We start from the raw sequence: 72,089 nt of genomic DNA, 5'->3' as shown, positions 1-72,089 counted from the left end.
GGATTTCAGTTGCTAAGAGGCCAAAACAAGTCCAATGCAAATGCTCAAATGCATGGCTCAAAGCATGAGGAAATGAAGCACGCAAGGAAGAAGATGACTCCAAACAGAAAAGTGACCTCAATCAAACTTAAAGAGGAGGTCAAAACAAGACTTTCTTCAGTTTAGGTCAAAGTCCAAAAATGCTCGCAAATAGGGCTAAGATTTGAAGCAAAATAAGCCTTAAAAGAGAGATGGAGCAAACAAGGAGGTAGATGGCCTCAAACAGAAAAGTGTCCTTAAAAAAATTTAAGAGGGGCTCAAAATAAGACATTTTTCAGTTCATGCCAAAGCGCGAAAATGCTTGCAAATGGAGCTAAAGTATAGAGCAAAATAGTGCAAAAAATGGGTAAATGAAGACTTACCCTTGTAGCACAGCAATGCAGCAACTTCTGGACCAAGAATGTGAGCTCTCAACCTCTGAAAATGACCTCCAAGGTGCTAGAATGGATGGTGGAGGTGGTAGGCTATGAGGTGTAGTGTAAAACGGCCAAGAATATTAGGGTTTGGAGGCTTGAAGCATAGAGATAGAGGGAGTTGTATGTATGCTCCAACCAAGACTTTCTAACCCTTGCAAATGAAGACAAGCCTCTCCTTTATAGAGGAGAGGCTCTAAAGCTTCTCTTGGAAGCTTCAAATATCCTCCATACACGTGTATGGAGGATGGTCCAAATGCCTCCCAGCTGGCACAGCTGTGATGCATTCAGAGAGAGCAAAAGGCAAAAAGCAGGCCGACCAGTTCAAGTGGCCGGCCGGCCACTCCCCCTGGTCAACCGACCAGGGGTCAAAAGGTTCAAGGAGAAATGCTGGCCGGCCACCCCAGAAAGGTGGCCTCCCAGATGAGTGCAACACAGCTGTATGGTGGAAAACCAGAAAAAATGACCCAAGAGAGAGAAAAATCAACTTTTTAGCAAGGTTCAAAAGGGTCAAGAAGAATTACTGGTCGGCCTACCCATATTGGTGGCCTCCCAGATGAGCACAACACAATGGTGGTATGAAAAGCTAGAAATTGTGGCTCAAAAGTGAGAAAAATCAGCTTTCTGTCAGAAAAATCGGCTTTAGGAGAGAGAAAAAGAGAAAACTGGTTTCCAAGGGAAAAAGGCGGCCTCCCACCATACTACCACCTCCCTAGCAATGAAAATAGGATCCCTGCCAAAAATGAACCCTAACCGATGCAAAACGAGGGTTCGGGGGCCAAAACGCGCGGTCCGGGGCCCCGAAAACAAGCTATTAAGCACCGGAGGTGGCGTACGACCACGAAGGTGGTCTCCCGAGCCACAGTGTCCCTCCAAAGAGAGGAAAAAAGGTGTGTGCCAAAAACTGGAGCAAACGGAGGTAGTCAAGCGGTCCCGAACCGAGGCGCACGGCCGACGGCTCCGAAAACCAGAAACTGGTCTCCAAACTGAAAAAATGGCCTACGACCACGAAACATAGCCTACAGCCACTGACAGATGGTCTGCGAGACCTCTCTCTCCCTTCGGGAAAAGAACAGAGAAAATAGGACCTAGTTCGCAAACCGAGACAAAGCACAAAAGAGCCCCAAAGTTCGAAGGCAAGGCTTGCACCCGAGACTCCGCAACCTCAGAACGAGCGCAATATGCAACATCACCGAACGCTCAGTTGGTGACATCTGAGTCTTAAGGTCGGTCAAAAATGGGGTGTCTATAGACGTGCATTTGGCGTGCCGTTAATACATCAATTATACACCATACATACGCCAGCCATGAAAAGTATTGCACTTTTCACAGCACACAAAACGCCCGCCGTTAAAAGTTTTACACTTTTTACGACTCACATAACGTCTGCCGTTAAAAGTATTACCTTTTTACGACGCACCATGCATGTCATGTATTGTATGTTAAAAAAAATAGGCGCCAAGGTGAAATTTTATTCCGCCAAATTCAACCAAAAAAAAAAAAAAAAAAAGAGGAATTATACATCAACTGTTTGGCTTCTGACCCATACGGCGACGCCCTATTTCAACCACAACAATGGCGTCTCTCACCCCTGGCATCCTCTCCAAACTTCTTCAAAATCTCAACAACACTGTCGCCGGAGGGTATTGAGAAGAAAGTGGGTGTAAAAGAAAAGATTGAGGGTTCGAAGAGTCTTTAATCTTCGGAGCCATTGATTAGCCCCCAATCACATTGTGGATAGAATACAAAACCTGATTTGGGGGTTTTTGAGAAGGTCTCTATAAAAAAAAAAAAGAAGATTTTATGGATGGGTTTGATGAGTTTAATATCGTGAAGAGATAGGTTACGATAGGTTAGAGAGAGAACGTCCTCCTTCGTTGCAGAAGTAGCAATCTTCGAGAGTCACAGCAACAATGGCCGCAATGGTTGCTTTTCAGAGCTCCTTCACTTCTTTTTCTCTCCTCAAATTCCTTCTTGGGCCAATGCATCTACAGTTCAATGTCTTCTCTCATTGTCTCTGTTTTGTTTCGCGTTATTTGATTTCGGGGCGAAACATCTCGAAATCGCCATATACATTTCAAATTTAAGGTATGCTCTCTATTTTGTTTCTAATTTTTTTTCCAATTAATGCCTAGTTTTGATGTGTGAGGTGTTTTTTGATGCTCTGCTTTCTGCTTTTCTGATCTTTCTCCTAATGGTTGTTTAGAGAGAATGTGTGCCTGTGGCCTGTAAGAAAGTAGGCAACTGCTTTTTGTTATGTCTGAGAGAGTATGGCCACAAGAGAACAATCCACTTATTATGTCTTGCATTAGCATTGCAAACCGAGTGTTTGACGGTATGTCTGTGAGAGAAAAATCATAACGATCGTTTGTTAACGTATAAAAATACAATTTCTACTACTATGATTTTGAAAAAAAGAGAGGGTGAAATCATAGTTTATAAATTAAAATTTATTAAAGTAATTAATTCAAAATGAAATTATTTCTTTTTTGCAACCAAATAGGCATGTGAAGCCCAAACACTGTCATACATAAGTTGGGACTAAACGGTGGTTTAGCTCAAGTTTTATTGTTGTAATCAATATTTTGAAGTTTTGAATCTTACTAATAATACAGCAACATAGTTCATCATTTTTTGCAATTACCAATTATTGAGAGGCAATGACCAAAGTCAAAAAAAGCTAACTAAAGATGTTGTGTTATAAGATAATTAAGGGAGGAAAAATTTATATATGGTATAGTATAGATAACTACAATTTCTTTTTTCTTTTTACTAAATGGTAAAATCGTGTCTTTAAAATTAAATTTACGCTCTGTTTGTTTTGGACGAAAATATTTTTTTTGGAAAACGTTTTTTGTATTTTCTTGTGTTTTGGACTTATTGGTGTTTAGTTCAATTTTTTATTGTTGTAATCAATTTTAAATTTCTGAAGCTCCTGCAAAGATTTAGTTTTTTTTGTTTGAGTCACATACACAATCTAAACTTATGTTTTGAACATTGATAATTGGGTGTTCAATTTGTGGGTTTAATAATAAGATTATGCTGCTTGTAGGGTTAGTTAATAGATGCAATTTGTGATCCTTCAAATGTCTTCTGGAAGTTTGAAGGCTTATGACTTCCAAATTTTGTGAGCTCATTCAAGGGTAGAAATTATAATCAACCAAAACCAAGCTTGAAGTAGTATAAACTATTATCATTAATGAATTAGTTTTTCCTGTTTTTGTTATTGATGTCTATAAATAGTATTGATGAATTATTCAATGAAATTAGTCATGGATGAACTGTAAATGGTACACTTTGAACTCCATGATTCAAATGGCTATTATATCATATTGTCCATATTCTTTTTTCATGTTTGATTGCCTAACATGCTGAAAAAGAAAGACAAGGTGCTTAGGTAAAATGGTACACAAACATAACGGTGTCTCAAGAGTATTTTTTGAAACTATGAGCCTAAGTAATGGGTATTTTGTTTGAAAATGAAAGAACAATTTGGCAACCAAATCATTTTGTATAAAAGTATAGATTTCACTGTATTCCTTTTCATAGTGAATACAACCAAGCAATGATTTGGGCCATCAATAAAATTGACCCACGACACTATTTGTCAAAAAAAGCTAACTACATCTTCTTCACTTTTATTTGATTAGTAAAAGGGGAAAGTCTATAGTCAGAGAGAGATGTATAATGATATTGGGGGTTCAACTCTTCCAAGTTGTTAGTATAATAACTAATTACTGACTTTCTTCGATCAAAAAAAGAAAAAAAAATTAGTGTCAAGTGATCTCATTAATATTTAGTAGATCGTAGCATAAACTTTCTCAACACCCAATGCCCCTGCATCTTGAGCTGCTATGTCAAATTTAAGCTAAATTGGACACTGTTTTTTGAACCTCTAAATACTAACATTTTTCATCATGTAATACTACTTTTTTGCCCATAATTTTAATTTTTTAGAATAGAAATTAGCCCCATTTCGGGGATCCTTATCAAAGGCAATGAAGTAAAATGAATCAACAACTTGATTTTTCACTCTGTACAAAATCAAGCAAACACTGCTATATACTCCATAAGTTTTCTTTTATTACTTGCTTTATATTTTAAACTTCTTGTAGTGATTTTTTGAGGCACAGTTTTCTTTTAGTGTCCAATTTCAAGTCAACAGTGTAGCTTTTGGGTTATTAGTTAAAAGCATAAAATTTCCAAAGGTCCAACAAAATGTAAAAACTTTTAGTTGTCATGACACCCAAACACTAGTCCATGTGAAGTGGATGGAAATGGTACATTTTTAAAGAATTCTGTTTAATCGAGGCTTATTTATCTTCAACTGAATTCCGATTATCTTCTCATGCTCCTTAATATGTGCAGTTGTTTCATTTCATTATCTCATCTTTGAAGTCTGGAAGATCTTCATATCTGATGGATGTTATTGTGGGTCTACTTTATCCTGTAATTTCTTTGCAGGTATGTGCAGTATAACTTTTATTGCTTAAGGTTCCTAATTGTTCCAGAAATTCACCAGTACATCTTATTTTTATTTTATTTTTTTGAAACTATCAAACCAGCTTTCTTCTATGAACTTTCAATCTATTCTCATTTTATTTTATTTTTTTGTGAAAAGGTTAATTCATAATCCTGCTTGTAGCATAAATGAACTTTCAATTAGGCTCATGTTATGAATGGTTTTCACCCTATTGCAGGTACATGATCTCCTCAAATATAGGTGAGGTTGCCTCAATATTTTTAATAGCGGCATTAGAGGTCCCCGGAAGGCCTAATCCCTGTCCAACCCTTGTGGGTCAACCTTGTCACAGATGGACCTCCTGCGACAACCCTTGGATTCAATCCACCAAATAAGGACATCATGAAGAAACCCCCTCATCGAAGTGATGACCTGCTCATCAATCCTTCGACTTTATTCTGCTATCTGGTAAAAAGTTTGGAAAAGAGGTAACTTCATTAGAGGTATGAAAAAAAAGATTTTGCTTTATGTGGATTTTATTTGCATATACGTTGAAACTGTTGAGATCTTGAATTTTTGCTAATTTTTCATTATGACATTGCTTTTATGGGGCCATTGAATTATCTTATTAATTTTGACAATGTTTTGTTGATGTTTTAAAATTTCTTGATCATTTCTTAATACCTCAAGAAATATTTTTGTCCCCGAGTCGTTGGTTTTTGTACTTATGTGAAGTTTCATTTGTCATACAGACAAGAAATGCAACAAGGTTAGTTGCTCCAACTATTGCTGTGGGTTTAGGTGCCTTAACACATACATTGGGCACCCTCGTCCTTGTGATAGCAGCAAGTGGATTTGCTACAGCTACAACTGCAACTGCAACTGCAACTGCTACTGCTATAAGAACTATTGTCGATAGTTTTAGATAATCTATTAGTAATTGTCAATATGTTTAGAAAGTTAGATATGCATAGTTTTGGATGGTTTATACTTCTTGTACAATTTAGAACTTAAAGATATAGTTTTTGAATGTTTGGAATGTATAAACAATTGTTGACTGCTTATAATTTATGGATATAGTTTCTTTTTGATGTTTCAAATAATATTTTGGTAGTTAATTGATGTTTTGTAATGCTTATTTGTAATATTTGTTAGATTGTACAAAATTGGTCAAATAGAACCTAATGAATTTTTTTAAAAAAAAATGCATATTCTACGGCAGGCATAATTAGTCGTTGTATTACATATTTTACGGTGCACAATCAGCGTCATTATTTCTCTCGCCAATTAACGGCATGCAAAAGTAGTCGTAGAAAAAGTAACAACGACACACAAAACCTGCCGTTAAATAATTTTTAACGGCGTACTGTAGCATGTCGTAGAAAAAGTAACAACGACGCACAAAATTTGTCGTTAAATAGTTTTTAACGGCGTATGAAGCATGTCGTCAAAAGTGAATGACTTTCCATGACTGGTCATAATATGACGTGCGCCTGCACGTCATAGAAGGGTTTTTACGACGTGCATTACGCGCCATAAAAGCCTTTTTTTGTTGTAGTGACAAATAATTATCCTTGTAGGCTTGACTCGACTATGTGGTTAGGTGTTTAAATTGCTTGTGTGTTATGTGATTATATGCTAGGCAAGTTATGTAATTTGGTATGTGTAGAGTAAGTGCTTCGGGAAAGGCTAGAGTTTAATTCACCAAACTTGATGTTGTTATTGATAGGATGTCAGGGCAAGCTAGTAGAGGTCATGTGGGGACTAGGAGTGCCGGTAGGGGCACAACAATTCCAGTAGTTCCTGCACTTGCAGCACCGGCGAGGAGATTACATGAGAGATAATCAGAGCTATAAGGGAGGCTTTAGCTCGCAATGAAGGAGTCGAGTCTCGTGCCCTCAAGACCACTAAAAAGTTCTTTCTCTTTAAACCATCGGAGTTCGCAGGAGGGCCAGAACCGTTAGAGGCAGAAAACTGGTTAGAGCAAGTCATTAAGACTCTTGATATACTTAAAGTCACAGATGAGGAGTTGAGAGTGGCATTAGTGAGTTTTCTACTGAAGGGAGACGCTGGGTATTAGCGGAAGCCCTACCATAGGCACCACCTGTGCTGCATTCACTGAGACCTTTTAGGCCAAACACTTTCCTTCTTCCGCTTAGGAAAGATTGAGGAAACAATTTGTGGAGTTGTGCCAAGGTACTATTCCTCTGGCACAATTTAAGGCAAGGTTCACCAGTTTGTCTAGATTTGCTCCAAAGTTGGTAGCAACTGAGGAGTGTCATTGTATGGAGTTCGTAGAGAGGTTATGCGATAATATTCAATGCAAGGTTGTTAGGTGCATGCATAAGAATTATCACACACTAGTGGAAGAAGTGGCTCACGTGGAAGCCACCAACCTTGAGATTGGCCCAGATAGAGGGAAAAAGGGCATATTGGCAAGTTCTTTGGTTTGAGAGCACACTAGACCTAGTAGGAAACAAAGAAGAGCAGAATCTCAATCATAGGTTTAGTCTCAGCCTCAATCTAGCTTTACCTCATTGAGTATGTCCTTCGAGAGATCTAATCAGACTCAAGTTTCCTCGAGTCAGTCACAGAGTAGAGGACCACCCTTTTGCTCCAAATGTAGGCAATTGGGCCATGTTAGGCGCCGTTTCCCTTCGCATGGGCTGGGTCTGTCTCAATAGTCCAGGCAAAAACCATAGTGATGTTATGTAAGGATGGAGTTTTTATGCCTTAGTACTGTGATGTAACTTCTCTTTTATGGAGGGCCTTGTGCCTACAGATGTTGTGTACGTATATATGTGTTCGTGTGTGTGTGTGTGTGTTTGTGTGACCCAACAATATGGGTATGTAGTGTATGTAATTAATTTTTGGAACTTGCCAATGTTAGAAAGTGTGAAAATTTGTAATCTTAACCTTGTTGTGTAACAGTTATCATTTTCCTAAATGAAGCATGTATTGGCTTATGAGCCTTAATTTGAATTAGAATGCTTGTTGAGAAGCAAAAGTTGTATGTTGATGAGATCAGTCTTGGAATATGGCAAGGATGGAATTGTGTAATTCTTAAGGGGCATAGTTAGGACGATATGGAACCTTAGGATGGTATAAGGTTGGATTGAGTTACTTAGTAGGTTGTGAAATTGTTGGGAAGGGATGTGGGATTTGTGTCTCTTATAATGATAGTGATGTTTGTGTAGTAGTTGTTGAGAGTTGGTAATTATGCGTTGATGTAAAAGGGTTGCGGTATTTAGGTATTGAATGGCATGATTAAGACTTGCATAGGGTTGATGAACATTAAGAGAACTTGGTGGTTAAACACTAGAAATGTTTCTCGAGAGGAAGTATGGGTAGTGTTCTTGAGTAACGGGTGTAGCATGGGTAGTTGTCACAACCCAAACCCGCCCCTATAGGTTTAGTGTCATAACTGGCCAGTAATCCTAAGATTACCTATGGCCTCTGAAACAGAATCACAAAATAAGGGGCTAGCGGAAGCAATACATAAATAATAAGAGTCTAATGAGCTATGTAGACTTAAATGAAACAGAATATTTAAAACTTTATATATAACCATAATCAAAAATCATTCTCACGTTATACCCACATACTTAACTATAGCATCATAAGTACAGTCAATGAAACAAATCAAGTCTTATATACAGAGACAACTAGAGCTTATAACATGCGACTCTTTAGGAACCTCCACGTGAGGCACAAAGGTTGGCTTGACAAAACGGAAGTCAGACAGAAGCCCTTAGGCCTGGTCCTGCACACGCTTACCTACATATACATATATACAAACAGTGAGCTAAAGCCCAGTGACTAACAATAACGTAAGGAGGTTAGTGAACGAATTCTGAACATGTCATATCCATAAAACAAATCATAACATAATCAATTCTCATATCTGAACATAACAATGGTACATCCAATAGAACATATCACATCGTCATCCGACTAGAGCAATCAGTTCTAGATACCGATTAAACATATCACCACTTTGACAAGTGGCTAATGAGATCTCGTAATCACATATATGTCATGGACCCTCATTAACATGCCATCCCCCCATGACTTGAGACTATCTATGGATGCCATAATAGATTTCAAACATAGGACATTCGTTCACGTAAACAAGGTCATATTTCATAAATTATAGTTCATCATATAACATTTCAAACATAAATCATATAAACATATCTTTACAATAATGTTACTCACAATGGGCTTCCGGAAACGGTCAATCAATTTTCGAACGTGGACCTACAACACAAAAGTACATAGCACAAAACATATCTTATTATTACACATTCATATAGCCATTACGGCTTATCTTTCTTTACATTGGTTTCTAATTCAGTCCATTTCTTATAACTTATACACGGAATCACATTCTCGGATTTCAAATTTGTCTCATATTTTCTAATTCAATTACTCATGTCATTTCTTAGCTTATTACTCTTTAATGACTCATAATTCATGCCTAAATATGCTCAGAAAATGATGGGAACAAAAATATGAACACCGAATGTCTTTCAAAAATATGCTAAATTTGGCATGGCTGCTTGAGCGCACCTTTGGTCGCTCGAGCGGACTGCTCTACTTGCACAAGTATTGGATAGTCTCATTCTACGCTCGAGCCACAACTCCTACGCTCAAGCAATCCCACAATACGCAAAAAGGTTAGCTCGAGCCACCAAGTGGTCGCTCGAGCGATCTACAACAGATTGCAAAAGTACTGGATGCTCAAAATGTTCGCTCGAGAGACAAATCCTTCACTCAAGCAACATGCAAAATTCTGAATTTTCAAAACAGAGTTTTAAGCTTCCAAATGCAAATTCAAAGGCAAAACTCATGCATGGCTTGTCTTTAAAGCTTGAAAACTTATCCATAAATATGAATACTTGATCCTTTACAAACCCTTTGCTCAAAACTCATGAATTTAATCAAAATTGGGCTCAAAACTTCCATGCATGTAAGTTTTATAAACCTTTTTCTCAAATCCCATGTTTTAACAAACTTGAGCTCAAAAGCTCCATGCATGTGGGAAATTTCTCTTCAAAACATGAATTTAAATGGTAAAACAAGATGATTCAATCATACATAAGCCGAATAACTTACAATAACAATTTAGATGCTCAATATCAAACTTAACATGACAAGGTTCAACATGTATGTAGGATTCTTTTCAAAACTTCTTCAAACATGGAATTTGCCTTCAAAGCTTGATCTAATATGCATGCATGTTAGTTTCATGGTCCCATGGTCCAAACTCAACATAATGATAGAGCTTATGATCAAAATGATGATTAACACTCATGAATGCATGCATGTGTGAATTGCAACTCAATTCTACATTCTAAGCTCATAATATGCAATTAAACTCTTATTCTTCATGTATTCTCATGTTTGATGATCTAGGTTCACAATTTAAGAGTTGAATTCTTACCTAGAGTCTCCAAATTCTCTTGTTCTTGTACAATCTTGAGCTTACAAACAATGATCATCAAGTTCTCTTTCACAATCTACACTTTTTCTCTAAAAGTGCACTCTCTCTCTCTCTCTCTCTCTCTCTCTCTCTAAAATATAATCTCAGATTTCAGGAGTTCAAAATGATGAAGGGATGAGCTCAAATGAGCTTAAGGGCCCACTTATATAGGTATAATGCCATAATACATTAATTGGAACCTTAAGCTTGCCAAACAAAACTTAATTAATCAGACTAAATCAATTTTTAATAAAATTTGCCATATGATTCTAAAAATTCTGAATAACATATTGATGTAACCAATTTTAATTTTGGATGCTGATAAGGCTTTCAATTTTCAAACCAAAGTAGAATTCCAGACAGATATTTCTACGAGTAACAGATAGGAAGCCAAACAACGTACAAAATACACAATAAACACATAATTTATTTTAATCACTTAATTAACGGTCTTAATTACCGATTAGTAATTAATTACGGATCGAGATTGTTACAGTAGTGTTCTTGAATAACGGGTGCAGTACGGATTAGTTATGTGATATATTTTGTAATATATATATATATATATTGGAGCTATGCGAATTACGGTAACGTGTGGGTTCGTTGTGAATTAAGAGTGAGATGTATGATCATTAGTAATCGCATGTTGAATGACCTAAGATCTTTATGTGAGGTTAAAAAAAATAAAAAAATAAAAAGTAAGAAGATAAAAGATTGAGTTTTCTTTAAAAAGTTAGTGGATTTTTGTGAAGAAGGTATTATCTATGTGTATTTTAGTTTGAATATAAAAGGCACATTATTTATCTGTATGTCACTATTTAATATTCATGATCGCATACATCTATTGATCTTATTGTTAGGAATCATTGTAGATCCTTACTGGGCATATTTGTCTATCCCATGTTTTACCATTTTCAGGAACGGAGTCGGAAACATCAATTTGAAGACCAAGAACTTTGTTGTCTTTTATGAGTATTATCTTGTAGAGAGTAAATAAAATACATATTTTATTGTCAAGTGTTGTGATGTAATTATTAGTGTTGTACATTCCAATGTAAATCTTGGCATGTACAGAAATTGCATTTTTTTTTTTTTTTTTTGAGAGAGAGAGAGAGAGAACATTTTCTATTTACTTAAGTGTAACGTTATTCTTTTACATGTTATGCAATTGGACTTAAATTAAAGGTTTTGGTAATGTATCTAGATAATAAAATTTGGAGCGCGATAATACATATTTCAATTTCTTTACTATATCATTGTAAATGATTTTGTGAATCTCTATTGTGCGGGGAGCAAATATTCCGGCAAGCCCGTACTCCTTTCTTCCAAGTTCCGTTTATGTCCGATCACCTGCGCGCAAATAATGGTGAGCTACCCGGCGGTGTGTGGCCGGAAAAACCCTCCAACGATCAAGTTAGCACACACCTTAGGATAGAGAGAAAGAGGGAGAGAGGAGTTTAAGTGTAAGAAATTCCTTATAAAGTGTTCATCTGTCGCATATGGGGGGCGCAGACATGCTTATATACCCTCTGTGCCCCATATCTACTCCCAGTCATCTCCTGACACGTGGCTCCGCTATCCCATCTGTCAACATAAACCTTGCTGAACATCACCTAATCTCAACTGCCTGCCATCACAGCTGGAGCTCGGCAGCCGAGCTGCTCTATCCGTTGCTGTGCCGTGCCGTGCTTCATACCCAAGCACTTCACTGGCTAAGACCAAGGAGGACCGGGCTAGGCGGCATCTCGGCAAAGCCTAGCCCGAGGCACCTCCTGTGGTCGGCCTTTCTGCCTGTCAAACAGTTACCTCGGCTGACCACGCCTTTCCGGGCGCCGGTCACTCAGCTTGTCTGGCTTCGGCCATCCCCTGATCGAGCAGCTCGGTCTGACCGAGCACTGCCTTGCCGAGCAGCTTCTTTACGGTCTGAGGCGGCACACACTCGGCCCAAGTTCTGCCCGGCCCAAGTTCTGGCAGCCCATCTCTGGGCGGATAGTCGATCATCTCGGCCCCATGCACCGTTGGGCTCTCAACCTGCTCGGCCGTTACCTCGGCCCAACTCCAGATCATAAATCACCCTCTCAATTGCCCCTTAATTCCGTCCGCGAAAGCGTGACTGGGATTACTCACTTCGACCGAGATAACATTTCTCCGGTCTTCAAGATGCCAAACCTCGACCGGGCTAGTTAACATAGCTGTCTGCAAACTTGCCCGGTTATACTCCTCGGCTGACATCCTTTACTTCGAAAGTAGCTCGGTTGGCTCTTCGACTCTTCAACCCATCGCTTCAGTCCTGACGTCGCCATAAATGGGGACACGTGGCGGGCTGCCATTGGTCATCGAGCAGCCAACCCGCCGTTTTTGCCAGAATTTGAATTTGGGCGGCCTCTCGTTCCTACATATACAAGACCCCCCTTATACAATTTCTTCCTACTGCTTCTTTTCCATCTGACGCTTCAGAGCTCAAGCCATTTCCCCTCAGCCTCGACTGTCATTCTTCGTGATTGGAAGAACAGCTCCTGCCCTTCACAGGTAAGACCTTCGATCCCTCTTGAGTTGCTATTTTCTTTCATATTACACACATTAGGGTACAAAAACGTAGCTCTTAGGGCATAGACCATAGAAACCGTCCCAAACCTCCCACTGTTCTTGGTGTTCTTCATCTTCCTAAAGAACACTGAAGAACTGGGGTGAACCGGGCTCCTGGTCTTCTTTTGATCCAGAAAACCAATCTGACCGAGCAAATAACATGTTTGTCTCAACCCCAACAAAAACCGAGATAACAAAAGGACTTGGTCGCTCAACCGGGCTAACATCTGGTCTGCTTGGGCGACCGGGCTCCTTAGTTAGAATAGATAACCGAGGTGGTTTGGCACTCTTAATGACCGAGCTAAAGTCCAGCTCCTTTTGCGCGACCGCGCTCACACTTACACTTGCCATCCTTTTCCTGCAGAGTCCAAGGGGACCACTGTCATTCCTGAGGCTCTCAGGACCGAGCAGCAACCAATTACACAGTGCCAAACCCCTCAGCCGGGATACTAAGCCGGCCACAAATGGGGAAATTTCGCTTCCTAGTGGATACTCCGGCCGCGCTAGCTGCTTTCAGGGAGGAGTACGGCGTCCCGGCCGATGTCCACCTGGAGCTCGTAGAAGAAGAGATCACGCCTTGGGGTAGAACAGAACAATGCCCCTTCACCGTGCTGTCGGTCATCGAAGGAGGACTCCGCTTCCCTCTGAACCCACTCATCACCAAGTTCCTACGCCGAACCGGGCTAGCACCCACCCAAGTGTCTACCAACACTTACCGGATAATAAACGGCGTGCACGAGCTAAACAACCGATTAGGCATTAGCCTAGGTTTAGCCGAGATCCTGCGCCAATACACCCTAGGCCACACCGGCGACGGTCTCGCCTATTATCTCAAGATTACACCGGGCAGAGAGAAAATCGTGACCGGCACACCAGACAAGGATCTTCACGACGATGATTTCTTCTGGGTGTCTGGTAATTACGAGACAGCCGAGGTACCGGGCTGGATGATTAGCAAAAATTTTGGGAGCACATGTAAGCCGCGCAAATTATCTCGGTTAATACACTTTCTTGATGTTTCTGTACCTTAATCATTCTCTTCCTTGTTTCTTTTGCAGCCATCCAAGCCTTGCAAGCCAACTATAATTTCCCCAACGTAGAGGCAATCAGGACCGCGTTTCGCTACCGCGATCGAGATTGCAACCAATTGCTCGGCTACAGTCCCACATACAGATACTCCGCTCCCCGCCGGAGTAAAGTTACTGACTTCCTCTGAGCTCCAACACCTCCACCGGATCCTACTCTGCCAGACGTTCCCCTCATTTGCCTGACAGAGAAACAAGAAATGGCCAAGCGCAGCAGAATCAAGAAGCTGCTCACCGCCACATCCGCCGAGCTGCCGAGCATTGTAACTCGCTCGCCAGCCGCCGGTCAATCCAGTGGCGCTATGGTCGCCCTTGCCTCTCAAGCGACTGGGCAATCCAGCCGAGAACCCTCTGCACGACGTGCCGGTAAAAGAGCTCGGGCAGACCCATCCGCCGAGCTGGTCGCAGAGCTCACTACCGAGCATCCATCTGACGCCCCCGTCCCAGTGCCGGCCCGGCGTCCACAGTTGAAGCACCGGGGTGAAGACATCCCGGCAACGGCTTCGATCAAGGCTGACAAAGAGCATCTGCTCGCCTTCGATCTGTCCAAAGCTCTTCTACTACCGAGCGACGTGGTCGGCAGCGACCACGTCCCTGACACTCGGTTGGTCAAATCATCAGTGAAGTCTATGGCTAGGGTAAGTCAATGCTCCTCTGAAAATTTCACAAGTGTTTGCCCGGTCCTTTTCTAATCAACTTTGCTTTTTGCAGGCCATTCAAAAACAACACCTGGTTTTGGAGCGCATCCACAAACTTCGGCAAAAGGCCAATGACACAGCCAGCCAGGTCGAGAGCCTCCAAGCCGAGCTCGGTCGGGCTATGTCTTCGCTTGAGATGGCCAATTCCGATAACAACAGACTGCTCGGTCAGCTGGATGCGGCCGAGAAAAAACGGGATGAGCTCCAGACCGAGGTAGACGAGCTCAAAAAGTTGAAGAAGAAAGCTTGTCGGGCTGCTAATAACGCCGGCTTTAACGAAGCCGAGCAGAGCTACAAGAAGCAAGTCTTTGCAACACAAGACATCTACTTCAAGGCTGGCTGGAAGTCCGCCTGCGAACACCTCGGCCAGGGCTCTGACACCGACGTATTTGCCAACCCTCCTCCAGCTTCGCTACCGGTCTACCTCGTGCCTTATGCAAACGATGTCTTCAGCGCTTTGCAAGCTGAGGCCGAGGAAGGACTTGAAGAGGGAGACGGTGAGGCAGATTCTGAGGCAGAGGAGGCTGAGGTGCAAGAGCAGCCCGGCAATGATGAGCCCGGTGCCCAAGACGCAAGTCCAACCATCAACCTTGATGCTGGCGAGGACGAGTTTACCAATCTCTCCCCCCTAGTTTAGTTTTCTTTTCTTTTTTGTATTTTTACTTTCAACGCTTTTGATGTAACCAAGCTATGTCCCCACCTTTTGTATTGATTTTCTTATCAATGAAAAAGCCAAATTTTGCCAAGTGTTTGCGCGGTTGCCATCAATTCCATTTTCAGCAAAGCATCTCGGTATAAATCATTGTTTGAACAAAACACCTCGTCGACCGGAATTCATAACTCGGTTGAAGTACTTAAGCAGAACAAAACAACAAATTCATAAACCGAAATGACCATCTCGGTTGGTAATAACAAAGTTTGAACAAATCATCAACACTTCCAACCAGATTAGATCATCTCAGTTGGGAATCTGAAGTTGGACAAAACATTAACTCTTCCAACCGGAGTAAATCATCTCGGTTGGGAATTCAAAGTTGGACAAAACACCAACTCTTCCAACCGGAGTAAATCATCTCGGTTGGGAATCCGAAGTTAGACAAAACACCAACTCTTCCAACCAGAGTAAATCATCTCGGTTGGGAATCCGAAGTTGGACAAAACACCAACTCTTCCAACCGGAGTAAATCATCTCGGTTGGGAATCCGAAGTTGGACAAAACATTAACTCTTCCAACCGGAGTAAATCATCTCAGTTGGGAATCCAAAGTTAGACAAAACACCAACTCTTCCAACCGGAGTAAATCATCTCGGTTGGGAATCTGAAGTTAGACAAAACACCAACTCTTCCAACCGGAGTAAATCATCTCGGTTGGGAATCCGAAGTTGGACAAAACACCAACTCTTCCAACCGGAGTAAATCATCTCGGTTGGGAATCCAAAGTTGGACAAAACACCAACTCTTCCAACCGGAGTAAATCATCTCGGTTGGGAATCCGAAGTTGGACAAAACACCAACTCTTCCAACCGGAGTAAATCATCTCTGTCCTTAACATTAAAACAACAGTCCAAGTGCTAAAGAAAAATTACTTCTATAAATTGACAGAAAGAATTACATGCTGTAGTGCAAGCCAAAAAATTTCTTTGCACAAGAAAAGAAAGCAAAAGCTTTAAAAATAATACAGTTTCAAGTTGGCCGCATTCCATGGCCGGGGTATTGCTCTTCCCTCTAAATCCTCCAAGTGGTAAGCCCCCTTGCCCGCCAAACCGGTGATCTTGTAGGGTCCTTCCCAATTTGCCCCTAGTTTGCCTTCTCCTGGCACCAGGGTGTTGCCCATAATCTTCCTCAAAACCCAATCACCAACCTTGAATGGTCTAGGGTGCACTGTCTTGTTGTATTTCTTGGAGAGCTCTTGTTGGTAGGCGGCCACATGGATTAGGGCCTTTTCCCGACGCTCTTCCACGAGGTCCAATTCCAAGGCAATAGCTTCGGCATTCAGTTCGGGCTCGAAACTCTCGCTTCTTAGGGTGGGCATGCCAACTTCCAGGGGTATGACCGCCTCCATGCCATAAGCCAAAGCATATGGAGTTTCCCCGGTAGAACGTCGCGGGGTTGTTCGGTATGCCCAAGGACACTGGGTAATTCCTCAGCCCATTTTCCCTTTGCCTTTTCCAGCCGTTTCTTCAACCCATCCAATATAGTCTTGTTTGATGCCTCGGCTTGACCATTGGACTGCGGGTAAGCCGGGGTGGAGTTGTAGAATTCTATCTTTAAATCCTCGCAAAAGCCTCTGAATAGGCGACCATCAAACTGGGTGCCGTTGTCAGAGATCAAGATCTTGGGGACGCCAAACCGCGTGACCACGTTCTGCCAGACAAACCGCTTCACGTCTTTCTCTTTGATGGTTGCCAAGGGCTCAGCTTCAACCCATTTCGTGAAGTAATCTGTGGCCGCGATGAAGAATTTTCGGTTGCCCGGTGCTGTTGGCAGTGGTCCCACTATATCTAGCCCCCACATGGCGAAGGGCCAAGGACTGGTGAGGGGAAGAAGTTCCCTAGCAGGCTGATGGATCTGATGGGCGAATTTCTGGCATTTTTCGCACTTGCGGACGTACTTTTGTGCGTCGGCCTGCATGCACGGCCACCAGTATCCCTGTGAAATAGCTCGGTAGGCCAAGGATCTGCCCCCTATGCGGCTGCCACAAATGCCTTCGTGAATTTCATACAAGAAGGTCTCCACACTATTCGGGTGCACGCACTTGAGATAAGGACCAGTGAAGGACTTTTTATACAGCGCACTACATGGAGAGAGCCAAAACCGCTCTGACTTCACCCGGATTTTGTGGGCTTCTTTCTTGTCAATTGGTAGAGTCCGGTCTCTGAGGAATAAGATCAAGGGGTCCATCCAGGAAGGACCTAGCGCGGCGCAGAGTACATCCGTCTGCCCGGCGTTTTCAATGCTTGGTCGTGGAAGAAAGTCAATTAACAGGGGGTTTGGAGACGTACTATCTACCATGGAAGCGAGGCCGGCCAGCTCATCAGCTCGGCTGTTTTCTTCACGGCCAATCTGTTGGACTCTGATTGCCTCAAACTGCTTGATGTGTTCCCTGACCAGAGCTTGGTACTTCGTCATCCTGTCGTCCTTTGCTTCGTAAATCCCAGAGACTTGGTTAACCACAAGCTGGGAATCACTGTACATCAGGAGCTCGGCAGCCTTCATTTAGATTGCGCTTTTGAGCCCGACGAGAAGTGCCTCGTACTCAGCCTCGTTGTTAGATGCTGGGAAGCCAAGCGTGATAGAATGTTCAATGGTTAGGCCATCCGGGGAAATAAGAACGATACCTAGGCCGGCACCATGACGGTTGGACGCTCCATCAACAAAAAGCTTCCACATTTCCCCCACAAAAAGCTTCTAGCAGTCTGATGGGTCCTGAGAGTTGCGAAGGGCAGTGGGATCACCACTGCTCGGCTGTGCGGTTTCAAGTTCTGTGTTGACCAGTTCCAATTCAGTCCCCCTTGGTGATTCGGCACCGGACTCAACAAGTTGTTCTATAATGCTCAAGTCCGTGGGCGAATCATCAGGTTGCGGTGTTAAACCTGCCGCAGGTTCTGGGCTGTGTGGGTCCATTCTTTCCCCCCGTGATGATGCGGGACCGGACAGAGTGAATGGGTCGGTGATACTCAACTCCGTCATCGCATCACCGGGTAGTATAACCGTGCAGACTGAGGGTGCTTCAATGATGCGCGCAAACTTCGCGTCGCTACCTTCTCTAACTGGTTGTACCGTGGTTGGCCTTGCGTGCATCTCATCATCTGCCTCGGTAATATCGACCGGGCATACCGGATGAGTGCCAGGTGAGAACTCGGCGACAAAATCTGTCAAGGTCTGGGCTTTGATAGCAGTGCGCGGCTGGAACTTGACATCAAACTGTCCCAACTCGACCGCCCACTTAAGAATTCAGCCTGAAAAGTCCGCCCGCTCAAACAAGGCCTTAAGGGGAAACTCGGTCAGTACAACGATGGTATGGGCGTGAAAATAATGCGCCAACTTCCTCGAAGCCATCTTCAATGCCAACGCAAGTTTTTCCAACGGCAAATATCTCGTCTCAGCCGGCAGCAAGGTCTTGCTGACATAAAAAATTGGGAAGTGCTTGATTCCTTCAGCGCGGACTAGCACCGCACTGACCGCGTGCTGGGAGACGGCAAGGTAAAGGTAAAGTCCCTCTCCCGGCTTTGGTGTAACCAACAGTGGCGGAGTAGACAGATATTCCTTGAGCTCGGCCAAAGCTCGGTCACACTCTGCGTCCCACGAGAACTTTGACTTCAATGCTTGAAAGAAAGGGCGGCAGCGATCTGATGACCGGCTTATAAACCGATTAAGCGCGGCGGCCATCCCGGCCAAATGCTGTACGTCCTTAGCCGAGCTGGGTTGCTTCAATTCTTGCACGGCTCTGATCTGAGTAGGGTCTGCTTCGATGCCTCGGTTTGTGACTAAGAATCCCAAAAATTTTCCAGATCCCACCCCAAAGGCACACTTTGACGCATTCAAGCGCAGCTTGTACTTCTTCAGAATAGCAAACATCTCGGCTAAGTCGGACAAATGGTTTGCTTCATGTCGGCTCTTTACCACCATATCATCGATGTAAGCCTCCATTGTCCGGCCAAGCAAAGGAGCAAACATTTTGGTCACCATCCTCTGAAAGGTTGCCCCGGCGTTCTTCAAACCAAAAGGCATAACTCGGTAGCAGAAGAGTCCCCTTGGAGTCGTGAAAGAGGTGATCTCTCGGTCAGGCCCGTGCATGGCGATCTGATGGTAGCCGCGGTAGGCATCCAAGAAACTGAGCCTGTTGTGTCCAGCCGTCAAGTCCACTAGCTGGTCAATGCGCGGCAAAGGGAAGCTGTCTTTGGGACAAGCTCGGTTGACTGTCTTATAGTCGACACAAACTCGCCACTTTCCAGTCTTCTTGGGCACCACTACTGTGTTGGAAATCCACCGAAGGTAGTGCACTTCCTGAATTGCTCGTGCCTCAAGCAGGTTCTCAACCTCCTCTGCAACTATCTCGGCGTGATGCAGTGCCGATCTCCTTGTTCGCTGGATGACTGGCTTTGCTCCAAGGTAGACGTTGAGGTGGTGGCAGATGAAACTTGGATCGAGGCCAGGCATGTCGTAGGGCGACCACGCGAAGACTTCGATGTTGGCCATTAAAAACTCAACCATCTCGGTCCTCTCTACGGCCGTGAGACTAGAGCCGAGCAAGAAGAACTTGTCCGGCTGTTCCGTATCAATTTGCACCTCAACCAATTCCTCAACAGCCTTGTCTTCGGCCTTGGTGCCCACATCATCCAAGACACCCTGGTCCTTCGGTCCCTCAATCATTTGAACGAATCCTTTGGCAGCCCGGCTCCCGTTGACCGCCACGAAGCACTGCTTGGACATGACCTGATCGCCCCAAATCTCCTCGATTGCCCCCATAACCGAGGGGAATCTCATCACCTGGTGATAAGTCGATGCTACAGCTTGCATGGCGTGTAGCCATCCCCTTCCAAGGATAAGGTTGTACGTCGAAGGCACTTGTAGCACCCAGAACTCAACTTGTTTGACCACGGATCCCGCTTTGACCGGCAGGATAATCTTTCCCAAAGGCCACTCTGGTTGTGAGTTGAATCCGACTAGTGGCGAAGTTGCCGGCGCCAAGTCTGTCTCCCGGAGTTTAAGCTGCTTGAACGCATCATAGTACATGATCTCGACCGAGCTTCCCTGATCGATCAAGATCCGCTTAACATCAAAGTCCTTGACGCGTAGTGTCACTACTAAGGCATCGTTGTGCGGCGTCTGGATACGCTCTAGATCCCTTGAGGTGAAACTAATCACGTCTTTTTCTTCAATCTTCCCCCTTTTGATGGCAGGCTGTACCGACAAAACTTCCCTCATATGCTCTACCTTTTTTATCATGCCCCGGAGTTCGCAAACACGCTCCGGTTCCACGATGCCGTGGATGACATTAATAACTCCTTATGGTGGTGCGTCTCGGTCATCCCGTCCCCTGGGATCGACCGGAGCCTGATTCGGCTTCACGCCGCCATCAATGTAAAGGTCTAGATGCCCGGCCGCAACCAGCTCTTCCAAGTGTTGCCGCAAAGGCAAACAATCCTCAGTCCGGTGGCCTCTCTCCCGGTGGAACGTGCAACGATACCGCGGATTATAGCCCTTTTGTCCATCGCCCAACTTAGCAGGAAACCGGACATACTCCTCGTCTCGGATTTCACTAAGTATGCGATAGATTGGAATCTTGAAGACCGTGGTTATGCCAGTCCTTGCCTTCATCCTTCTGTCTGCGTCCGCTACGTCATCTCGGGGGTAGTCATCCCGGTCATTCCGACGTCCTCTACCCCGGTTTTTACGGTTCGAGCCACGGTCCGATTCCTCTGCTCGGTCACTTGAGCGGCTAGACTCTTGCCCAACTGCGTGCACTTTGCCTGCTGTCTTCTTGTCTATTGCTACCGGAGTGGCCTTCACAGTAGAAGCTGACGCGTCATCCTCTACTCGGATGTGTTCATTGATGCGCTGCATGAGTTGGCCCATGAAGGTCGGCTGGTGCATGGTAAGCGAGTCTCGCAGTCTATGTCCGACCGGGAGACCACGCTTGTATTGCGTGATTGCAAGGTTGACTGGGCAGTCCAAGATCTCGTTGAAGGTTTCCCAGTACCTTGAGTTGTATACCTTCAGTGTGTCGCTCGGTTCCATCTTGACGCTCAGCAAATGATCGACTTCCTTTGGAGTCTTTGTGTTGGTTTTGAAGCGTGTAACAAACGCCTCGGCCAGCTGGTGCCACCTTTGTATGCTCCCTTCCGGCAACCTCTCGAACCATTTTAAGCCCAGCTCGCCCAAACTTGACGGAAAGATTAGGCACATAAGTCCGTCATTGCGCCTATGTCCGGCCATAACTTGTCGGAAGTGGGTCACATGCATATATGGATCGGTTTTTCCGTCGTAAAGTGTGAACATTGGCTGGTGGAAGCCTGTCGGAAGCGGTGTTGTTTCTATTTCCAGGGAAAAAGGGGTGGCACTCAGCCTAGCCAAGTCTGTATCTTCAAAGAGTGGCACTGCTTGGCGGGGTGGAGGCATTCCGACCTCCTCGCTGGCGTGAACCCCGTAAGATAGCCGCTGGAAGGCAGGTATTCTCTGAGCTTCGCGCCGGCGAGCCCGCTCCTTTAAGACCGCCCATAAATCCTCCGACTGAGTAGAGTAAGTGTACCTCGACGTCGTCACCGGACGTGAGGGTTTGTAGGTGCTGTCTTGCGCGCTAGACTTTTCTGCATGCGCGTCGGAATCACCAACCTGGTAACTTCTGGTAATAGATATGGACTAAGTACGTCGCTGACTCTGGCCACCTGAACGACGGGATGGGGTGCGCTCACTGTGGTCTCCCACTCCAGCTACACCCTTCCCTTTGACATGCCGCTTCAGATCCTCCATCTCCGCCGCCATTCGCCGGATGACAGCATCTTGGTCTCTCAACTTACTTTCCAGTCGCCTGGCGTGTGAGTCTCTCCTCCGCCAGTGACCGTCTGGACTCCGCGAATGGCCATGACTTCTTCCGCGCTTATCCCGCGCGTCTATTGACTGTCCTCTAGTGGGCGTCCCCAAGTCCGCCATTGGATGGATGGCGGAAGGACCTTCTCTCCTTCGGGTGAACTCTGGGGTAGCTCCGTCTATGGCAGACAACGGAAACTCGTCGTTGTTCGCCATAGACGGCGATCAGATGAACCTGGAAGACAAGGTTTTGTCTGTCAAGTTTCCCACAGACGGCGCCAATTGTGCGGGGAGCAAATATTCCGGTAAGCCCGTACTCCTTTCTTCCAAGCTCCATTTATGTCCGATCACCTGCGCGCAAATAATGGTGAGCTACCCGGCGGTGTGTGGCCGAAAAAACCCTCCAACGATCAAGTTAGCACACACCTTAGGATAGAGAGAAAGAGGGAGAGAGGAGTTTAAGTGTAAGAAATTCCTTACAAAGTGTTCATCTGTCGCATATGGGGGGCGCAGACATGCTTATATACCCTCTGTGCCCCATATCTACTCCCAGTCATCTCCTGACACGTGGCTCCGCTATCCCATCTGTCAACATAAACCTTGCTGAACGTCACCTAATCTCAATTGCCTGCCATCACAGCTGGAGCTCGGCAGCCGAGCTGCTCTATCCGTTGCTGTGTCGTGCCGTGCTTCATACCCAAGCACTTCACTGGCTAAGACCAAGGAGGACCGGGCTAGGCGGCATCTCGGCAAAGCCTAGCCCGAGGCACCTCCTGTGGTCGGCCTTTCTGCCTGTCAAACAGTTACCTCGGCTGACCACGCATTTCCAGGCGCCGGTCACTCAGCTTGTCTGGCTTCGGCCATCCCCTGATCGAGCAGCTCGGTCTGACCGAGCACTGCCTTGCCGAGCAGCTTCTTTACGGTCTGGGGCGGCACACACTCGGCCCAAGTTCTGCCCGGCCCAAGTTCTGGCAGCCCATCTCTGGGCGGATAGTCGATCATCTCGGCCCCATGCACCGTTGGGCTCTCAACCTGCTCGGCCGTTACCTCGGCCCAACTCCAGATCATAAATCACCCTCTCATCTATTATTTCTCTTAATTAATAATCTTAGTTTAAATTGGATACTAATTTAATAATATAAAAAAATTATTATTAATAATAACTTTGCTGAAAATAATCTTGAGGGAGAATGGGAATAGATGGGAATGTGATTCTAAGTTCCCATGATTATAGCATTTGGAAGAAAATAGAAAAGTGATTTTTAATTATCTATCTCTTACTACGAACCACATAACTAAACTAAGTAAGAAATAAGAGTCCAATTTTGTTAACAAAATTTCTGTAAAGTCACAATCAACAGACGATTTAGCTACAAATTGAAGAATAACAAAAAATAATTTCATTACTCTTCAAAGAGAGTAAAAATTATGTCGATAAATAGAATTTTGTTACAATCTAATGCTATTCTACCTATAAAAATTAAGATAAATTACTCCTAAGATGGGAAACAAAAAGAGAAATGTCTTTGATGTTGTTTTATGATCCTTACAAATGAACACAAATTACATATTAATAGATATAAAACCCTACAATAACTACCAATAACCACCCTAAAAACTACCATCCTTCTACAATGACATGTGGCCATCTAACAACTTCCTCTTGATCTCCTTTTGAAGTGCCATGTGTTTTCATCTCAAGTCTTCCAAAAACAATTATGCACCATCACCCTTTCAAATATGCTGCAACGTTGTAAAGTCAACAGAGAGTTTGATTGAAGAATTCATCATCGTCAAAGAAATTAAATTTTTGGTGCAAACAAAGTCCCATATTTTTTAATAGAAATTTGACATTTCAAATCAAGCTAAATCTTATATCTCAATCAAGTGAAATCATCTACATGAATTTTTTTTCTCCATTCAACTCTATCAAAACCTATATGATAAATTAAATTAAATAAATTCATGTCTTTTTTTATCACCATAGATCACAGTCTTACTGTTCCTCGCTCTCCGAGTTTGTTTCCCCTCTCTCTCTCTCTCCCGCTCCCAGCACGATCTCACCTCTACTAACATTATCTTCTCATAATGGTGTTCCGTGATTGATAACATTTTGTGTTTTCCCTTCTCCATCTTTGTTTATTTGTTGTTTATTTTTGGGTTTCGTGGTTTGGGTTGAATTGGTGGCTGTAATCAATAAGGAATGGTGGTATTGGGGTTGGGTTGGGGTTGGGGTTAGGGTTGGTGGTGGACCACCATTCTTGATAGTGGCAGTGGAATTAGGGTTCTAATGATAAGGGTTAGGGTTTCAACAATATGGTTTGATTTTGACGGTAATTTCGAGTGATTTGAGTTTTAATATTGTTATATTGGGTTTTGATTTTGATGTGGTGGTGGTGGTAGAGGGGAAAGGGGTGGTTGCGGGGTGGGTGTATGGTGATTGAGGAAAGTGAAAAGATGGAGTGGTAACTAGTGGTGGGAAGAAATGGAGAAACAAGAAATTGCGACCATTTCAAGTTTTCTTTTTCTTTGATTGTTTTTTTTTTTTTTTTTTGTCTATTTTATTGTTGAGGTTATTTTTGTCTTCTCACATTATGTTAAAAGAGTTCACTTTTGAAATCCATTCGAGGAGGAGCTCCTCTTTTCCTCTTTTTTTTTTTTTTTTTTTCATGCTATTGGAGCCAATTGTAATTTTGTTAATATCTAGTGGAGGTTCATGTAATTTACTTAAAATTTTATCATTTTTCTATTGAGAATTCCTAACTATACCAAAGGCTTATATAACATTGATACATGCTCATTCTCACTTAAGTTTTTTTTTTTTTTTTTTTTCAACAAAAATCAATAATTAATTATTAAATTAATATCTAGAAAGAGTTGAACCTCCCAATCATTTTTTTGCAACCATTTATGTCTTGCCCTCATGTCCACTAGACCACAAGGCTTTGGACTTCCCACTTTAAGATTTCTATCACTCAAATAAAACCTAATAGTAATCAGAGGGGCTTTGTCTCATTATAACCAAACAAATTACAACTCAAAAAAACAAAAAAAAACAAAATACTCAACTCAATGTATCCACCCAAAACAATTACAACTCAATGCTCATTTGTTCAAGTAATTAGACGAATTAAAGCGACATGTCGGTTCAAACAAAACTAGTAGTCCTACTTACCTAAAATATTTTATCAAATTTTGATCATGAAAATAAGTGTGTACTAGTAATTTAAATTTAATATGATAAGGCTCCAAATTAATCCCGCAAATACATAAAATTCAGAAGAATATGTGAATAATTCGTACATAGGGTTCTATTTGAAGTGAATTTAGATCACATATTTCAACCTTTCTTGCAGCCCCTCTTCGCTACCGACGTTGCTCATCCCTTCTTGTAAACCTTCCGTGCTCCTCACTTCCTCACTACCACACGGTTGTTGGCACTTCACTTTTCTTGAAGGACTATTGCCAAAGTCTAATGATAGAAAGTCCTTACTTCGTAGAGAAGTTGCGCCAAACAAGCATTTCCGCAAAGTGAATCCTTTTTCAGACTATACAAACTGTGGTCAATACACACTAAATCAACTACAGTAAGATTGATTTCGTTTTGCCAACAAACTACTTTTTTTTCTTTTTTTTTTTCCCCAGATAAGCTTCAACATGGACCCCTTGGATCCTTCCAAGATCATAAAATCTGGGGATGACCTAATCAAGTTCAGTATATCCTCACCAAAGGCTCTTTTATCTGATGTTAGGTTGGTTGGCTATGGCAAGTCTGCTTTCCATCAGTCTGCTTTCATGCCTCATCCGATTGGAAATTACCACCGATGGGTTTTGATGAAACATTACCCTTAAAATTACTTCCAAGTGTAATTTAAAATAAAATACTAATTTTGGCTATGAACCATCCAAAGGACAAGGAGTAAGTTCCAATTGGCAAAAAAAAAATCTGTCAGTTGCAGTGCGAAACAACACATGACACCGGAAAGTAAATATAAAAACAAGTAGAAATAATTACAATAAACCTTTGATATAGATAGCACATCAGAGTCTTTGGAAAACAAACAGAGAACCTCTGGAGCCTTTACCCAATCTAATCTTGTCATCAATGTATGTAATTTCCAACTTAACCTCACTCTGACCACCATACTGGAACTCTAACGCTCCAACCTTAAGTTGTGGTGGCTCGAATACTACCTGAATCCACTTCTCATCCAGAGCCTTCAATTTTCCTATGTTCATAAAGAAAATTCACCAAAACAAAATAAGATCGCACACAATAGCTGATGAATCCAATATCAAACAGAGAAAATCTCAACTGAGATCCAACAGACAAATCTCTGAAAACATCTATTTCAAATAATCAAAATTTGGTTGTGACACACATCCCCTATTTATAGGCAACCAACTCAACCACCAACTAATATTCTAACTAACTAATACAACACATTATATGCACATGACATGATTACTTGCATCAATAGCACAAGCACATATTACATGCAGTACAAATGAACCAGCGAGACTGCCACAAAAAAAAAAATAGTGACAGACAGTGACCAAGCATTGAAATCATGCCTGATGGTTTTTAATTACGAGCATAGGTGTTCTGATCAATTTAACTAAATGATCCAAAATCAAAGTTGTGGAAAGTTGTGGAGCGTGAGAGGAAGAAGTGGGAGGAAGGATTTCAAGCACCTGTCCACCTTAGCCTTCTAAAGCTAGAATACGCATTCTCCAAAAACCAGATCTCAAGACCATAGGCAAGGAAATATAAGAAAACTTGATCCAGATGTATTAATGTAGGAGAATAACAAGCCAGATTGCTCAGCTCTGCTCTAGTTGATGACATTCTAAACTTAACTATATATGGGTGTTGATTCCCTAATTTGTGAAATAGGTTTGACTCCTTCCAGGCTAAATGACAAGAATTCCAAAAAAAATCTGAAAAATTGGCCTAGTTGAACGGTCAGAATGATATTTGATTAATTAAGAGGCAAAAGTAAATGAAAATAATAAATTTGTTAATTTTTCATCCTGAAACTATGAAAATTTTGCCAATGCATAGATTATTATTGTAATTTGAGTTTCTCATTGTTCCAATCAGCAATGGAGTGGATTAGACAGAGGTTGAAATTTCAAAGCTGTTGGACATTGTTTGCCAAATGCTGATTAAAGACCCAACACTGTTGGCACATAGAATAGAAGGGGCACTCACTAGACCAGATTAATGTCTTAAAAATAAAAAATTAAAAAAAAAAAAAACACCACGAACCTCAAATGGTCAAATCAAGATAGACAAATGAGAAGACAAATGAGAAATTTTGACACAACTAAAACCTGCCCAACATTCACAGTTGATTGGCTGAATGACTTTGCCTTGAGACAGGCTTTACTCACCATTCATTCATGGAAAACCAATCTCATAAGTCTAAAATTCACTCCTACGTGATATGGTTTTAACTCCATTAATTAGTAGTTTGGACAGCGGAGTTTACCTTCCAAAGAGACCTCTCCATCAAGGAACCCGAAGACAGAAAAGGATACTCTGTTCCTCACAGTGTCAGGAGCTTCAACAAACTGAATCATTTCTTTTGTTTTGAAAACAAGACGGCCGAATGCACTCCTGTATCCACCTCCAGGTGATGTAGGCACAGAACAATACACCACATCCCACTCTGTAGAGCATAAATTAATTAATCAATAGTGCTTTAATGAAACCTAAAGTACACTACTTCTGAACTTCTCAATAATATAACTCAAAATAATAATAAAAGCATTTCCACATTCATATAGAATATGAGATGCTCCTGATTTTCCACTGTAAATTGTTTTGAAATCACACACCAAAACGAACATTTACATTTTCTAGAACTCTACACATATGGCGGTGATGGTGATGACGATGATGACCTTCTCCCCTAGTTATGCGCAATAAGGCCAACTGAGTTAATGGATGAACTTCTGAAAACTGATGATGATGATGATGGTGATTACAGTTATGTTCATTATTGATGCCGAGTGAAGATCTAAGCAAAATGGACACTTCTACGGAGGAAGTGTGTCGTGTCCGACACTGGCTTCAAACACTCGTAAATGCGTGTTTGACACTTCTTGAACATGTCTTAATTAAAAAAATCATATTCATAATATCGGACACTTACACCTTGACAACACTTATTGAACCATCTAAAGACGTATGCTTTGAAACATTAATAAAAATGAATACATCATATGTTGCAATGTTCTATAAAAATGTAATTGTTACATGAATGATATCTTAATGTTCAAGTTATGAAATATATAGCTGTCAAATGTAATTAGTGTTATTTTACACGTTTTTCATTATCTTTGAATAAATTATTCATATATATGACATAAATAATTTGTACGATATAAAATTTTAACGTGTCCTTAGCGTGTCTTGTCTTGTATTTTTTTTAAAATCGAGGTGGCATCGTATTCATGTCATGTCACGTGTCTATGTATGTGCTATTTAGGATATATTACTTTTCATAAGTTAAGAAAAACATGTGTAAAAATTCCTTTTTGTTTTGAACATTCCATTTAGTTAAGAAAAAGAACCCTCCAAGAAAAAGACACGATGAGACTATGGAAACTAAGTGGGAGAATTAAAGATTGAGCAGAAGATTATCATAATCCAAATATACAAAGTGTCACGAGAAGAGATGGATGAAATCATTGAGGAACAGACAGCATTGCTACTCGTTGACAATGGATTTGGGTGGAATCTAAGAAGCACGGGCATGGATATGGATACGGATGTGGATGCGGACACGAGACAAGGCGATTTCAAAAAAATGGAGATACGGACACGACAGGGACACCACAATAAAATATGTTTTCGTATATTTTTATTTGCTCTCTAAATTATTATTCCATCCACAAACAATCAATATTAACAAAAGCTAACTCTAATTCTTTTTTTTTTAAATACTTTTAAATTAACACTTACGGTTTATATCTTTTTTTATGGATAATCTATTAAGTATTTAAATCTAAGAAAAAAATAACAAACATTCAACATTCATCAAAAGTACTAAATAAAATGAGGAAAAAGACAACTTGGCATATCTCCAACGTGTCCCCGAAGTGTCCCCAACGTGCCCCCTAAAAATAAATTAGTTAAATAAGGGGGCACGCCATGTGGTGTGTCATATGTGTCCCCGAAGTGTCCGCGTGTCCGACACGGATACGACACTTGTTTTGAAGTGTCGGTGCCTCAGAGGGTTGAATGCATTAGGCAATACATGTTTTGAAGGAAGTGGCTAGAACCAAGCATGATGGTTCTTTTGTTAGGAGTTTTAGAAGGTCTTTGTTTGTTTTTGGATTCAAAAATTCTCAAATAAGAGAGGTGTTTTTGTGGAGACGACGAAGTGGACATTAGGATCAAAATGAGCCAAAATCATCCTAAGGCATACAAATGAAATACGAGAGTTTAAATGAAGAAGAAAAATAATAGGGACCACCCATAATGGCTCCAAGTCCCATACCATAACAGTGTGGAAACCCCACCGGAAGTGCTATTCCAGGTCCCTCTTCTTCCCCAAAACAAACAAGTTCAAAATAAATTATGATTACAAGAGTTCACTACTCTTCATTTACTTCATCAGCTGGATTGAGAAATTATTGGTGGTAGGGTATGGCTTCCTTGCTTAGCCAGGTACCGTATGCTGACTGTTAGAATTTACCATCACCTACCACCACTACCACCTCACCTACTCCACTAAACCTAACCCACTACACCACTACCACCTCCACTTCACCTACTCTCCACATACTCCCAAACACACTCCTATATAATAGGAATCCTTGTAATTGTAAAATACACAACAATATATATCAATCAATAATACATAAATTTTACATGGTATCAGAGCAAGGTTAACAACCTAGTCATTCTGCTTCACTGGCGGGCGGCAGTCTCGCCTTGGCCGCCCGCCGGACCTCTACACAAGCCTTCACTCCACTGCATCATGCACAATCAGATCATCACAAAATTTTAATGTCACAACCCAAGAGTTCTTGAGGGTTGAGTGTGAGATTTCGATTCTGAGAACTCAAGTTGCAGAGATTAGTCACAGATTGCAGTCTCCGAATGAGATTATGTGTTGCTGGAATTTTGGGAATGATTGTTTTGGTTCTGAAGATAGTTTCACCAAGCACATCTTCGAGGGCCGCTACTGTGCATCGGCGATTTGCTGAGTGATGTCGGAGAAGACGATTCTGGGGACCACCACAACCACATCAAGGTCGACTTCCCGCTCTCTCCTTCATCACCATCTTCATCATCATCATCATCAAAGAAACTTCCTGATCTGGTCCCACCACCACAGCCTAGTTCATCAAGCTATGGAGCTTCTGACTGGGATTAGTTGTTCAAGGGGGTTGAATTCTTCCTTTGTGCCGATGCCGATGCCGATGTCGGATCAGAACACAATTTTCTCATCTGCGTTTTCTCTGCAGGAATTCAAACCTACCCTTAATTTCTCTCTAGATGGGCTTGGGATGCAAGAGACTAGTGGTGGGAGGCTTCTATTTCCATTTGAAGATCTGAAACAAGTCTCTAGCACATCAGATATTGAGCAAGGTAAAGAACAAGGAGGAGATTCAACGGGGTATTGGAATGGAGTGGAAGCCATTCACAGAGTTGGTGGAAGAAGGCTCCATCATGAGAGAGAAAAGAAAAGAAAAGAAAAGAAAAGAAAAGAAACAGAGGAGAGGCAGAAAAGAAAGGGAATGGTGAGGCTATGGAAAAGTCTCAAACCCCTCAGAAGATCATCACCACTCACCCATGTTCTGGCCAGCTGGCTAGTGCAGGTATGGCTGTGGTCCATCACGTGGTGCGGGATTTTCTGAGGATTTTGTCGGCTTGGTTTGTTGTAATGGTGGGCAGGCTGTCATCTAAGGTCAAACCATGTGAGTTTTATATATATATTATACATAAACATGTCATGTGTGGAGACAATGGCATGGTATTTCAAATCCTTCTTTTATTTTTTATATCAACCCACTCACAGCTTCACTGTTTTTTTTTAAATTATTATTTTATTTTTTTATCTTTTCTTTTTGCACATTACACCATCCCCCAACATCCTCCACTCAAAAATATTCTCTCTTTTCTTTATCTATTTTTTTATTCTTATTATTATTATTAAACACAACAAAACAACCCATCACCACCAAAAAAAAAAAAAAAACAAAAAAAAAAAACAAAAAACATTCCACAAACTTGTCATTTCTTTCATGCTGAGGATCAACCCCGATCATAATTTTACACACAAAAAAAAAAAAAAAAAAAAAACAACAACAACAACAACAAACCACAACGGCTTTGTTTTCTTTCCTGCAGACGGCCACACCCCGACATCCCTTCTCTATTCTGCCGCCGGTCTCTTCTTCTTGCCTCCGTCCTGGGCGATCCTTGCCGGTGTTGCCTCCGTGTTTCCCACTCCACTGGGCAAGATCACTACTCCCTGCTCCTCCACTGCAGCATATGGCGTACCTCCAAATCGGAACATAACGGTTGCCTTCCGCTTGAGCTCCTTGTTTTCTGCCTTTAGCACACTTATCTCTGCTCGCGCATCCTTATACATGCGTTGGAGCAGAGCCAGCTGGGAGTTTAACTGCTGCACCTCATTTGCCCTACTCTGCAGCCGGTTCGACAAGTTTGTAACCGCAGTCATGGTTTCCACACATGACTTTAATGTATACTGATTGGCTTCCACATCCGACTGCACTGCCATTCTTTGCTCCACAGACCGCATCGGAAAGTTCAGCGGAGTAAACTCCGGGGCACTCGGTTGAGGTTCCAGTGCCACCGCTCCAGTTCTCTCTCTTGTTGACTCGTTGAGGTCGGGAAAGAGGGTGAGCAGTCCACGGGAAGACGAGGCCATATTCTGGGCAACAAAGTGTTACAGACTATCTCTTTCAGCACAAGGAACTCTCTTTCTCGGCAACACGAAGGATTTTTCAGAGGTTTCTCTCAGTTTTTTTCTGTCTCAGCCTCTGCCTTCGTCTTGGTTATATAGCCAAGGCAGCCACGCGTATCATGTGCCGCTCGGCGCTAGACGACAACCTGGGCGCGCAAGCCAAGTCACGCGCCTCGCCATCATGTCCGGTACACCTTTTGATAAAATGGGCACGCCTTTTGATGGCACGCCTTTTGACAAAATTGGGCACACCTTTTGAGGGTGCAACTTTTAAACTGTCCCGACATTTGATACCGGTTAGCTTTTTCAAGGGTCCGACAAGACTCTGTAAACTGTCCCGACATTGATTCCGGTTAGTTTCTACAAGGGTCCGACAAGACTCTGTAAACTGTCCCGACATTGATTCCGGTTAGCTCCTTCATGGGTCCGACAAGACTTTGTAAACTGTCCCGACATTGATTCCGGTTAGTTTCTACAAGGGTCCGACAAGACTCTGTAAACTGTCCCGACATTGATTCCGGTTAGCTCCTTCATGGGTCCGACAAGACTTTGTAAACTGTCCCGACATTGATTCCGGTTAGTTTCTACAAGGGTCCAGCAAGACTCCGTAAACTGTCACAACAACTGTCACAACATTGTCTGCTACAACGGTCCGACATGACCCCATAAACTGTCTTCTACAACGGTCCGACATGACCCCATAAACTGTCTTCTACATCGGTCTGACACCGCCATCCAGTGTCCTCTACACCGTTATGACACCACCATACAGTGTCCTCTACATGGTTATGACACCCCCATACAGTGTCCTCTACAACGTTATGACACCGCCATCCAGTGTCTTCACCAATGGTCTGACACGACCATACAGTGTCTCTTATCCTCTTTTATTTTTATGTATTTTCTTGTTTTGTTACTTTCTCCAAACTCAAGTTGGTTAGTTTCTATCCTCCTTGAGTTTGCGGGGGGCTATTAGAATTTACCATCACCTACCACCACTACCACCTCACCTACTCCACTAAACCTAACCCACTACACCACTACCACCTCCACTTCACCTACTCTCCACCTACTCCCAAACACACTCCTATATAATAGGAATCCTTGTAATTGTAAAATACACAACAATATATATCAATCAATAATACATAAATTTTACACTGACAAATTAGGATCAACGGCGGAACTAGAAATTGGTTTAGCGGGGTGCCAAGGTATGTATGTAAAAAATATATATATACATATATATATACATACCATTTGCTTTATAAACACACACACACACAAACAAAAAGGTGACATGTACCACTTATATTAATAACATCAACTTGATAAAATTTATATTATTAACTAACATGTGAAATAATAGGAGATCATTTCATTATACATTGTGAAATAATATTGAAATAGATAAATTTTTTTATTTGCTATTGACATATATAGTTACTAAAGTGTTTTTTTTATTTTAGTAATTTTTTTTTTAAATTAGGAATAATCTTGTATGCATGTTGTAAATACTAATAAAATATTTATAAAAAAAAAAAATTTGCAAGGCTAGTGGTGCTTTTAGGCTGGAAGATGAATTTGCAGATAAGGAGAGAAGGACGCACAGAACAGGGGTGAATCTATGGTACATGAACTCGAGTACGGGTATCGAGTGCATATCTAGAGGTCGGATTCATCAAATCTCAAATTTAAGGGTTCAAACTCGGCAAAAAAGAGTCATATTTTTATATTTTTAATCTATTATGTGAGATAAAATGATATTATAGCAACGTCAAAAAGGTGTTTTATAGCAATTATACAATAAATGATACATATAACTTACAAGATAGTGTTAAATACAAATATATGATAAGTGTCGAATAGAAAGTATCGGACACATATCCCACATCGTTGTCCGAGTGTCGAGTGTCCAACACAGGTATTTGATTTATTTTGAAGAGTCCATATAACAAAGGGGGTGAACAGATAGTCATGGTTTGCAGACTTATTTAAGCGTTCACCATCATTAGGTGCCTAGAGAGGGAAGAATGTTGATTGCGATTCTGCAGTAGTGTGTACCAGAAAAAATCTGCACGACTCTTGCTCTGCCATCCAAAAGACTCTGGGTAGAAATTATAAGAGGAGTTTCATCCTTCATGCCCCTACAAAGGCTTGAACCCCCAACCTCCCCTATGAGAGCATCGCTTGGACATTATCTCACAAGAAGCTTGTTAGAATTTATCTCCACCTACCACCTCCACTATCACACACTCCACACCTACCACCTCCACTATCACACACTCCACCTACCACCTCCACTTCACTCCTACACCTACTACCACATTTTCTTCTATATATAGGAATCCTTGTAATTGTAATCTACATCAATCATGAACATCAATCAATAATACATATATTATAACATGGTATCAGAGCAAGGTTAAACACTTAGTATTTTTCGCTTCACCGGCGGGCGGCAACCTCGCCTTGGCCGCCCGCCGGACCTCAACCTAGTCCGCTAAAATTTTCTACACATACCTTCACTCTCAATCTCTCTTGTCTTGGAGGTTGATGATTCCGTGTTGTATGGATCACATCTCATCTGATCTGATCATCAGCTAGTGCTATTCCGAGCAGAAGCAGAAGCAAACATGAGGATGATAGACTTGGGAAACCAAAGGGGGCCCTTGCACATGCACGTGGTTATGTGGCCGTCATTCCTCTTCCTGCTTGCCATCTTCACCCTCTTTTTCAATCGCCTCTGAAGATCATCCCATGTTGTTGAAGGCCTGTACCAGTAGCAGGTGGCACCACCTTCTTCGTATAGCTCTCGTCGAGTGTGGTGAGTACAGCCGTAGTCACATAACCTCTGCCTCTAAACAAGGTTACTACGACCAGTACAATTCGTCTTCCAAAATCAATACTGTTAGCAGCAGCTGCTCCTCTTCGTCGCTGTTCAACGTACCAGTGTGGGCCATGTACTGCAACGGCAGGCATGTTGGGTTTGCAATGAAGCAAGCTGGAGCACGTGTGATTGTTCCTGAGATCGATCCTATCTTTCACCCATCCGATCTACTTTTTCTTTTATTTATTTATTTTTACTTTTTCTGGTCTTTATCTCATATCCTCATGTTCCTCACCCTCTATTTTTTTATTCTCTTTATTCCCACCATGTTTCACCCACTCATCCAAAACCCTATAATCTATTCCACCGACCAAACACCACTCGGTTCCCACTAACCCTTTTAATTTTTAATCTATTCACTTTTTTTGAATAAAGCCACCGCATTACACACACTCATTTATTTATTTATTTTTATTCATTTTATCATCATCACTTTACACCCATCCTTTCTTTTATTTTAATATATCTATATCTTTTAAAATACTGAACCATACAACCCAACCCATGTGCTGGTTCCACCCACTCCTTCACACTTTTCTTTTATTTTCATATATATATATATATATATTTTTATTATAATATATTTTAACAAAAAAAAAAAAAAAAAACAAAACAAAAACAAAAACAAACAAAACCGCTGTTTTTCTTATCACCCATCCACAGATATTTTTCTCTATTTTCTTTATCCATTGTTTTCTTTTATTTTCTTTTTCTTATTAAACAAAACAACCTTCATTTTATTCATATCAGGGGATCAACCCCGATCACACTTTTACAACACACAAAAAAAAAAAAAAAAAAAAAAAAAACTACCACATCCACAGGCGGAATTTGTCTTCTCTACTCTGCCGCCGGTCTCTTCTTCTTGCCTCCGTCCTGGGCAGTCCTTGACGGTGCTGCCTCCGTGTTTTCCACGCCGCCGAGCACGTTCACTCCCCCATACTCCTCCACTGCCGCATATGGCGGCCCTCCAAATCGGAACATCACGGTGGCCTTCCGCTTCAGCTCCTTGTTTTCTGCCCTTAGCACGCTTATCTCTGCTCGCGCATCCTTATACATGCGTTGGAGCAGAGCCAGCTGGGAGTTTAAATGCTGCACCTCATTTGTCCTACTCTGCAGCCGGTTCGACAAGTTTGTGACCGTCGTCATGCTTTCCACACATGCCTTCAAAGTATACTGATTGGCCTCCACATCCGACTGCACTGCCATTCTTTGCTCCACCGACCGCATCGGAAAGTTCAGCGGAGTAAACTCCGGGGCACTCGGTTGAGGTTCCAGTGCCACCGCTCCAGTTCTCTCTCTTGTTGACTCGTTGAGGTCGGGAAAGAGGGTGAGCAGTCCACGGGAAGACGAGGACGAGGCCATTTTTCTGGGCAACAGAGTGTTACAGACTGTCTCTCTCAGCAAAACGAAGAAGAGTTTTTTTTTTTCAGAGGTTTTTCTCAGTTTTTCTCTGCCTCAGCCTCTGCCTTCGTCTTGGTTATATAGCCAAGGCAGCCACGCGCATCGCGCGCCTCTTGACGCCCGACACACTGGCACGCCTTTTCATGGCACATCTTTTGATAAAGTGGACACGCCTTTTGATGGCACGCCTTTTGACAAATTTGGGCACACCTTTTGAGGGTGCAACTTTTTCAGGGGTCCGACAAGACTCTGTAAACTGTCCCGACATTGATTCCGGTTAGCTCCTTTATGGGTCCGACAAGACTCTGTAAACTGTCCCGACATAGATTCCGGTTAGTTTCTACAAGGGTCCGACAAGACTCTGTAAACTGTCCCGACATTGATTCCGGTTAGTTTCTACAAGGGTCCGACAAGACTCCGTAAACTGTCTTCTACAACGGTCCGACATGACCCCATAAACTGTCTTCTACAACGGTCCGACATGACCCCATAAACTGTCTTCTACATCGGTCTGACACCGCCATCCAGTGTCCTCTACACCGTTATGACACCCCCATACAGTGTCTTCACCAATGGTCTGACACGACCATACAGTGTCTCCTATCCTTTTTTATTTTTATGTATTTTCTTGTTTTGTTACTATCTCCAAACTCAAGTTGGTTAGTTCATATCCCCCTTGAGTTTGCGGGAGGCTGTTAGAATTTATCTCCACCTACCACCTCCACTATCACACACTCCACACCTACCACCTCCACTATCACACACTCCACCTACCACCTCCACTTCACTCCTACACCTACTACCACATTTTCTTCTATATATAGGAATCCTTGTAATTGTAATCTACATCAATCATGAACATCAATCAATAATACATATATTTTAACAAAGCTTAATACCAATGAAATGATTCAAAAGAGAAGGCCAAATTGCAATTTATTCCTGCAATGGTGTGTTATGTGTAAGGAGACAGAAGTAAGTATAGATCATTAAATTTTTCATTGCCCTAATACTCTTATCTTTATGGTGAAAAGTATTTTATTTACCAGAGATTGATTGGGTTATTCACATCTTGTGAGCATTGATTGGGTTAGCTTCCTTTTGGGTTTCAATGGCTCCTTTCAAAGGGGTACCACATTTTTAATTTCAAGGGATTGGAGAGCTGTCTGTAGAATGTGAGGCATTTTCGAAGATCTTTTTGTTTTGATTTACTTTTTGTTTCTTTTTTGGTAGACTTCCCTTTTACTCTTTAATGGACTTTCTTTTTGTTGGCAATCTGATATCTTGTGTAAACCCCACATGTAAAACCACATGCTCTAAAATGTGATACAATAGATGTAGGCTTCCATAGATTACATTACTGAAATTTGAAGTGTTTTTAATCGTGAAAGTAAATTTCTTTTAACATTTAGACTTCCAATAAAATATAGTCTATTATTCTTCGAATTAATCACTTAAAAACACATTTCTAAATGCATTATGGACCATTTTTTCATTGTTTCACCAAACCTGCATTCTAACTTATGGCAGTCCGAGGTTTTACCATTGCACCAAGTAATGCCCAAAACAAAGAAAATTAATTTATGAAGCAAAATTATCAAACAAACTACTTAAGAGACAGCATAATTGTTTCTCAAAATTGGTATTTCACTAGTCAAATGCATTTTAGACAAAATCATAAGAACCTGTAGCTGGAATGGGAGTAGAAAGCACGAAGGATAAATTTAATTCAGCAAAATGGAAAATTTTATGGGACTTCATCACAAGGAATTACTTGGATTTTACCTCCAAATATAAGAGGGCATTTTACAGGCTCATCAACACAAAATCTTCCCAATTCTTGGGCCACTTCAGCTACCTTGTTGTGTTCATCCCTTGTCAGCAAAACTCCTCTATCTGTTTGTGTAACCTAATTGAGAGACACAATTTTGTTTTGATGACTAAAATTTTAAAACCAAAGGAAAACACCACACATGACATTGCTGAAATGTTACTTTTCTAGTAGACATAATTTTAAAAAGAGGTAGAGAAGCAGAAACAACACAAGCACAACTTTCAATAACAACCAAGAAGAGAATGCTAAAGCTGGTGCTAGTGAAAGGCCAAAAGTACGGAGATACCAATATTGACGTTAGTGGAGAAAATAAACAAACGAATAATCAGTTCGGAGATTGGTTGTAAAATCCGGAAGCATGGAAGAGACAATATCACATGGAGTTCATTCAGTTTACTGTCATATCTAGCAATTGAAACTCCTAAGTGCTAACATCAGTATGGCTTTTTATTTGTGCTTATACAACTTACTGATTCTTAATTAACATATTCTGCATTCATTTTACCGACGCAAAAGGTTGGAAAGTTAAGGTTTCAGAAATGTAATTCCTTGGTCAACAATTCAAAAGGAGTGTTTAGTGCAAATGATATTTCCGTAAGTTCAACCTTATCTATTATTAGATTAGTGATATAATCAATGACCTAAATGCAATGCTAATCCTAATGGTCCAATTATAGTTCTTTCTTTTCTACTTTCTGAAGATTTAGAAAGAAAGTAACACTCATTTTGAAGCAGAAGTTCCCAATAGCTGGCACGTGATTGAGCTGGCTGCAATATCTGCATATTAAAAAGCTTTCAAAGTCTCTGGTAGTAACCTCACTCTTGCTGGATTTACTAGCATAAATCTCACATGGCATTTCAAACTTGATTGAGAACATAAATAATCAAGTTACCCGTCTTCCTAGGAGCTTACGCTATTAGAGAAGTTGGGGCCAACAAATCAACATGGTATCAGAGCAAGCAACCGTGTTTGAGCCTCACTACCCACCTAACAACCATAAATTAATAGTTGTATGTGTTTGGCCTGCCTTATGGAGCAAAGGCTAGCAATCATGAAGGTGCATATAAAAAAGTTACCCTTTCTCTAAGAGCTTAAGCTTTTAGATGCATTGGTGGTTAACAATTCAATAAAACTTGGCTCTAATGGTCCTCATTGAAGAATGTAGGAAATTCCAATGGAGGGGTAAGCCACAGATGCGAGTGGAAATTCTGAGTTTGGTTATGCCTTATAATACAATGTTCAATCTAATTCTATTATTAGGGAACTGCAAGTTCATATGGATGGATTTAATTTTTGTCACCTAGTTACTGTCTATAAGGTTGAGGTTGACGACTGTGATTCCAATCTCTTGGTTGATGTTTTCAATGGACCGAAAAAAAACATGCAGGATCTACCAAAGCTGATTGAGTTCAGCTCCCATACTTCTACCATGAATCATTTGTTGACATGTAGGTACATAAAAGGGCTTCTGCCTTTGTCTGATGCAAAATCAGTTCATAAGTTGTAGGCCACTTGGGAATAATTTAGTTCTAGGCTTTTACCATCCACCCAAACCCACCCTAGCAGGGGTCTTCACTACACCAAATGTCCGTGCCAAAAAAGATCAGGTTTGTAATAATATGACTTGAAGGCAAGGTCAATGTAACTTTACGAACATTACGGTGGGTCCTTGTGATCTACATAAACATCTATGAATAATAGATTCGTGTGTTTGCTCTCAATTCTAGAATTAAATACTTGTTTGTGCAATAAAAACTATATAATCAATCACCAACTCAATTAAAATCAACATTACAAGCCTTTGGATACATGAAAACTGTACAGGCCTAGCTAGGCGATGTTTTTCCATTATGCTCACTGTAGGTAATAGATAGATAAATATACCTAACATTAATTATAAGCTAATTTGTTATTCTAACTCCTCAAGCCTATGTCCATCAATCTTTCTACCATCTTAGCTAAACTGTTTTTATTTAAAGTACATTTATGCAAGTACAACTGTACAACCTAATTTAAGTAATCCCAAGTTTGTATTTAACTAAGAATTTTACATGCAATGTAATTTCAGAACACCTAAAATATGCTTCTCATGATTCTACTGATCTCTTGAAGTTGTTTTCTTTTCCAAATATGGGGTTTACCAGTCTATAATCATTTCCTCTAACACACTCCAATCCCCCCAAAAGAAAGAAAGAAAAAAGAAAACACAAATGACAAACAAAAAACAATATATATATATATGTGTGTGTGTGTGTATAGAGAGAGAGAGGGAGAGAAGCAGACCAAAAAAACTGGAAGATTTATTTAAATGTCTCATTTTTAAATCTTGCTAAGCTTGTCAAAGACACTAGAGCAGGTCCCTCAAGAGACCAGCAAATATTAATAACCTGCACAGCAAATAGATTAAAAGAAAGATCTTGATGGTACGTTTTATTCATTAACAAAATATCAAAAGATCCTTAATATAATGAAAAAACTAAAAAATATGCACAGAAATTGCAATATCTATAAAGTATAAAAGGGGTACCAATAACGTGAAGATAAGAATCTTAACATCATAATTTATATAAGAAAGGAACTTAAATATCTACATTCATGCTTCAAGTCTTGAATAGATTCAATTCAACCACATTGTCATAATTCCAAATTGTCAAAAATACATATTCAAACACAAATGAAAATGTAGAAGTGATTCAAGCAATTGAGTAGCCATCTAACCTGACAGCTAAAACCCCACCCTATATCTTTTCATTTTGCTATTCTCATCAAGCCTCCCAATCCCAAAGCCAATTTAAGTGTTTTAGGGTTGAACTATACAATTACTGAGCCAGAGAGCTCTCCTTCAATAGACAAATAATTTGATCATTCTCTCTATTAACTTCCAAATTAAAAATCATGAAATCTTTTTCCCTAAATTTCCTCTAAGAAAAAGGAAAACTTTTGAAGCCAACTTTCAATAGTCTAAAGAGCACCTAATTATTTTAGTGCTAAAATAGTTGCATTTTATTAATATAGTTAGTACAAGAATAATACCAGAGAAGAAGAAGAAGAAAACTTCTTGATCTATGGCGTTCTAGAATCTCACCACCTATGAAGCATGGGTACTTCAACAAATATGCCGTACCTATACCAGGTACTTACCAACGTATGGTACTTTGTATGGTACTTCTACATACATACCGTGTACACGAAACACATTCCTAGTATATATCCAAGCCGTACCATACCTTAATCGAAACAATATTTTCTTCTACTACAAAGATAAAACTCATTTCACTAAACTTCTTTTTTATTTTTAGTTTTATACTTAACATGATTTAAAATTAAACTATGGTTTGTAAGTTATTTAATATAATGACATTTAATTGTGATTTATGCCTTTATTTTTGGCATTTAATGTTAATTATAGGTTGGATATTAACAAAATTAAACCATTTAATCAATTTTTGCGTTAGTCCAACTTAAAAATAAATATTTTTTACAAACGTACCAAATCGTACTCGTTTGGATCTTTTTTTGGATTTTAACGTATCGGCGTACCCGTACTATACCAATACTAGTACTTGTACCCATAACAATGTTTCATAGCTTCCCACAAAAAACAAGTTTACTGAAAGTGATCACTCATAACTATTTATATGAAATTTTACTTAATCCAAATACATGAGAACATTATGGTTGTCTTTTGTGAACATTGCTAAGCTTTGAGAAAACATGTGTTTATGTTCCAAGTCCTGTAGTGAACATTGCTGAGCTTTGAAAAAACATGTGTTTGCGTTCCAACTTCCAAGTCCCGTAAAATATGAACATGTCTTGATTGGGCTTAGTAAGATACAAATTGAGGTACGCAATATTAAACAAGGGATCTATCACCATCAAGTAAAGGTTTAGAATGTCCCATATGATGAAAAATGTCTAGATACCTCATGTCATTTTTATGCTGACAATTTCATTCTAAAGACAACAGTGAGTTAGTATTTTATTTTTAAGCTTAGTTGAGTCTTGAGCAGTTCTGTAGTTGAAGATTCAAGATTGAAGATTCAAGCTAAATGCTGACTGAAAGAACAGACAAACTCTTGATGATGGGGTTGGCTAGAGAACAAATACACTTGGTTTTCTAGGATACTTATAGATAGGCCTATATATGTAATGCTGTATTACTAATAGGTTTTACAAACTCTCTGTTCTTCCCCCCTTCTTTTTCTCACCGTCTCCCTTTCTCCCCTATTTATTTCTTCCTCTTCTTCTCTACCGATTTCTTTCATTCATTGTGCTGCATCAAGCAGTCCATGAAAAATATAAAAGGACGGGAAAGACTTCTAGGCAATGTTTATTAGACCAAACAAGACCGGCCGGACCAGTTGACCCATTAGATAAACGGCTTATTTTCATTAAATCGGCAAAACCGACGGTTGAATGTAGCTGGCTCTATAAACCAGCCAACGTGAAATGCGCGGGCGCCTGGTCGAGTAATCTTTGAAAAATTCTTCCCCAATGAGGTTCAAACACAGCTCCTGCTGTGTAATTGGGCTGAACTTTACCATTAGACAAACATAACAGTTTATTAATATTAAAATATAAAATAATTTTTAATATATTTATGGGCAAATTACATATACACCCCTCGAGGTTTGGTTAAATTACAGATACCCCTGAGGTTTCGGAAATTACATCCCGCCCCCTGAGGTTTGTATTTTCATAACAATTTACCCCCTGAGGTTTATATTTCATAACAAATTATCCCCTAATTTCTTATGCAAATATAGCATTCAGGGGGGAATTCGTAATTTCTCAAACCTCAGGGGTATCTGTAATTTAGCCAAACCTCGAAGGGTGTATATGTAATTTGCCCTATATTTATAAAGTAATTATGACATTACCATATTGATTTAATCAACGTACTGGTTGTGTTGAAAATTAGTATACTGTGCATTAAAAAATAATAATAATAAAATCTTACCTATCCAAAGATTGTCATGTTTATTTAATCTTGAATTGAATGAGCTTAGATAAAAAGAATTCAGTCCAACAAACGCAGAGTGACACCAAAGAATACCATTCTATTCTATATAGAAATAGAGAGAGACACAACACACATAGGTCATGTTTGATTCACAAAACTAATAGTGAAATATTAATAATTCAATTAAATTAGTGTGGTATTCACTATCCAATTAGATTAATATTCATTGGATTAATAATCTCATCCCTAACCTATTACTAATAATCCTACAAATTTATTGGATTAATTATGCTAAACCAAAATATTAAAACAAACTTAGGATAATTGGGACAACGTAATAATAATCTCAATCTCATGCTCTAATCCACCCAATCAAACATGGCCATAGAGAAAACTTATTAATCACAATCCTTAATGCTCTATTTGGTTGATTCGAATGAGATGAAATGGTGATTAGTTAGCTTTCTTTTCTTTTTTTTTTAGAATGACCATTTCCTATATCTTTCATTCCGTTTTATTTTAGTTAACAAACACTACCTAAGCTAAATGGAATCGTTAATCACAATTCACGAATGAATGATGATTCAATTCCATCACATTTTTTAATGAACCAAACCAAATAAATAGAAGAGCAGAGCACAAGAGGAGGAGGAGGAGGAGGAGGAGGAGGAAGAAGAGAAGAAGAAACCATGGAAAGAATGGAGTTGACTAGCTCATCGGGCCTGGTGCGTAGCTCCTCCTTGGGCTTAGATGATATCGATGCGGAGATTCCGGTGACTTTGTGGGACCCCCAACCACGACCACCAGGACGCGCCGCCGCAATTCCGCTGAGATTTAGGAGTTGTTTGGATATTTGGGGTCCAGCTAGGCCTCTCCAAGTTGTGGATGAGAAAAAGAAAAGAGCTGAAGATGAAGATGAAGATGAAGATGAAAGAGCAGCAGCCATTGCCATATCTACAACACAGACCAATGGAGTGACACAGACTTCAGTTATGAATCCACAACTTTATTTTAATTTTTTTTTTTTCTTGTATATCTAAAGTAGGGTAAATTACATTTTTCTCTTTTTATGTTTGATTATTTTTTTACTTTGACATTTTTTTTTTATTTTTTTTTTTTTTTTTTTTGCGCATTTTAACTCTTTGTATTTTGAATTTTTTTCAATTTACTCCTAAAATTAATTTCTATTCAAAATTAAATAGAAAATATCATAATAAGAAGTTGTTTAGGGTGTCCTAAATAAATATATTTTTTGACTTTTTAGACTAAAAAATTGAGTACAAAAATATGATTATTTGGATTAACTTTTTGACTTTTTACGAAAAAAATATGTATTAAAAATTGTATAAATAAATGTGTAGGAGAAAATAAGGACAGTAGGGAATAGGCCGTACCGTATGGGGGAGTGAATTAATGATAAGAAGTGGTTGTTTACTTTTCGGGCATTCTATTAGACGGGACTGTTTGGTTCGTGAAAGACATCATGGTTTCCGTTTTGATTATCTGAACCGTTTGATGTATAGAATTTATCGAGTACTATATACCTGTAAAAAATCAAGTTGATCGGATATCAATAGTTATCTGATCGAATTAGTTTTTTTTCAACCGTTAACTATAACACCATCCTTTTTTTTTATACAAAACTGATTTAATTATATAGTTAGTGATATCCGATCAAAGTGATTTTTTATAAACATATAGTACTCAACGAGTTCCACATATTGAACGGTTCAGATAATCAAAACAGGACCCATGATGGGCCCCCACGGGTCGAACAACACTGTGTTGTTTGTGCACCCTGCCTGTGCAATTTTTCCAAATCATTTCAACAACTTAGCAACAGTCTGTGGGACGGTTCAGACTGTGTTGTAATAATTTGTGTGTAAAATTATTATTATTATTATTATTATTTAGTAAATAGTGATAATTTTTTAACTTTTTTAATAATTTTTTGGCTTTTTAAATTTTTTTGAGTATCCTAAACCAACCCTAATTGTCACATAATATATATATATATATATATATATTATTATATTGAAATTTAAATTTAAATTTATATAAAGAGTTATATATAATAAATTATTTTTATATCACGTAACTGTCAATATGTCATTTTTTGTCTTATTTCTAACAAAAATTAGTTGTTGCAGTAAACTGTGAAAAACTTGAAACCTGAAAGGTCAAAGTAAGAAAAACAAACTTTAAAGGTCAAAGTGAGAAAGTGACCAGACATAAAAAGAGAAAAGCATAATTTACCATTTAAAATAAGATTAATGATTCATCCACACAATTTTTTTTTTTCCTAAACTCCCAAATAAGACTCTTACCGGTAAAAGTTTGATTTCTTACCTGTAAAAGTCTCATAAAAAAAAATTGTGGATAAATTATTATTGTTGAAATAATTTAACTTAACTCGCTCATTTAATAAATAAGTTTAAGTAGGTTGAGTTGAATTGAATACTAATCAAAAAAATAAATCTAATTAATTCATTAACTTTATTATTATTTATTTCTCAATAGATAGTGGAATTGGTAAGGGACTAACAACCACAGTGATGATGAAGTGGTGGAGGTGGTGGTGGTGATGGAGTACCAGCAGCAGTTATGATAGAGTAGTAGTAGAGGTAATGACAATTATGGTGAAGTAGTGTTGAATCGTAGTGGTAGAAGTGGTTCCAAAGTTAGTGTTTATAAGGAGATTTTTTTCTTTTTTTATGATCAGGTATTTAGGTCAATTTGGACACATTTCAATTAATCTCAAAACCCTCAATTTAACAATCAGATAAACTCTCAATAACCTCTTGGAATAACTCAAACTAAAGACATTAAATCTTATTTACAAATTTTATCGCTCAAATGGTGCTACATGTGGTGGAGCTAATGGAGCATAGCTTCTTTTTGGCTTGTGCAACAATATGACAGTGCCAAAGTTACAAGCTACGGTTAAAAAATCATGTTAAAATTTCAAACAGTGCTAGAAATGCAAATGTGTTTGATTTCATTCTGCTAAACATATTTGTGTTCTTAGAATTATTATAAAATTTCTCAAATTTACAATTGGGTAATAGTACTTTTACGAAGTTTATTAAACAATGAATTACATATACATGGAGCTTACATGCGGTAGCGTGGGGAGCAGATGGTGTACTCATTTAAATAGGTACCCCCTTCTAATCTATTTAAACTCTTTGAGTTTGGAAGGAGAAATTGTTCAAGTATTGTTTCACAACATTTAAATTTGGACAAGTGTTCACTTGTCTCTTTAAAAAAAAAAATAAGTAGTGAGATCCACTATTTTAACCAATAACATTGAGGTTGAGATACCACTTAAATTTACATCTAGAGTAATGAATAATTTCTCATTTAGAAGATATAATCCATTTGAACTAATTTATACGAGGCACAATCCATTTTAATTATATTTATTAATATAAATGAATTTAAACTAAACTTTAACGAATTTAATTGGATGGATTCACCATTTTAGATTGAGTTTGTCATTTCTAAAGATAGTAATGAATTGTATGACGTCAGCAACTATTTTTTGAAAATACTAAACTTCTTTCTTTCTTTTTTTCCTTTTTTCTCTTTCTCTATCTTTTCTTGTTTATCTATATTTCTTTTAGCCTAACTGCATTCACCCCAATGTTGTGTTTGGTTGGGGGATTTGGGAAGGGATTTGGAAAGGGAAATGGAAAAGATAGGTGAAATGTGAATAAATCATGCCTATATTTCACATAGTTTCACACACATTTTCCCTTTTCCTTTCTAAATCCCTCCCTAAATCCCTCAACCAAACACAGCATAAGAGTGCAACAAGACTCAACACCAATCACATCTATTCAAAGAAAATGTTTCAGCCGGTAAAAGTTTCTCCGATGACCTTTTTAAATGTGATTTGTTGCCTATTATAATTAGTATTATCATATTTTAATTATTCTAATGGATTAATTATTATAATAGTTATTTTAACAAAAAATTTCAAGGCTAACTACATTTGAAGAGTGACTTTTTAAACAGTTTATGTGCGTAGATAGATAAAATAAATAGTAACATTAGAATACATAAATAAAAAAAAGAAATAGACAAAATAGAGAATTACTTTTTATATTTTAGCTAGTAAAAAATAAAGAGTATGGTTGGAATTACTCTAAGAACATTTCCAATTGACTCTTTAAATGAGACATGTTAGCTATTGTAGCTAGCATTATCCTATTTTAGTCATTTTAACCGGCTAACTATTTTAACAAAATTCTTTCAAACTAGTTACATTTAAAAGCCTTAGGAAGTTCTTTAAACATTTTGTGTGTATAAATTTATAAAATAAAAATAACATTTGAATACATAGATTAAAAAAATTAAACAAAATAAAGAATTATTTTTTTATATTTTAATTAGTAAAAAATAAAAAATATGATTAGAATTGCTCTAAGAAAGACATTTTACTTTTCAATATTCTATCTAGGAAGGTGCTTCCTTCTCTCTCGCTATTTCCACCCGCTGCCCTTTGAGCTCGCTCTGCAAATCCAACTATGCTTGGGCATCTCAGTAGTGTTTTGAAAAGTTGATAAAAAGTTAATTTTTTGACTTTTTTAATAGTTTTTTTGGCAAAAAATTGAGTTCTTCTGGGTAAAAAAAATTGACTTTTTTGACTAAAAAACCTAAAAAGTCAAAAAAACTGACTTTTTACCCTTGTTGCCAAAATGCCCCTCATATTGGATTTGAATCCTCTCCAACTATCATTCTCCCTAGTACTGTCCAGCACTCGTATGAGATGATGACACATGGCTGGAAGAAGATCTAACACTATGTTTGGTAATTTAGAGGAGAAAAGAAATGAAATGATTACTTTATAAGAGAAAAGAAATGATTGTGATTTTTTCCCTCTTGTTTGGATAAGTAAGAAATAAAAGAAAAAAAAATGATTGTAATTTATCTCTTTCTTGTTTGGTTGAATTTCATAAGAGAAAAATAAAAGAAATTATTTTATGTTATATTACCAAAATAATCTTTTTATATTTTCAATTATTTTACTTCTTTTATTTTTACAGAAACAAAATTGGTATTATGAAAATATTGATTTATTTTCTCTCATAATCTCTCCACTTTTGAAAATATTGAAAATGAGGGTTATAAGAGAAATGAGTTTCTTTCCGTTTCTCCCAATTTCTTCTTATTTCTCTCCACTTAAGTTATCTAAACAAGTAAGAAAAATACATATTTCTCAATTTCTTTTCTCTTCTCTCCAAATTATTCAATCCAAACATAAGGAGCAGCTTGAACCTAGCTATATCTGATAAATTAAACAATTATCTTTTCAAAACAAAACAAAAAAACAGGAAAACCCAGCTTTTAACCTATACTGGGGAAGCGACCTTTAGCACCTAATTTGTATAGGATGAGTCTAGTTGAATACATATCAAAAACTTTGGTGTAATTAGGGGTGTGCATAATACCGCCAAAACCGCCGAAACCGCCAAAACCGCACCGAACCGCACCGCCAAGGCAAATTCATTATTATTTGTCAATCGAACCGCCGGTTTTTGGTAAGAAAAATGGCAAATTCTAGTGACATTTTTATCAATCCGCCGGTTTCTATTTTTCTTCCAAACCGCACCAACCTGCACCGCTATTAAATCATGTTTTATAGGATTCTAAAAATTCTTTTTTACTTAAGTTTGCTTGTTGTTCTATACCTTAGAATATAGTATTACATTAATGCTCGAGGGGAATTTTATGTATTGTATTTGATCATTGCAGCTTCCACAGATACTTGTAATGAACTGATGACATAGTCGTTGATATTATCATGTTGTTGCTACACTTGCTGCATCAGAAGAAAGCTTCGCAAGATGCTTAACATCACGATGTCTCTCGTCTTTTTTTTACTCTTTGATTTAAGTTTTGTAATTTGAATTATATTTTTTATAAACCGCCAATCCGCCCGAACGCCAAGGCAAATCCGCCATTATTTGCCAACCGAACCGCCGGTTTTTGATAAGGAAAATGGCAAATTCTAGTGACACTTTTATCAATCCGCCACCCGCCATACGGTTTCTATTTTTCTCTCAAACCGCACCGACCCGCACCGCGCACACCCCTAGGTGTAATAACACTTGGTTTGTGAAATTTCAAGTGAGAAGATCAAAGAGGACATTGCTTCACGGATTCGGATGAACTGGGCCCATTCTTGCGCTCATTGCAAGTGTAAGAGAGAGCCATGGATACAAAACAACTACAGTAGCCCAAGTTTTTTTCGACCACCTCGGCATCGGAGTGTCATAATCTTGTAATTCTGATTAGAAGAATTTGATCAAAATCTCTTCATAATAAAATTTTAATACATCAAAAACAAACACAAAAAATATCTTTAAAGAATCCAACAGTATTACCAAAATATTCTTACTAACTACCTTAATATTTTAAATTTTAAAATAATAATTTTTGATCTAGATGTTACTTTTTAATAAATTAATATTTTTAAAATTCTCTCATCAAAATCTATCAAATAAGATTTAAATTGACTATAAAATTCTTTATAATAAAAAAAAATATTGTCAAAATTGACATAAATAGTAAAATTTATTCTATTTCGCAAAAAAATTTACTGTCATTCTCCTGTCAATCAATTAGGAAACATACAATCGCTACCAGTTCAAAAACAAATCACAAAAAGACACAAATATCATAATAAAATTACTTCGTCGTCGTCCACAAAAAAACAGAATACATATTACAAAGAGCAACCGCAAGAGGCAGAATTCAAAAACAAATCACACAAGAACACACTCCCAAAATAAAACTTTATTGTCAATCTATCAAACAAAAACAAAGTATATATTACAAATCACATACAACAAAAACAAATTGAAGAAAAAAAAAATGTAATCATCAAATTCAACATATCAACTCAAACAACAATCAAACAAGTGATCCAATAACTGATCCGAGCAAGTAATCCAATAAAGTGATCTAACTTCACTTGATCTTAACAAAAAGGCTTGCAGCTAACCTTCCCAAAAGATCACAATGACATCGTTGGATTTTTTGCCATACACCACCTAATATTCATGTTAAATAGTTTGGTTTTAGGATTAAATTTAATGGATAAGCCAAAGACCTATTTATGAAAAGAAATAAACACATGAAACAAAATCACTTAATAAAACAAAATTTAATGTCAAATTCATTAAAAAAAACTTCACAACATTGAAAAAAGCTTGTAAAAACAAAAATGGTGGACCTGCTGCTTTCAACACTGTTGGCAACCGTTTTGGTCCCAACCCAAAATAAATTTTGAAAGGAAAATGGCCCTTTTTGAAAACCTAAGGCAACTACAAAAAGCCTGGCAACATTGGCAGATGGGTAAACAAATCATAACCAACTACTATGCAAAATCTCCTGGAAAAAGACCAATATAACATCAATGGGAAACAAATAAACTAAATAATCACCACCACAGGCATTCTCAATTTGCTTTCTTCCTCTTCTTTGACTTTTTGCCATAAAATTGACCTTTCTTTTTTGACGACTCTGCAAATGGTTTCCGTTTCTTGCCCTGCCGTTTTGTAGACACCAGCTCAGCCTTGCCATCTACCCCAGGCAAGGACATGTCTTCATCATCTTCTTCATATTCTTCATCATCTGAACTGAGGATCAAGTCCTCCACAACATCTTCATCCAAAGCTGCCTCTTCCCGTGCCTCCTTTCGTCTCTTCTTTTTCTTCTTTTCCTTCTTTTCAGGATGCATAGTCCTGCAAGGCAATAAAGCACAGCGAAAATATAAGCAAGAAACATGAGGGAAAAGGAGGGAAAAGGGTATAAGGGTAATTTAGTAATCCTACTTGGAATCACTTCCAGGTAACCACAAGGAATTAAAGACAGCAGTGCCTTCTTCATTCCTAATATCATTATCATCATCTTCATCATTTTCTGACATCTTACTTCCAAAGGCAGATGAGTGATCACCCACAAGAACACTGGAAAGCACAGTCCATTATTATAAAGTGGCAACTTAAACAATATATTAGACAAAACATAAAATTTGACATATAAGATGGTTGTGAACCTGGATTCCATCAACGAGTCATTTCTTTGCTGTGCTCTTTGGCGTAAAGTAGCAACATGCTGCGACAAAGGGCTTGCACCAGACTTTTTCTCATCCTACGGCGACATATAAATTTAAGTTTCAGTTAACCAAGAAAAGTATCAAATAAACATGACAAGAAAATAAGCAATTGCAAGATACACGAGCAAGCAACATCACAGTAAAATAAGCAACCATTAAACAATCATATTTAAGCACTTCACTTGTTTGGTTCGTCAATACAATCAATAAGGCACAAACACCCAAAGCAAGTATAGATCACAAAACATTTGGCTATACATCAGACACACCTAGACATTAGCAAAAAATAATATGCCTTTTCGTTGATTAGCAATCCACCAAACTCTCCATTGTATTCTTAGTCAACATGAATATAATAAGCTAAGTTCACATTTTAAGGAAACAATCGATAACTTCGACAACACAGCCATCTCCCATGCCAAACACCTCTTGGGCCTTGGCGCAATGAGCAAGGCACAAGGCGAAGCATGGGCTTCATCAAAGCAAGGCGCACCTTGTCGACAAAAACAGATAGTTTAGCATAGATAAATAATTCAAGGTTCAACACAAGGAAATCAAATAATTCAAAAGCAAATGTACCAAAAGAGCAAGCCTTGTCAGATTGCTTACCAATCTAGGGCTTAATTGTGAGCAATCAGATTTAAACCATATCAATTCTCCAGCAATTGTACCAATAGAACAGCAAGAACCTCTAATCAACTAGCGATCAGCGAAAAAGAATAAGAAGGATCTCCCGCCTAGGCGCACAAGGTGAAAAATAAAGTGCTGAAGATGGGAAGGGATGGGATGGGTTGGGCCTCTTGCCAAGGCGCGCATTTATCAAAACTCTCCCATGTATCAAATATTTGTACACTAAATAAATAAATTTAACATCTATACATATATCTGCATCCAATAGGCCTACTATCACAGGACGACTCTTTGGCACAATGGAACTTTGTCCCATGTGGCAATTGAATTCCACCAAGTCCAAGTTTGCCTTAATTTTTGACCATCCGAGTATTGGAGATCATCAACCGTTTGACATAAGCAAGCCCACAAAGTTGCCACCAAGAACAAATCCCAATAAAGGAAGGTCCACATCTTGAATGCCACCAAAGACCTCATGTCCCAAGGTACTCCACACACAGCAATAACTGCTTCATAGCACCAAGCCCATCACAAGCATGACACTCGCCCAATTGACTTTCATGTAGTGAAGGCACCAATCCACAAAACTGTGCATATAATGCCAACAGGAAGTGTTGCTCACAACTGAATATCCCGAGCATGTCACAACACCACTGATAAGCATGCTAGTGCCACAACCACCAAAGTTGCCCAACCATGTGCTAGCAAAGGCTCTTAACCAAGTCGAAAAACTAAATAAAATCCAATTAATTCTATAATAGTAGCACCGGATCTCAGTCTCACCCACAAATAACCTCTCTATCATTATTCAAAACCTCAAAACAGAATCTCATCTCAAAGTTCACCAACATGAAACCAATTATCAAAATTTCTTTTCAGTTAGCTTGGAAACAGAACCATTTCAGAAAGTTTCAGAAATGTTACTGAAATATATGAAAAATGACAAGAATTTGGAAACAAAAGAAAATACTTCAAAACAAAAACTAAAGCATACTTAAATGCTAATACATTCTTACTATTTAAATAATTGAAATGTTGAGGTCTATGAACATAAGAAGCTCATAACACAAAAGGCTTAATGGTTTAGCGAAGGGAGTTTTTCATTGTGAGAAAAAATATTAAAAAATGCAAATTTTAGTAGCATCAAGGATAAGATAAGAAAAGAAAAGAAAACTACAAGTAACAATCTGTGTAAAGAAAAAGTACTTTTATGCTAACAAAGAAAAAGAATAAGTAAACTAATCATCCTGTTTTTATTTTCTCATCTCCATCCCTTTCTCCTTTCTAATTTCTCAAATTATCTAATAAATTTAAGATTTTTCTTTGTTTTCAAATCTTTGAAATAACCATTGTTGGATATTCCTAATAGGTGCTGAAACAACTCAACATTTTGATACGTCTTTTAGTGTGCGGTGAATTTTGGTGGAAACATTGGATTTTTAGTATTCCACTAATGTTTCGTTTCCGTTTCTTAGGAAACAAAAACATTTCAGCCATTTCAATGGAAAAGAAACGAAATTTTATTCCTTGCTTGAAACAATTATCATAACAAATAATTATAATTACACGAGTAGGTGGAAAAATTCCCATTTATGTTTTGGCACACTGTTGACTCAACTGTACTTTTAAGTCTAGATAGGTTTACTCAAAAACTCAATCTGACTTTTCTAACACATAGAAGCCAACATTTTCTAAATAAAAAATAAAGAATAAAAATAAAATTGAAAAATGAAAAGGATTTGTTAACAGGTTAAGGCAAGACCTGCCGATCTGAAATTTCTAATTTTACACTGGTCACCAACCGGACATAAGAACGTATAACACGTACTGAAACATGACAAAGTTGTAAATTAAACAAGCCAACCCAGTTTTTTTTTTTTTTTTGATAATTAACCAAACTTTATTAGAAAAGCATCAAGAAGATGCAAAAAGATACAAAACTGAAAGCCACCACGGCTCAAAGAATTAACAAATCAAATCCTCCACAAAATCTAAAAAAGCCAAAATATCAGGATTGACCAAGTGTGTCACCCAACTATACAAAATCGTAAGAAGACGACTCTCTAACCAAGGGACTGAACGAGACGCTCCTTGGAAAACACGCCTATTACGCTCCAACCACACCAACCATAGAAGACAATGAGAAGCGAGCATCCACGCCTTCCGACGCCTCCTCCCAACTCGACCCCCAGCTCAGCTTTGCATAACTGCCTTAACTGACTGCGGTTGCACCCAACCCAAGCCAAGCCAAGCCAAGCCAAAAGGTTGCAACAAGCAGCATCCAAAGACGGGAAGCGATCGGGCAATGAACCAACAAATGGTCCACCGACTCTACAACACCACAACACCAATTGACCAAAATGTGGCCACGACAAATCAAATTATCCAAGGTCAAGATACGTCCCAACATGGCCGTCCACACAAAAAAGGCCACCTTGAACGACGTACCTGACACCCAAACACATCTCCAAGGGAATACAACAGGCTCTACATGAACAAGCACACCATAAAACGAGGATACAGAAAACTTTCCCTTAGCCCTAGGGCAACCTCACACCAAAGAATCCTGCCCAACCTCCTCAACACGCAATGCATATAAAAACCCAACAGCTCCAAAAGTTGATCTTGCTGCCAACCCTGTACAGCACGGCGCAAATGCACATTCCAAATAGTCGAATCCCCGTGCCCAGATCGCATAGCACCTATCCGCAACTCCGTATCAACGGCAATACCAAAAGTCAAAGGAAACTGCACTTCTAAGGAAAGATCACCACACCACCTATCCCGCCAAAACCAAACTCTATCCCCCACTCCTACCTTCAGCTTAACCCTCCTCCAAAATTCCTCCCACTTCAGCCAAATCCCTTTCCATAGACCAAGACCATGGGACTGCCCCACCTGCCTTGAACACCACCCTCCCCTCCCTTCACCAAACTTGGCTACCACCACCCTCCTCCAAAGACAGGTGCTCTCCTCCACAAAATGCCATAACCACTTGCCCAACAAAGCCACGTTAAACACAGCCAACCTCCAAATCCCCAAACCCCCATTCACCCTGGGGCTACAAATCCGGTCCCAAGCTACCAAATGATAGGAGTTGTCCCCCCCATTACCCTATAGGAAATCCCTCTGCAACTTCTCAATCCGCTGCGCCACTGACACTGGGATCACAATAACAGACATAAGGTAAGTCGGGATGCTGGATAAGACACTCTTAATCAAAGTCTGTCTGCCACCTTTAGATAAGTACTGCCGCTTCCACCCTGACAACCATCATTGCACCCGATCCACCACCCCATCCCACACTCCCTTGGCCTTGAAGGACGCCCCTAGAGGTAACCCCAGATATGATACTGGCAAAGATGCCACTTTACACCCCAGGATAACTGCAAACACCGGTGTCCGTGCCACCTCCCTACCTGGAATCAATTCCGACTTGGCCAGGTTCACCCGAAGACCCGAAATTGCCTCAAAACACAACACACATCTCAAGTGGCCAAGCTGAGCATCATCTGCACCACAAAAAATAAGCGCATCATCTCCATAAAACAAATGGGATACTGTCAAAATTGCAGGAGCCATACCCACATCAAACCCCTGCAACAGACCTCCCTTGTTAAAACCTACCACCTACTTCACCTACTCCATTACACCTACTCCACCCACTTCACCTACTCCACCACCTACTACACCTACTCCACACACTTCACCTACTACATCTCCTATATAAAGAGCCCCTCACCATTTGTAATTAATAACATACATCAATCAATAATACAATTCTCTATTTCCCTTTATACATTAAATTTTCTACATGGTATCAGAGCAGGTTTAGAGCCTAATATTTTCGCTTCCCCGGCGGGCGGCAACCTCACCTTAGCCGCCCGCCGGACCTCAACCTATTCCGTTTATTTTCTACACATACCTTCCCATCATTGCCCAAATACTTTCAGACTATGTCTCCATTGTGAGTCTTGAGAGCCTTGACAGCTTTACCCCTTGATACACCTGCCTGTGTCATCACCAAATCAATGTCACGTGGCTCCACCCCAGTCTCGTCAATCTCTTCCTCTTCCTCATCCACTTGTGCTCCAGTAGCAGCAGCAGAAATGAGAGACCGAGAGAGAGCTTGAAATGATGCTATGTTTGCAAGAAGTTAATGTGGAATGAAACTGTTCTTCCAGATTTGAAGCACCAAGGATGTTGCTTGACTATGAGAGAAGGGTCAACTTGGCTAGAAAAGATGAGATGCCCAAATCAGAAAAAATAAGTGATAAGGCATCTGAGAGTATTGGTGTTGAAGGCCTTGGGGAAATCACTCCTGAAGCTCAACAATACATTTTAAATTTGCATTCTCGTCTGTCTTCTTTAAAAAAAAAAACAACAAAGAAAAAGGAGCTGCATGAAGTCAAGAGGAAAACTGCAGCTCTTCAAATGCAACAGTTTGTTGGAGAGGAAAAGAATGATTTGCTGGATTACTTGAGGTCACTTCAACCGGAGAAGGTGGCTGAGTTATCAGAACCAACATGCACTGAGCTGAAGGAAGTGATCCACTCTGTCATACATGGTCTACTTGCAACCCTCACTCTGTCATACATGGTCTACTTGCAACCCTCACGCCACCCTCTTTCTCTCTCCTCAAAACCCACGCCTTCTCACATGTTCCTCACATTATTTCCTTTTTGCTCCCAACCCTCCTGTCCCATTATTTCCTCTCCCACATGCACTTTATGCTGAAATATTTCTTTTTTAATCAACCCACTCCCTCTCTCTCTGGTCCCTTTCTCTTTACTCATTATTCCCCTTGTTCCCCACTCTCTCAGTATATATATATATATAAAACCCATCATTTATTTTATTCTTATTTTGTACAAATCCATACCCACTCTAATTCATACCTACTCATTTTTTAAAACGCATGCTGATTCACGCTACCCCTACTTTCCCTTTATTTATTTTATTTTATCAAACAAAAAAAAAAAAAAACAACAACAACAAAAAAAAACCATCCATTCTTTAGAAATCTCTCTCAGATTCTTCTCTCTACAACCCAATTCATTTTCTTATTATTATTAGAGACTGAACCCTCCTCGGGCCACCCAATTCACTTTTCGTATTATTATTATATACACTTTTTCATTCTAACATATTTTCCACCGCCCAACTTTTCCTTGAACCTCAACTTTTTATCTTTTCTTTTAAAACAAACAAAAAAAAAAAAAAAACAAAACAAAACAAAACAAACCTTCTATTCATTCCATCTAATTTTTCTGCTCAGTCTTGTACCTTCCAGCCATTCAGATTTGCACAATACACTCATTTTATTTCTATCGGGACTTCGCCCTGATCATAATTTTACACCAAAAAAAAAAAAAAAAAAAAAAAAAAAAAAACAACAAACCACAAAACAAACAAAACAACCACACCCACAGTGGGATTTTTCTTCTCTACTCTGCTGCCGGTCTCTTCTTTTTGCCTCCGTCCTGGACGGCCCTTGACGGTGGTGCCTCCGTGCTTCCTAGCCCACCAAGCAAGTTGCCTCCTCCCTGCTCCTCCACTACAGCATATGGCGGACCTCCAAATCGGAACATCACGGTGGCCTTCCGCTTCAGCTCCTTATTTTCCGCCTTTAGCACACTTAACTCTGCTCGCGCATCCTTATACATGCGCTGGAGCAGAGCCAGTTGGGCGTTTAACTGCTGCACCTCATTTGTCCTACTCTGCAGCCGGTACGACAGGTTTGTGACCGCCGTCATGGTCTTCACACATGACTTCAAAGTATACTGATTGGCCTCAATATCAGTTTGCACCGCCATTTTTTGCTCCACCGACCGCATCGGAAAGTTCAACGGAGCAAAACCAGAGGCGCTTGGTTGAGGTTCACTGGCCACCGCACCAGTTATCTCTCTTGTTGACTCGTTGAGGTCGGGAAAGAGAGTGAGCAGATCACGGGACGAAGAGGCTATATTCTGGGTAGCTGAACGGGAAGACAAGGCCATTTTCTGGGCAACAGAGTGTTCCAGAATCTCTTTCTCAAAAACGGAAGAGGTTTTTCAAAGGATTTTCGCAGGTTTTTTGTCTCAGCCTCTGCCTTCGCCTCAGCCTCCGTCTTGGTTAAATAGCCAAGGCAGACACACGCATCGCGCGCCACTTGACGCCAGACGACAAAACGGGCGCGCAAGCCAATGTGGTGACGCGCCTCGCCATCATGTCCGGCACACCTTTTTATGACTTGGGCTCGCCTTTTGATGGCACGTCTTTTTATGGATTGGGCACGCCATTTGATGGCACGCCTTTTGAAAGATTGGGCACACCTTTTGAGGGTGCGACTTTTTAGGGGTCCGACAAGACTCTGTAAACTGTCCCGACATTGATTCCGGTTAGCTCCTTCATGGGTTCGACAAGACTCTGTAAACTGTACCGACATTGATTCCGATTAGCTCCTTCATGGGTCCGACAAGACTCTGTAAACTGTCCCGACATTTTGACAGATTGGGCACACCTTTTGAGGGTGCGACTTTTTAGGGGTCCGACAAGACTCTGTAAACTGTCCCGACATTGATTCCAGTTAGCTCCTTCATGGGTCCGACAAGACTCAGTAAACTGTCCCGACATTGATTCCGGTTAGCTCCTTCATGGGTCCGCCAAGACTCTGTAAACTGTCCCGACATTGATTCCGGTTAGTTTCTACAAGGGTCCAGCAAGACTCCGTAAACTGTCACAACAACTGTCACAACATTGTCTGCTACAACGGTCCGACATGACCCCATAAACTGTCTTCTACATCGGTCTGCCATAACCATACAGTCTTCTACAACGGTCTGACACGACCATACAGTGTCTCCTATCCATTTTTATTTTATTTTATTTTTTATGTTTTGTTACTCTCTCCAAACTCAAGTTGGTTGGTTCCTATCCCCCTTGAGTTTGCGGGGGGCTGTTAAAACCTACCACCTACTTCACCCACTTCACCTACTCCATTACACCTACTCCACCCACTTCACCTACTCCACCACCTACTACACCTACTCCACTCACTTCACCTACTACATCTCCTTTATAAAGAGCCCCTCACCATTTGTAATTAATAACATACATCAATCAATAATACAATTCTCTATTTCTCTTTATACATTAAATTTTCTACATCCCTGCACCGCCTTAGATAACAACCGCCCCAGTGCCTCCATCACTAAGATGAACAACAAAGGAGATAACGGATCCCCTTGCCGAAGCCCTCTGTAAAAAAGAAACCCACTGGGGACCCATTGACAAGGACCGACATCCGCATTGTGGAGATACAAAATTGAATCCACCTCCTCCATCGATCCCCAAAACCTAATCTGTGCAACATATACAGTAAAAACTTCCAATTGACGTTATCACATGCCTTCTCAATATCGAGCTTACAAACAAGCCCCGCCCGCCCCTGCCAAATTTTAGAACCCACACATTCATTCGCCAGTAGGACCGCATCCAGAATTTGGAGACCACCCACAAAAGCATTCTGAGACTCAAAGACCACCCGTTCCAACACACCACGTAATCGATTCGCCAACACTTTTGCCAAAATCTTATACACACTACCTAAAAGACTAATAGGCCGAAAGTCCCGAATATCCTCAGCCCCACCCTTCTTGGGAATCAAGACAATAAATGTGGTATTGAGGCTGAGCTCAAATTCCCTTGTTTGATGGAACTGCTCAAACATGGCCATGACATCTACCTTCACCACCCCCCAACACTGCTAAAAAAAGGCTAAGGAAAAACCATTTGGACCCAGCGCCTTATCACCAAGCATACTCCGTAAAGCCTCAAATACCTCATCTTCTACAAAAGGCCGTTCCAACAAACAACTATCGTCCTGGGAGATAGCATCAAACAACACCCCATCCAAGCCCAGTCTCCACACCTTCCCCTCATCCCGAAATAAATGCTCGTAGGAACCCACAATACCTGCGTTAATCTCCTCGGAAGATGAAAGCTCCACACCATTCACTCGCAAATGGCCTATCTAATTCACCTTATGATGAGCATTTGCCATACGATGGAAAAACTTAGTATTGCGGTCCCCATTCTTCAGCCACAAGCATCTAGATTTCTGTCGGAAACTAATCTCCTCCATCCGAGCAACCTGGGCAAACTCCGCTCGAACCCTCTCCCAACGAGCCAAATCCGCCACAGACAATCCCCCCGCAATCTCTATTGCATCCAGCTCCTGCAATACAGCCAACGCAGAGGCCTTTTGTGCCTCCAGGCGGCCAAACACTTCCTTATTCCATTACATCAGATCGGTCTTGAGAAATTTGAGTTTCTGCGAAAGACGGTAACTAGGCAAGCCTGACACAGAATACCTATCCCACCAACCTTTCACCCGCTCCGTAAAACCCTCAGATAACAACCACATATTCTCAAATCGAAATGGTGCTGGACCACTCCTAATTCCCCCACTATCCAATAAGACTGGCCAATGATCGGATACAGGCCGCAACAAACGGACTTGAGACACTTGTGAGAAATGCTCCTTCCACTCCCCTGTGACTAAGAATCTATCAAGACGAGACATCGCTCCACCCCCAGACCACGTATAGCCACCACCCTACAATGGTAAATCTACTAACTCCATCTCATCGATAAACGACGAAAATGCCCGCATAGAACTCACCACCAACCTGGCCCCCAACTTCTCCCCCATACTCCTTACCACATTGAAATCACCGCCTACACACCACAGAACCCCCCACCGGAAGGCAATGCATTGCAACTCCTCCCAAAAGCTCGGACGCTCCCCACCACGAACCGGCCCATATATCCCTGTGAAGGCCCAACGAAAATCATCCTCGACACACCGAAAAAGACAAGAGATCAAGAAAGCCCCCACCTCTTCCTCCTCCTTCACCGCCACCCTCCTATCCCTACAAAGAAGAACTCCCCCTGCCACCCCTAAAGCCGGCAGAAAAGCCCAATCCACAAACCGACCACCCCACAACTCCCTAACTAACTGCCCCTGTAGACACTCCAGCTTAGGCCTCGTTTGGGAACAGGCTAATTTAGTAACTTTTTAGCTATTTGGATAAAAAGGTAGGTAAAAAAAACTTGTATGTTTGGGATGACTTTTTGACTAATTACGAAAAGATGTGCAAAAAGTAGAGAGAAAAGAGAATCTTTGACTTTTTTGTATGGGTTGTTGGCTTTTTGGCTAATTTAATAACTTTTTGGCTAATTGGCTAAAATAGCCTCTTGCCAAACGAGGCCTTAGTCTCCTGAAGGCACACCACATCTGTCCTTGCACTTTTGAACACCGATTTAACCAACACCCTCTTCTCCTTATCATTCAAACCCCGCACATTCCAAGTCAAAATCTTTAACTACATTGCAACAACTGGTTTCCGCAACCCTTCCTAGCACCTCGCCCATCTCCATCCTTACCTCGATCATAATTAATGGAGCACTCCAGTTTCCGTAATTCCCGAACACCCTTCCCATTGTTTTTCATAGGCTTCTGCACTTTTCGTATAGGAGCACCATCCCTCCATTACTCCTCTATAGCTGAAAATAATTTAAGAGCCTCATTCTCGTGCCCTTCGAAAGAAACCCCAAAAAATTGGCTAACCTCATTAATACGAGAGAGGACCCATTCCGAAACCTCCTCTGTACTCGGAAACCCATACCCCTGAAACTCCGTTGCTGACATTGAATCACCATCCTCATCCACGACATCCTCTCCAGCTTCCCCAGTACCGACAACATTAGGCAGGACCACCGAGGCCATCTCATCTGCCATAACAGTCCAGCGAGCGTCATTCGGCAGTGCCTCCGGCTGTCGCCTACCCTGAGAACCCGCCTCGTCACAACGCTGCTCATCTGCAATGGAGCCAGCGTGATGTGAAGGAGAAACAGCATCGGCAAGGAAAATCGACTGCTGTGGGCCCCCTGGCCGATCACCGGTGTCCCTCCCATAAGCTCCCGTCTCCGCCACCACCACCCCAACACGAAGCGAGGCGAAAACCCGACTAAGCTTCGGGTTGGCTTGACTGGGTTTGCCTGAAACACTTCCCTCTGGGTTGGGTTGGCCTAACCTTTGCTCAAAGTGACCTATCTCACCATCCAGGCCCAAATTAGTAGTCATTTTTGTGTTGGCCTGCCATTGCTAGCCCTCTGGAATTTAGGCCTTCGCAAGGCCCACTTGTGTGGTCTTAAAACCCCCTTGTAAGCCCACACCGTGGCCCAACTGAACTGAAGGCCGTAGACGACGGCCCCAATATATAGTCTTTCCCTCAAATTTACGCAGATATTCCTTCACCCCCAAAATCTTCGAGATTCTACGATTCGATCGTCGTGAATCACGGCCTTCCTTTCCAAGACGAAGATGCGCCCCACCATAACCGGCAGCACCACTGGCTCCGTCGTCAGCCCTTCCTCTACCCACACCGGCAACGAATAATTCCAGACCCCCATCGGACTGAGATACGCAGTGGTGTGTTCTCCGAACCCCTAACACACAACTGAATTGAGCCCAAATTACCAATGACTTGTCAGCCTCCACATAACCGCCACACTGATCGCCGATTTGACAAAAAACCTCCGCCTCCACGAAGATGAATCGGCAAGCCCACCACTCGGATCCAAACCTCCTTTTTTGGCGACACCGTATTGCCCGACGCACAACACACCAGAGGCATCCACCATTCCAAAAGCAGATCACGACCACCGATAGTCCATCGCCGCCGTAATAACTCCTCTGCCTCACCTCTAGTGGGCAGAATAAACAAGAAAGCCTGATCTTCGATGGCTCGAACCTCCACCTTTCCCGAAAGCTTCCATCACCGACTAACCCAATCTGAGATAGCTGCAAGGCTAGTCCCTTTGCCACCCATCTCCCGAAGCTGACCCACCAGTGATCGATCCAACAAATGAAACCAGTCTATTACCACCGTCGTGTGAACTGCCTTCACCCCTCCAACCACACCACGATTAGACAACACTCCTGGCCCAATAGTGGGAAACACCTTCCCCTTCAGTCCACCATTGCGCCTCACCCATCCACCCCCTAACCCAAACCCTTCAACAACCAGAGCCACATCCCCCCACCCACCTCCAAATTCCAACACTGGGATGAAAATTTGTTCCCTACGGCTCCCTACCGTCACTACTATTTGAAACGAAGAAAGACCTCCTTCCTCCCCTCAAACCCACACTACTACACTGCGACTGCCCCCACGAAGACGACCCAGAAATCTGAGACCTGATTCCCGTGATGCCACCCGCATTTTGTCCACAATCCATCTCGCTTCATGACCAATCAGCACTACCGCCCGTCTAAGCCCCTGACCCTGCTCTACGATCGATAAACTACGACGCCCAATCGAGTCTACCGACGACTCTTCCAATTCAAAAGACCGACCACCGAGGAACAGAATTCGCCAGCGAGGTCCAGTTGTTGACCTTGCAAGTAACATAATTATCTCCTAAAATCCCGGAGCATTTTTGGATAATTTCCTTTTTTTCTGAATTCAATTCCCCAAAGAAAACCTCCACAATCTTTTCTTTAGAGTAACATTTAATGCAAGCAAAGCTCAATGTAGAATGAAAAATAGCCAAGCCAGTTATTTGTCAACCAATAAATCTCTTAATTAGTTCTCCCATTTTATGGCAAAGAAAAACTACAACATCAGTTGACCAAAAAGGCTATTTGAGAAAATGGATTAAAAAAATAAAGAAATAAAAGAAAAAAGGGAAAATGGAACCATGGATTTGCAAACCTCAAGAAAAGATGCTGCTGCAGGATCATTTGGTAAAAATGAAATTGAGATACGTTTTTGATTTGTAAACTCAGCATTTGCCTCAATCTGTAACATGAAACAGGCAAGACATTAATGGTGCCATCCATAAGCTTCAGACATGACAATAATGGATTGATTCAGCTATGAAATACAGAAACAGTATTAATAAAAAGAGCAGGAATGAAACTTTCTTTTTATCTTTTTTTCTTTTCTTTCCACTTTTTATACAAATCCACTTCTGACACATCTTTATCACAATTGACATTTAACATTGCTGATGTTTCCTCTTAAGAATATATACCTGACGAATGAGCTGCTTCATTTCTCGACGGAACCTCTCAACTTTTGTAGATTTGCAGAAGTTTCGCAGTCTCACAGCAGGAATAAAAGACAACTCAAAGAAAGCAATAGAATAACTCCACTGGGCTAAATGTTCAGCAAGCTCTTCAACCACAGAAAAAACACATGCCTCTTGAAATGCTCTCGTCTTTAGGGTTGGTTTGCTTACCTGCCACCATGCAATTCTCCATATTCACATTCACCTAAAACAGAATTTGCTACAGTGCAATTAGCAAAGAAAAGAAAAAGCTACTAAGTATTACCTTCAATATGGTACGTAGATCAACAGCTTTGCCAACATCTCCAGTAGGGGGTCTATTCAATTCTTTCATCTCTAGCATGTCTAAAAGGACCAAAGAAACAGGTATAAATGTTCCAGTGGAAGCAGCTATTCGGTTGAGCATCCTGACACAACGCAATCTGAGGGGAAAATATCGAGCAGTTGGAACTAAACGGGCTACCCCAGAAATTATTTGTGCTAGTGGATAAGCAAGTGGCCTAAAATCAGCTTCTGAACCATAGGCACAGATAGCTCCAGTCCAGAGCTCAAGGCAATTCATATACTTCCATTCATAAACCTTTCGGAATGCTTCCTACAAAACAATCAGGTTTTAGTCAAGGATCATATGAACTAAGACTAAATTTAAATTAGTGAAATGCAGTAAATTGGCTATTGTTAGAGTTTTTTTTGTTTTGGGTGAATAACTATTGTTAGAGTTAGTATCAGAATTTTATTTATTTATTTATTTTTATTAGCAACATTTATATTATTAAAACTGAAAGAGAATAGAGTTAGTACTAGCATTACATTCGCAATTTCATGACTCGTAAGGTACAACTCAAGTCACTACCATGAGGAGAGCAAATTGTACTGCCTACATCACCTGGGAAGTTTGATGGCAGTGCAATTTGCTCTCCTCATGGTAGTGACTTGGGGACCAAGTTAGGTCAGGCAGGCTAAACAAGTCAAGGTTTTCTAGCTTGGCTGACCATGTCGTGAACCATGGTAAACCAAAACTAGGTGCAGACAGCAATTCCAGGAAGTCCCACAATCTGGTCAACCATAGTAGAAGTCTCAAGAACCCAGATGGCCAGATCACTGTACGGTCAACCATCCTAGTAGATGTAGTCAACAATGACGGCCTACAGTCAACCATGACATCGTATGGTTGACAACACTTGGAAAAATTTCGAAAGTACAACCATTAATTAGCCGTATACGTTGGAGCTATATACACTAAATGCCCCCATATGGTATGATCTGATGAGAAAAAGCTCTTTAAGTGTGCATATACACTCTTGATACTCTCTCAAACACATCTCATAGAGATTTACATCTTTGTGTGACAGTGAGCCATTGTACCTTCTTGCTATAGATAGTTGTATACACTAAGCGTAGGTGCCATCACACGCCTATGCTTTACACCTCAAATAGAGACACTACGGAGCTATCAGTGAGCTTCTTGTAAAACAGTTCTTAGGATTGTGCTTTGGGCTGAGCCACCAAAGAACTATATGTGATCTTCTTTGTTGAAGTATTCATAGAATTATGATTTGGCGGTCATTGGTTTTGGATTGAGCCACTATGAAGCTATCAGTGAGCTATTTGTTTTATTGTTCTTAGGATAATGTTTTGGTGGTTGTGATTTTGGGTTCAGCCAAGAAAACCCTAATTTTATTTTTTGTGATTTGATTTGTATGTTGTAAAGGTTATGTGATCCTACAGAAAACTTATGGGTGTTGTAAAGGTTTTGGGTGAACCTAGGAAAAACCTGTTAAGTTAGTGGACTGCACCACCAAAGGAACTTGGGACTGGATGTAGGCACATGGGGTCTGCCGAACAACTATAAATACTTGCGTTCATCATTTTCACATACTTTCTCTTCACCTAAGAAGCATGGACACGGACACGGACACGGACACGTGACACGACACGAGTACGACACGGATACGCCGACACGTTAATTTTCAAAAAATGCAGGACACGACACGAGGAGGACACGCATGAAATATATAATTTTATATATTTATTATATGTTATATATATATATATGAATATATCATTCAAAGATAATAAAAAATGCAATATGACACTAATTCTTATAAATTTATATGGTTTTTATTTTATTATTGTATCTTAAGTTATTTTATTCAAACTTATAATTAGTTTTACGTATGTCTAATCGTTAGACACGTGTGTTTAAACGATTGACACGTGTGTCCTTCAAGTGTCCAAAGAGTGTCCAAGTCTTTAAACAATAGGACACGTTTTGAAGAGTGTCGGACACGTGTCCTGAGAGTGTCCAAAGAGTGTCGGTGTCCGACACGTACCCGACACGGATACGTCACCTTCCTAGAAGTGTCCATGCTTCTTAGCTCTTCACTCTACATGCTTTGAATGTATGAGATAAATGCATGATTGAATATGCTAATCTTGGGTTCATGAATGTTTGGATATGACTAGTTGATGTATATAATTAAATGATTGAAGCTTAATTATAAAACTTGGTGAATGATATCAAAGAGAACAATCTAATATCACCATAATTAAGAAAGTGGTTGGTTGGACTTGTAGTGAACAAATTGAATATAACCCAAGTCAACCAAAAGGCTTAAGTAGGGGGATTGGGACTCCAATAACATTCTAAGGACATTTTCAGCTACTTGGTCAGCTTCTGTTTCATAGAGTAAAACATTCAAATAAAAATACCAACATAACAAGTCAAAGAAATGATACTAAACAGACAGGTGTAAAGTTCAGACGTAAAAAAATGTTAATATGATCATGAAAATTAAAAGTTTCGAACCACAGAATTCACGACCAAAGGATTTGGAAAATATAAGCATGAACTCCTAGGGGAAAAAAAATGTGCACGACTACAGAAATACGAGGAAAACACAAAATATGATACCTTAGTTTTCATTGTAAGTGCCTCCTGCAAAATCATTGCTAATTGCCTTATAAAAACAAAAGCATGTTGATATGCAGTAGGAAGGTCCACCCCCAGAACTTCAGTGACACAATTCCCAAGAAACTGAATGTGCTGTAATTTTGATGCATTCACAAATTGGCAACTCAAGACATAGGCTTTGTATATCCCTTTAAAGCATTCATCTAAACAATCAGAACCAAGTCGGATGCATAAATCTCTTATAAATAGAAAGGAGACAACTGGTAGTGCACCTCCCCCAATACCCCAGAAGTGAAGAAGAACCTGAAAAGCCAAAATATTGGAATCTTATTTACCACTTCAATAGAAGTATTCAGTTAAAAACGCGGCTATGATTTCACTTCAACATACTCTGCACTATACAGAATGCATGCCCATAAATATGAAATGCAAAATTAACAAACACTCAACCCTTTTTTTTCCCCCTTCTTTTTTTACTACTTTCCCTTCTTTTGACTTTTGAGGGTGGGGGTCCAGAACTGTGACTCTTTCTTTTTTCATTTTTTGTCTTTTTGGCCACATTAGTGTGATATTTTATTCTACCAATCATATCACTTGCATCAAAAGATTTTCAAAAGGATTAATACCCAAAAAAATGTTAAGAATTCAATTCCAGATTGTCCAGACAAATTGATTTTGGCATTAATGAAGCATATAAATTGCATTGGGTGACCACAAGTGGAGTAATAAGCATAGGAACCACACATGTCCATATTAACAACGAGATATATTAAACCAATTCAAGATACATCAAAATCGTGACTCTACCATCAACCCTTCTTGATGCATCCAAAGCAGTGAAAATTATTTAACTGGATGGGAAAATTGAACAACTCAAAGCATACCTTAATATACCTCCTCAAGAGGCTGGGGAAAGTAGCCAAAAGTATTGATGAATATCTCAGACGTCTTAATGTGAAAGATATCATTTCTGTGTCAGTCATTTGGTTCAAGACATGTAGAGCATTTCCAAGGTATGATTTCACCAAGTGGCTATAGTTCTTCCATTGTCTTGTGCTCATCAGATCTGTAATTGTTTCCTTCTTTCCTCCAGAAGGTGGGAGTTTTAACAATGCTCGAAGAATTCCATCCATTTCACTTAAAACAAATAACATTATTTTATTGAACACACTGCTAGACATGATACTAAACTTTGCCTCATCCTCACCATCGTCACCATAATGGCAAGCAGTACGAAAAGCTCTCATAAGAGAACGAACTGCCCCTAAGTTTGAATTTTTTCGGATTGCATTACACCAAGAATCAACCATTGCACTAGTTATAACATTTTTGGAAGACTTTGCTTCCTTATCTGCAGTTCTAGCCAGATGTTTTATATCATGAGCCTCAGTTTCTTCATCTTCTTGCATTTCCTCATCCATCTCTGTTTCAATATCTTCCTGTAAAAGTTAGACCAAAGTTGAGAATACTAACCAGCTAGCAAACACATCAGAAGCAGTAAGAAGCTACAAACTCACATCAATGTCCTCGTCATTGAATTCTAGAAGCTCCTTGTCATGCTCTTTCAGAAACTGGAAGAAATCAGGGTCCTACAGAAAACAGTTGTTAAGACTTCACGCAAAATAGAAGAGCAGAGAGGACTGTAAGTAAAAGACTGCTAAAAATATCCCAAGCAACCTAAGCATTTCCTCCTTCAGGAAAGGGGTGTTTACAGTAAAAAAGTTGCTCAAGAAGCAAAGAAGACAACTTTCAATCCATGGAGCTCTCTTTAAAGATGCAGATTTCACCCTCTCCTTGAGTGGCTACACTTCCTCCTTGAGGTCTAGATGAAACTACAGTCAAGTAACATTAGAATTTTTGTAGTTATAATTTTAAGATCAATTATTTAGTCATTATAGCCCCGTTTGGTTGTCCGGATTTGATGTAAGGGTTTGAGGAGAATATGTAATACCTATGGATAAAAATGGAATATAATATGTTGTAGGATATGAGATGGATTATATATATTGTGGGGTCATTTATACTATGTTTGGTTAAAACAAGATATAGGATGGGACAAGAGAAAAGTGATTATTTTTTACCTTTCGATGAAAGATTTCCTATATCCGACGGTGGGGGATATTCAATACCATAGGGGCTGGTACTGCATATCCCCCCTTTTGATCATATACTATCCGGACTCCCTATATCCGGAGAAACCAAACACGAGATATAGGGAGACAAGAAAACATGTGGCACCCACATCATATTATATCCGGCCTCATCCTCGTATCCGCCCCTCATGTACATTAAACAAACAGGGCCTATGATTGTATAACTTTGGAATTTGTTATATAAAATTAGGTTCAATGATTGTGTTTAATTTCAGTGATTTTACATACAATGGTTATGCAATGGTAATCTTGGTACATGGTTTGATCATTAAGATGATTGATTCATGCTTAGGGAAGACAAAACGTTCCACAGCCCTAGTTTTATTGTAGACGTCGCATTCTAATCAAAGGTGATCATACCTAACAATCAAACACGTGAATCTTCTTGAAGACTTAATTGAGGCTTGTAGCCCCAATGAGTTATAATCATATTGTTTATGTAAATTCCCGAAATTGATACAAAAACCCTCGTTACAACTTACAAGGCTAGTGGCGTATTTGTAACCTTACGTTTTTCTCTACTTGAATTCCAATTTGGTTTTAGTTTTGTTCAACTATTGCCTTCAATTAATTTAGATTAAAATCAAACATTCTCTTCTTTCGAATTAATAAAGAATTGATTTACGAAATTAAAACTTGACACCCAGACCCAAGTACTAGACATAAATCAATCAAATATCTTCAATGGTGAGGACTAACAATAGCCGCAGCAAGATTTAGATTCGGCTTTCACAAACTTATGGTACCAACCCGAGCCTCGAGAGAGAATGAATAAAGCATTAACAATAAATGAACAGAAAAAATCAAACCCATCCAATGTCTAAACTAGAACTCAAGCATTCACTTCTTGGCTTGGGATTTGTAACAACTCAAATGAAATTATCTTCCCTTTCAAAATAAACCAGCAAAAAGCTGAAATAAGCTTTGCAGTCAAATATATATTTATAAAGCATATGATTTTACATAAATACATGCATGTTATAGTGAGTTCTGACCTTTTCTTTAAGTCTCTGTAATTGCAGCTTGTGCTCGCTTGCTTTTTCCTGAGAGTCCGACATCTTATCGGTCATATTGTCTTCTTCTTCTTCTTCGTGAACAGTTTCATTCTTCAATTTCTTGGCTGATATTTGAATGAAGAGTTCAATACATTATACTAAACCATGAATACAGAAAAGCTAGTAAATAGGAAATGAAAAGTCATTTTAAAGGAGAGAGAAAAGGACCTTTGCCTTTCGCTCCCATGGCGACACTGAAAATTAACAACGACGACAATGAGAGAAGCAGCAGCGTACTCTCTCTCTCTCTCTCTCTCTCTCTCTCCGCTTTCTTTGTCTGCTTCTTCTCTTTGCTTCTAACGTTTATTAGGGTTTTTTTTTTTTTTCAAAACAACACGGTTATATTAAACTTCAGAAGAAGAAAATTGTTAAAAATTATAGAAAAATGCTTGGGAGCACTAAAAGGGGATCACTAAAGGGAGCACTAATGATGTGGCAGTGGACCCCGCCCACTTTCTATGCCTTGTTTTTATTTTTTTATTATTTTTTTTGTCATTCCCAATGTATTAGTGCTATTAGTGGTGTATTTTTTAGTGGTCTAAATCATTGTTGAAAATTATACTATAACAACAGTGTTAAATTTAGTGAAATTTTTTTTTTTTTTTTATTGGTGAGAGATTTAGGTTGCGTTTGGTAGAGTTTTGTACATATGATTTGTGAGTATGAATTGTATTTTGAGTTTATGAGTTGTAAAATTATGATTTGAGTGTAAAAAATTTGTTTGGTTATGATTTTTAAATAGAGTGTTGAATTGAGCGTGAAATTTAGTTTTGAAAGTTTGATTTGACATGTGAAGTAAGAAAATTTATTTGGTTAAGAGTTTTGGAAAGAGTTTTCAAAACTTAATTCAAATTGCTATAACTCATAACAAAACACACTGCTTTCACACTATTGAAAATTCTGATCAACACTCATAACTAAACTCCTTTTAAAATTCAATTAAAAAAATTTATTATTAACAGAAAATAACATTAATCAATTTTTTAATTGAAAATATTACAAAGAAAATAATTTTTTTTCAAATAAAAATTCAAAAAATCTAAATCATAAATATTTAAATAATTTAAATAATCTAAAAAATTTAATAAGTAAAAAATTAAAATAAATATTCAAAAAATTTAAATCGTAAAAATTTAAATAATTTAAATATTCAAAAATTTTAAATAATGTAAAATGTTAATATTTTAAATTTAAAAACAACTATACACTCAAATTATAACCAAACACATAAAATAAAATTCAATTAAGAAATTATTTTTAAAACTCATAACCAAACACATAATTTGAAACTCCATACTACTTTCACAACTCTACACTCAAATCGTAACCAAATACATAGCAAAAAAATTAAAATATTTAAAAATATTTTTATAAAATAGAGTTTGAATCTATTTTTATAAAATATTTTAAAATTTAAAAAATTAAAATCATAATATTTTGAAATTCAAATATTTAAAAATATTCAAAAAAATAAAAAAATCCTAACATATTTAAATATTTAAATATTTAAAATCTTAACAAAATTAAAATATTTAAAAAATTAAAATATTGATTTGAATTGAGTTGAGTTTTGTAAAGAGTTTTGAATTATGTGTTTAGTTATGAGTTTTGAAAAGTAATAATTATGTTTTGAATTGAGTTTTGAGAAATATGTGTAAAATTATGATTTGAAAGGTCAAAACAAACAACACACTCAAATCAATGGGTGAAACTATAATTTGAGAGTTGTGCCAAACGAAGCCTTATGTT

At 39.7% G+C, this 72,089-nt stretch overlaps 2 protein-coding genes and 2 long non-coding RNA genes across 8 annotated transcripts; 2 read left to right on the top strand and 2 right to left on the bottom strand.

The window, feature by feature from the left end:
• Positions 1 to 1,811: 1,811 nt before the first annotated feature.
• On the top strand, positions 1,812 to 6,014 carry LOC114293756 (uncharacterized). 5 transcript variants are annotated; one of them, XR_003640185.2, is made up of 4 exons: positions 1,931 to 2,540; positions 4,821 to 4,916; positions 5,153 to 5,417; positions 5,667 to 6,014. It is a non-coding gene; the product is annotated as an uncharacterized LOC114293756 (long non-coding RNA). The 5 variants fall into 5 exon arrangements; XR_014342540.1 differs by having other exon boundaries at positions 5,153 to 6,014; XR_014342541.1 differs by having other exon boundaries at positions 5,074 to 6,014.
• A 20,172-nt stretch (positions 6,015 to 26,186) lies between these two features.
• Positions 26,187 to 44,457, bottom strand: LOC114293764 (putative plastid-lipid-associated protein 8, chloroplastic). The gene is made up of 4 exons (XM_028237882.2): positions 44,029 to 44,457; positions 38,328 to 38,451; positions 27,794 to 27,973; positions 26,187 to 26,527 (listed from the first exon to the last, which is right to left on the bottom strand). Exons 1-4 carry the CDS (start codon positions 44,290 to 44,292, stop codon positions 26,340 to 26,342), a joined length of 756 nt encoding a protein of 251 aa, XP_028093683.2. The 5' UTR covers positions 44,293 to 44,457; the 3' UTR covers positions 26,187 to 26,339.
• Positions 44,458 to 48,771: 4,314 nt separating this feature from the next.
• Positions 48,772 to 49,182, top strand: LOC145801715 (uncharacterized). Its single transcript, XR_014343360.1, has 2 exons — positions 48,772 to 48,886; positions 49,101 to 49,182. It is a non-coding gene; the product is annotated as an uncharacterized LOC145801715 (long non-coding RNA).
• Positions 49,183 to 50,485: 1,303 nt separating this feature from the next.
• LOC114286022 (Noc2p family) lies at positions 50,486 to 70,693 on the bottom strand. Its single transcript, XM_028229107.2, has 11 exons — positions 70,509 to 70,693; positions 70,281 to 70,405; positions 68,650 to 68,721; positions 68,017 to 68,571; positions 67,133 to 67,435; positions 64,484 to 64,813; positions 64,183 to 64,389; positions 63,861 to 63,947; positions 51,409 to 51,503; positions 51,185 to 51,319; positions 50,486 to 51,094 (listed from the first exon to the last, which is right to left on the bottom strand). Exons 1-11 carry the CDS (start codon positions 70,525 to 70,527, stop codon positions 50,809 to 50,811), a joined length of 2,214 nt encoding a protein of 737 aa, XP_028084908.2. The 5' UTR covers positions 70,528 to 70,693; the 3' UTR covers positions 50,486 to 50,808.
• Between the last annotated feature and the right edge of the window lie 1,396 nt (positions 70,694 to 72,089).

This window comes from Camellia sinensis, chromosome 10, assembly GCF_055761805.1.
Source record: "Camellia sinensis isolate YWXY chromosome 10, ASM5576180v1, whole genome shotgun sequence".
In the NCBI taxonomy this organism is placed as follows: domain Eukaryota; kingdom Viridiplantae; phylum Streptophyta; class Magnoliopsida; order Ericales; family Theaceae; genus Camellia; species Camellia sinensis.
The sequence above is the reverse complement of the archived record's forward strand: the minus strand, read 5'-3'. Positions and strand labels throughout refer to the sequence as shown.

Coding starts and splice junctions, on each gene's coding strand:
- LOC114293764 (XM_028237882.2), bottom strand. CDS start 44,292: ATGGCAATGGCTGCTGCTCTTTCATCTTCATCTTCATCTTCATCTTCA. Junction 27,974..38,327: donor ATGCCCTCTTATATTTGGAG/GTAAAATCCAAG, acceptor TATGCTCTACAG/AGTGGGATGTGGTGTATTGT. Junction 26,528..27,793: donor TGGAGAGGTCTCTTTGGAAG/GTAAACTCCGCT, acceptor TTATGAACATAG/GAAAATTGAAGGCTCTGGAT.
- LOC114286022 (XM_028229107.2), bottom strand. Junction 68,572..68,649: donor TCAATGACGAGGACATTGAT/GTGAGTTTGTAG, acceptor TAACTTTTACAG/GAAGATATTGAAACAGAGAT. Junction 64,814..67,132: donor CACTTACAATGAAAACTAAG/GTATCATATTTT, acceptor ATTGTTTTGTAG/GAAGCATTCCGAAAGGTTTA.